The 72,089-nt window shown below is 40.5% G+C and overlaps 1 protein-coding gene across 4 annotated transcripts; it reads left to right on the top strand.

Annotated features, from left to right (window-relative positions):
• The first annotated feature begins 28,611 nt into the window (after positions 1 to 28,611).
• Positions 28,612 to 66,787, top strand: ZNF706 (zinc finger protein 706). Of its 4 annotated transcripts, none has more exons than XM_064384459.1 (4): positions 28,612 to 28,783; positions 32,439 to 32,575; positions 34,102 to 34,209; positions 56,015 to 66,787. In XM_064384459.1, the coding sequence occupies exons 2-3, from the start codon at positions 32,441 to 32,443 to the stop codon at positions 34,195 to 34,197; spliced, it is 231 nt and encodes a 76-aa protein (XP_064240529.1). In that variant the 5' UTR covers positions 28,612 to 28,783; positions 32,439 to 32,440; the 3' UTR covers positions 34,198 to 34,209; positions 56,015 to 66,787. The 4 variants fall into 4 exon arrangements, with proteins under 4 accessions (XP_064240529.1, XP_021531422.1, XP_064240527.1 ...); XM_021675747.2 differs by lacking the exon at positions 56,015 to 66,787 and adding an exon at positions 34,951 to 35,257; XM_064384457.1 differs by lacking the exon at positions 56,015 to 66,787 and having other exon boundaries at positions 34,102 to 35,257.
• The last annotated feature ends 5,302 nt before the right edge of the window (positions 66,788 to 72,089 follow it).

The following is a 72,089-nucleotide window of genomic DNA, read 5'->3' as shown; positions in this document are numbered from 1 at the left end:
CCCCTGTGTATCCTCTGGGCTGCTCAGCTACATATGCACAAAGAAACCTGCTGTCTATGTGTCCTACCCATGTGCTCTAAATCTTGGCTTGTGTCACCACCCAAGTTAGAGAGCTGGCTCCTCTGGGAGTAACTCTGTACCTCACCCCCTCCTGTTCCAGAAACCAGTCACCAAATCTTCCAGTTCTAACTTTGGAACATCTAGCAGATTTGGACTCTTTCCCGTTCTCATCAAGATTCCCTCACCTTTCATTTAGACTGTTTTATATTACTCTTAACTGCCCATAGTTATCCACAGGTGAATACAACACTGACCCAAGAGACATGTGAATCTGAGATGGGACTTAGTTCCAAACACTAGGACACCTACTATTGCTATCGATGGAATAAAATCTGGGTACTGGGTATTCCCTTCCCTGGTACAGCAACAGACTAAGAGTGACTAAATTTAAAAGACTGACCTTAACAGTGGCAACTGTGACAAAGTCTTGGTACTTTGTTCCTTCAGATGCACAGAGAGCAACTTTGACTTGTATTACAAACAATACGGGATTATTTGGTTTCCTTGGTAACCTGCAGTTCTGCCGTCGGTGACAATCAAAGACTGTGGAGGCACCAATTTTCTTCTAGATCTAAAAATTCTCATTCTATGAATATCTGGGGTTGTAGACAGCCTATTAAAGGGAGACTGGTACAAAAGTAAAGCTATTAAACTTTAAGATAGGAACAGAGGCAAAGTTGGCTGCCTGGGAGGCAATCTGGTGGAATTCAGGAGAAAAAAGACTAAGTTTCTTCCATGGGCAGAATATGCTATCAGAAGTGTCCAACACCAATGCTAAATTATCATTTTCAGAAGTTTAAGTTATGTTCCAGCCTACTCTGTTAACAAAAGCAGAGTAGTGTTTTGTTTTTTTTTACAAAATGACTACAACCTATAATATCAATAATTACATTGTGATTTTTTTTTTTTTTTTTTTTTTGAGACGGAGTTTCGCTCTTGTTACCCAGGCTGGAGTGCAATGGCGCGATCTCGGCTCACCACAACCTCCGCCTCCTGGGTTCAGGCAATTCTCCTGCCTCAGCCTCCTGAGTAGCTGGGATTACAGGCACGCACCACCATGCCCAGCTAATTTTTTTGTATTAGTAGAGACGGGGTTTCACCATGTTGACCAGGATGGTCTCGATCTCTTGACCTCGTGATCCACCCGCCTCGGCCTCCCAAAGTGCTGGGATTACAGGCTTGAGCCACCGCGCCCGGCCACATTGTGATTTTTTTTTAGAAAATGTTCTTATATTCTTTGATAATAGATGATGAGCTATTGCAGTATTATACTACTAGGAGCCCCAGTTTTAAGCATAGACATTCAGGCTAGAGGGCAGAGGTTCATGTCTGATCAATCCAGCAGCATCTGGAAGGACAGGGAGAGAAATAAGAAAATCTTCAAATGAAACCTGAAGCCCCCAGAAGCTGTCATGTCATAGATGGTCCTTCATGCAGGAACAGAGTACAAAGTCAATTGTGACCATAGTTCTTGAGCAAGATAGGCTAAGGGTGGCTGCTTTCTTTTAGGTAAGATGTGTGCATGTTTGTGCTCAGAGAGTATCAATGACCTCCACCAACTCCTTGCTTAGAGCCCCCTTTATTTACTGTTTCTGTCAATTTATCTCTCTCTTTTAAGGAGTCAAGATCTTGCTAAGTTGCCCAGGCTGGAGTGTAGTGCTGTGATCATAGCTGACTGTAGCCTCGAACTCCTGGGCTCAAGTCTCAGCCTCCAAAGTAGCTAGGGCTTCAGGTGTATGCCACCGCACCTGGCTAGTTTTTGTTTTTCTTGTAGAGATATGTTGCTGAGGATGGTCTTGAACTTATGGCCTCAAGTGATCATCCCACCTCGGCCCCCTAAAGCATTGGGATTACAGGAGGAAACCTGCCACACCTGGCCAGTTTCTCCATAAAGAATTTAGGAGAAACTTGTCAATTGATGTCAAAAACAAACCAGAAAGACACCGTCAGTGGATCTCACCATGGGCCCTGGCATAGTAGCAAGAGGGATCAGGACATCTACTTCCTCTGTTGTTGACTGAGCCTTGTCTACAGATGCTTGGCCCCACAGAGCATTGTTTAGGTCCTCCAGAGAGCCCCATAAAGAGCAAGCCTTCGGCCGGGCATAGTGGCTCACACCTGTAATCCCAGCACTTTGGGAGGCCTAGGCGAGCAGATGCCTGAGTTAGGAGTTCGAGACCAGTCTGGACAACATGGTGAAACCCTATCTCTACTAAAAATACAAAAAAAATTCACCAGGTATAGTGGTGTGCACCTGTAATCCCAGCTACTCAGGAGGCTGAGGCAGGGAGATTGCTTGAACCCGAGAGGCGGAGGTTGTAGTGAACCAAGATAGCGCCACTGCACTCCAGCCTGGGCAACAGAGCAAGATTCTATCTAAAAAAGAAAGAGAAAGCCTTCATGTTCTGGACAGAAGAGGTGGCAGACAACTAACCAAAATCTACTTTTGCTGCTGCTGAATGCTAGGTTAGAGAACACAGCTAAGAGTAATTGCCCAAATGGGTCTGCAGCAGCCTTTTGCTGGTCCAAACGAAAAATGAAGAAAGACAAGACCAAATCCCAACCTATTCACATGGAGGCACTGTGGGAGACCCATTTTGTGCAGTTAACAAACATGGACAATGACTGCTCCCACCATCCAAGGGCTCTCACCTCTTCGGCCCGTAGAGGAAGCAGTGAATTGGGAGGCAGCTGTATTTAGGGAAATCCTTCACGGCACTATCGGGCTTGGAGAGGAAAGGCAGCCCCATGTTTGTCTAACCCTAAAACAAACAACAGTTATGGAACCTTATTAAACCTTGCTGGGTTAGAAAATGGAAATATCTCAAATGTTGATCCTCTACCTGCCAAGCTTTGAGTTCTAAAGGCTGTTCGCTTGCAAATCTGCTTTGCCAAGGCCCTGAGGCTGAAAATCCTGCAGGGGTGCCAGGAACAACAGGTGGCTCCCACACCTGGAGTGCAGTGTGTGCCTGGGGACAGGGCGGCTGCCCCTCCTTCACCCCCCAGTGTCTATGGGAGTCTTGAGCTGCTGGCATTCTATTAAACACCACTCAGATGTGCCAGGGACAATGGTCTTCTGCCCAGAGCCTCGGCGCTTGTCCCCATTCCAGCTCCTTCTAGGGGAGGACCTGGCCCTGAACCTCTTTCCAGTTGGCTGGACGTTCTCTCCCCTTGGCCTGGTTCCTGCCAGCTCTTTTCCTGTCTAGATTTTACCTCCCCTCCATTGGCTGGATACTCCTTGGATACACACAAGGGCCTGAGAACCACTGTCACCACCCTTCCCTCCCCACTCCCTTCCTCCTTGGAACAGATATTGAAACCAGGCTTCTTTCCTTGAGTGTTGCTGACATTTTGCCCATTGAGGCAAAGAGAACTGGCAGGAAATGGGCATTTCTGTTCTCTGCAGGCACTTGCCTGGCATGGCACAACAAGAACAAAGGGTGAAAAGCTTTCAGTCCCCTGTGCTCTTCTCCAGGCCCTCTCCACAACGTCCCATCTTCAACTCCTTCCTTCATCTTTCTTGGACTTACGTCTTTTTTCATTCTCTACTATCCACTTTTCTTCCTCTTCCTCTATTTCTGCTTTTTCTTCTGCCTTTTGTATCCCCTTCCACCTCTACTTTCTCTCCCACATATACGTATAATTTGATGGCCTACATTTCTAATAAAGCCTCCTAAAAACCTCTCTGCAGATGCAACTTCCACCTCCAACTATCCCTTCCAACACTTTAGGTAGAATGGCCACTGCATGTCATTCCCTGCACTGACTCCCGGGGGCCCACAGAATAGAGCCCAAACTCCAAGATGACAGACAAAGCCCTTCATCGTGTGGCTTCTGCCTGCCTTTCTTTCTTCCACTCAATTGTGTATTGATACAGCAAACCAATGAATTTATTTACTGAGTGCTTACCATGAGAATATACTATACCAGGAGTTGCATATAAAATTAATATGGAATGACTTTTAAAAATTTACAGGTAAAATGACATGATGTCTGGGATTTGCTTCAAAATAACACATAGAGTAGGAGAAGAGGAGCTGGTGAAATGGGAAAGGCGTAGACAAAACAAAACTGACCACAGCTGATCATGATTGAAGCTGGGTGATGGGTATGGGAGGTCATTATATTATTCCCTTTATTGAAGAATATGGTTGAAACTTTTTATTGAAAAAAATGATAGGGGAACAGAACAGATATGTCTCTAGATTTTCTTTTCTCGCAGTTCTCCATGAATACTAAGTTTTCAGTGCCTCATATAGCCCAGGGTTTGCACCTCCAGGCATTTCCATGCTGCTTCTGCTTGGAACCCTATTTCCTCCATCCTTTCTAATTGCCACGGCTGGTGCCTACTCAATCTCTAAGCCCAGCTTAAACAAACAGCACTTTCTCTGGAAGACTTTTTAAGACACCTCCAAATCAAGGGAGGAGCCCCTGCCCCAGGTCCCCACAGCACCTTGTCATAACACTGCTTTGATTTGTTGTAATTGCCTGTTTAATCATCTGTTTCTCCCACTAGGCTACAAGCTCTCAGTGCACAGGAATTGCTTTTGTCTTGCCCCCTATTTTATCCCCAGAGCTTGGCACATGGTAGCAGCTCAGTAGATATCTGCTGAATGGTTGAATAAAATGAACTGCGAGGTCTCTAGCAGAGCAGCTGGCACAAACTTGGCCTTGTTATATGGTCTGGCATGGTATGTGTGAGAAAGGGGTGGAGCTACCTTGGCACTGGCTGAGGGCAAACAGATGTCACTGCCTGCTCCTCTGCCAGTGTCAGGCATTTCTACCCTGGGCCAGCAGCTTTGGGGCTAAGTCCGCTTAGAGCAGAGTCCTAGAACTTTCCTGGACATAGAAATTTTGATGCTCATTTTGAAAAATCTAAGGTAATGGCCTGGTAATACTTTTCCTGGCTTTTCAGTGAAGTGCAAAGTGATCTAATTGCAAATGACCAGAGTCAAGAGTAGTATTTATTTAAAACTGTTCTCAATAATGTACCACTTGCATCTTTCCATACCTTAACACAGCACATGTAATTGCTGTGTATGAAACAGCGTGGTTTGTGGTTTAACAGGAGTATAGAGTGTGGGATCAAATGCCATACCTCCTCCTAGTTTGCTGACGTATATAGCTGGTCATATATGTGCTTCTCAGAGAGAGGCCTTTCCAGGCCATTCTGCCTGCAATAGTGTACCCTCTATCCCCATCCAGTCTTGCTCTCTCCTGTCCAATTTCTAGTAGCATTTATTACTACCTATAATCGCATATGGTTTATTTATTGGTGGTCTGCCCCACCCCTTTAGAAAGTAAGCTATGTGTAAGCAGAGGCTTGTATGGTGTTAAGTCTCCAACACATAAACCAAAGCTGGGCACATGGTAGGTGTTGGATGAATGAATGAATGAATGAATTAAGTAATACTGGTGGTATTTATTGTTATTTTATTTTTAGATGGAATTTCGCTCTTGTAGCCCAGACTGGAGTGCAATAGTGCAGTCTCGGCTCACTGCAGCCTCCACCTCCTGGTTTCAAGCCGTTCTCCCACCTCAGCCTCCTGAGTAGCTGGGATTACAAGCATGCACCACCACACCTGGCTAATTTTTGTATTTTTAGTAGAGATGGGATTTTACCATGTTGGCCAGGCTGGTCTCAAACTCCTGAGCTCAGGTAATCTGCCCACCTCAGCCTCCTAAAGTGTTGGGATTACAGGTGTGAGCCACTTCACCCGGCCGTGATATTTATTATTGAGCTGAGCTCCTCTGCAATAATATAAGCAAGGTTCAATACAATCTTTTGCCTCTGCATTCACACAATTGTTAAAAACGTTCTTTTTCAGAAAATTTACGAAGATAATAAAACACTTTAGCAACATAAAATAAATAAATAAATAAAAATAATAATGATAAATAAAAATAAATAATAATAATAAAAAATTAAAACACTTTAGCAACATAAAAAGAGGTTGAAAATGAAATGAACAAAGAAAGACCTCTTTTACCACATAAGTTCACTCTGCAACCACAAGGAGTCCTGAGTAACATCGATAGCTTCAGTTATAAAATGTTGGCAGTACAATTTCCTTTTATTGTTCAGTGGAGTATCTACATAAGCAGGAATAAGATCTGAGTACCATCTAACCCAGGAACATTCTATAGTATACACAAAAATAAAAACATCTTTACATGCCTTTGCAAATTCTTCCACAACAGCATTTTTAATGGCTACATGTTATTCTGCTGTATGGATTTTCTTTATTGTTGGGCATTTAAGTTACTCATAATTTTTCATTATTGTAAGCACTGTTGCTATAAAAAGTGTTTCTATTAATGGTTACATCTTTGTGTTAAATACTTTCATAGAATAAATTCCTTGTCAATAAATTATTAGATTCAAGAATATAAATATTATTAAGGCATTTGATAGCTTCCCCAGACACTCTTTTTCTGAGTTTTTATCTGTGAAACTGCATGGATCCTTAACTCCACCCTGCTACTGGAAGCATACCCATGTGCCCATGGGTGGGACCTTGCCCATCATGTATAAGCCTCCCATACTTCCTTTCTGTCTGCCTCTTCCCATGACTCCCTTTCTAGATTCCCTGTCCCACAACTCTGACTCCTGAGGCAGACCATTTTTCCAAACCGTGTTAGGCATTGCTAGAACCCTTGCACAGGGTCAACCCTGCTTAGGGGGTGACCAGAGTCAGCTCTTGCCTTTCCCTATGGCTTCCTTTCTGTAACCATTGTGGGACACACATGTAGTCTCAAGCCATGACAATTATTGTGGTGTCTTGGCTCTTGTGGCATATTTCTGGTCATCCCTGCAGTTTATATAATACTGCTTCCTTGGTCATGTGCTCATAAATGTAACTCTTAATTACAAGATTGTCTCTTTAACAAAATGTGAGCTTCTTGATAATAATTAATTGCCTGGCATGAGTTCTAGGATGTCTTGTGGAAAAAGTAGATGACAGTCAATAACAACCCATTTACAGACTAGTAACTCTGATGACCCTAGTAACAAAAGAATGGTATTTAAGGTGTTTTAAATTCTTATTGTGGAAATACACACACACACACCCCTAACATAAAGTTTACCATTTTAAGCAAGTGTAGAATTCAGTGCCATTAAGTGCATTCACAATGTGGTGCAACTGTCACCAATGGCAATTTCCAAAACGCCTTCATCATCTCAAACAGAAACTCTATGACCATTAAGCAATAACTCTTTCATTCCACACTCTTCCAGACTGGTCACTTCTATTCTACTTGCTGTCTCTATGAATTTGTCTTTTCTAGATACCTCGTATAAGTGGAATCATACTATATTGTCTTTTGGAACCTGGCTTCTTTCATTTAGCATCATGTTTTTAAGGTTCATCCATGTTGTAACATGCATCAAAATTTCATTCCTCTTTATGGATGAATAATATTCTATTATGTGTATATATAACAGTTTGCTTATTCATTCATTAGATTGCTTCCACCTTTGACTATTGTGAATAGTGTTGCTATTATTAAATGCCTAGCAACTCTAATTACCCTAATTGTTAAAAAAAATAAATAAAAAGAGAGAGTGAGAGTTATATAACCTGTTTTTATGATTGGTCTCTGTTTCAAACCTGTTCAATTTTCTGTGTGTGTTTGTGTGTGTGTGTGTGTATCACTAGCCACATTCTCTCTGAATAATCAATGTTTTAAACAGTATATAAAACTACCTCGGTTTTATTTTATTTATGAACTAATTGAGTCTGGGAATTATTTGAGAACGTTTATAAAATACATAAGGATCAAAATAGGTAAAGAAGCCAGGAACAGCAGCACATATCTGTAGTCTCAGCAACTTGAAAGGTGGAGGCAGGAAGATCACTTGGGCCAGGAGTTGGAGGCCAGCCTGCGCAACAGAGCAAGATATCATCTCAGATAGATAGATAGATAGATAGAGATAGATAGAAGATAGATAGATATATAATGATAGATACATAGAGATAGATAGATAGATACAAATAGATAGATAGATACAGATAGATACATAGAGCAAGATGAAGAGAAAACCAAGCATGACATTGTAAAATGAAACCAGAGACCACAAATAAATATAATATGCCAGAAATTCTTGCAAAATAGGTCACAATTTCTAAGCTTCCTAGTGACAAAACACAAAGAGTTATAGTCATAGGGTCTCTAAAATAAGCAAACAAATGAATGAAAAACTACAAGTAGTTCAGGAGAAAGAAGCACACATGTTCCCAACAGTGAATTGCAAGAGAATTGAGAAGAACCATTTGATAAAATAGATTATACTTTTCTTAACTTTCTTTTAGTGAATACAGAGTTCTATGTGGCATATATATATATATTGCTGCTCAAAGGAAGCTAAAGGTCTAACCTAAAGGGGAACTCAGGAAAAACAGTTACAAAGGAGGAGGTAAATGAAAGCTGCCTAAATATTCAGTTATTCGTCCAGATATGAAATTTGGACCTTAACAAGAATGAGTAAATTGCATATTCTCAAGGAATTATTTTTAATTATTTCTTACAACTAAATTTTTGAAGAGTTTATTAGCAGGGCATTTTATATCTTCTGAGAAGAACCTAGAACCCCTTGACCTATGCTATTGATTACAAGAAAATTCACATACTAAACAATTCTCTAAGCAGAAAACAGGCCTGGGATCCCTTTATCAAAATTGGAAGGCCTAGACCACATCAAATACTGGCGAGGCTATGGAGCAGTCAGAATTCTCATATGTTGTTTTTGGGAATATAAAATGATACAATCACTTTGAAAAAGTCAGGCAGTTGCTTAAAAATGAAGTATGGGCCAGGTGAGGTGGCTCACGCCTGTAATCCCAGCACTGTGGGAGGCCAAGGTGGGCAGATCACAAGGTCAAGAGATGGAGACGATCATGGCCAACACGGTGAAACTCCATCTCTACTAAAAATACAAAACAAAACAAAACAAAACAAAAATAATTAGCTGGATGTGGTGGCATGTGCCTGTAGTCCCAGCTACTCAGGAGGCTGAGGCAGAAGAATTACTTGAACCCGAGATCGCACCACTACACTCTAGCCTGGCGACAGAGCAAGACTCTGTCTCAAAAATAATAATAATAATAAAAAAGACGTGGCTGAGCATAGTGGCTCATACATGTAATCCCAGCACTTTGGGAGGCCAAAGTAGGAGGACTACTTGAGGCCAGTAGTTTGAGACCAGCCTGGGCAATATACCAAGACCCTTATCTCTACAAAAGTTAAAATAAAAAAATTAGCCAGGCTTGGTGGCATGCACCTCTAGTCTTAGCTATTTGGGAAGCTAAAGTGGGAGGATTGCTTGAGCCCTGGAGTTTGAGTTTGCAATAAGCTATTATCACACCACTGCACTCCAGGCTGGGTGACAGAACAAGACCATCTCTAAAAAATAAAATAAAATAGGATAATAAAATGCACACTTATCACATGACCTAGCAATTTCACTCCTATGTATTTACCCAAGATAAATTAAAACATATGTTCTTAAAAGGACTTGCACAAGAATGTTCATAGCAACTTTGTCATAATAATTAAAAACCAGAAAAAGCCTAGTGTCCATCAATAAACAAATTGAGGAGAATGGATAAACAAATTGAAGTGCTCATATAATGAAATTCTATTCAGCAATAAAAAGGAAAGACCAGCTGATATAAACAACAGCATGGACAAATTTCCAAAACATGATGTTGATAAAAATGTGGTAGAAGAGTGAAATAATGTGAAAACTTAAAATTGATGTAGATTTGTGTCCAGTTCCATGGATCAAGACAAATTGCCCCATTTTGTCATAGGGAAAAGGGAAGTAATCTCTGAAGTGAAAATTAAATAAGCAGGGTGTGATTTCATTTTGTTGATTGTTTTTTGTTTGTTTTTGAGACAGAGTCTCTCTCTGTCTCCCAGGCTGGAGTGCAGGGGCGCCATCTCAGCTCACTGCAACCCCTGCCTCCTGGGTTCAAGTGATTGTTCTGCCTCAGCCTCCCGAGTGGTGCTGCCACCATGCCTGGCTAATGTTTCTATTTTTAGTAGAGACGGGGTTTCACCATGTTGGCCAGGCTGGTCTCAAACTCCTGACCTCAGGTGATCCTCCTCGGCCTCCCAAAATACTGGAATTACAGGATTGAGCCAGTGTACCTGGTCTTACTTTGTATTTTAAAATGTTACATATAGGTTATATGCATCTTTCTACAATTTCTTCTTTTTACTTAACACTGACTTGAAAGTGCTTGGCAAAGATCAGTATTATGATTAGCCAAAAAACATAATGGTTGGCAAGAGGAGAACATAGAGAAAATATGGCTTAAAGAGGATATCAGGTGATAAATCTTTTATGTTTTGTTACCAAAAATCATGCTGAGTAAAAGAAGCCTTACTAAAAGAGTTTACACTGTATGAATTCATTTATGTGACGTTCTAGAGCAAACAAATCAATCTATGATGGATGAAACCAGAACAGCAGTTACTTCTGGTGGGGCAAGGGTAGAGATTGACTGGGAAAGGGGAAGAGAAGACTTTCTGGGGTCATGTAAGCATTCTCTATTCTCTAAGAGGTTAAAAGGACCAAATTTCCTCAAATGGTACCAAGCAAAGAAAAATGTTAACGGTTCAATGTTCCTATATCCTTATAACTTCATGCTTGTGTTTTAAAACATTGGCCAGGCAGGGTGTGGTGGCTCATGACTGTAATCCCAGCACTTTGGGAGGCTGAGGCAAGCAGATCACTTGAGGTCAGGAGTTTGAGACCAATCTGGCCAACATGGAAAACTTCATCTCTACTAAAAATACAAAAATTAGCCAGGCATGGTGGTGGTCATCTGTAGTCCCAGCTACTTGGGAGACTAAGGCAGGAGAATCGCTTGAACCCCAGAGGCAGAGCTTGCAGTGAGCTGAGATGGCACCACTGCACTCCAGCCTGGGCAACAGAGCGAGACTCTGTCTCAAAAAAAAAAAAAAAAAGAAATGAGCCTAAGTAAAACATAATAATAAAAGCTCTTTTAAAAAAAAAAAAGTCTGAAAAGATACCTATATGTACTTGGAATTTTTATTATTAACTTACGGTGGGGTTTTTAAGATGTTTATTAATTCTGTCTGTCAATCTTTTGAAAAATTCAAATGAAGTAAATCAAAAAATGTAAACATCAGTTGATATATTCAACTCTGAACATTACTACTGCAGTTTTAAGAAAAATCCACAGGGTGGCAGAGAAAAGGAATCACAGAAGATGTGTACATTTCTGATTCAACTGAATAATGGAAAATATTTTATTACTTCTATTAATAAAAAAGATTTGCAGACTTTGTGAAATGTACTACACAACAGAGAGAACTAAACTTGTAATCTAAATTCCAATCTTTGCCCGAAGTTATTTGCTTATATAAAAAATGATGATGATTCATCATGCTCCTTTGCACAACTCTCCTCTCTTTTGGAGATTATCTTTTATTTTTGCGTGAGAGAATGACTTTCAGTTAACTCTTCTTACTCAGTTAATGGATCATGCACATCCTTCTTCCCTCCTCCAGCCCCATCAGTCTCCCAGTGATCCCAGCCTCCCCCACTCTCACCGGGAACCCGGAAGCCAGAACCCTCTAAATTCTTGGTCAATGCACTTACTTCACCACTGTTAACAGATCCTGGCGCACTCCTCCTTTCAACCTTAAGCAAATGCTTTACCTGCTATGATGAAAATTTCAAAGTAGCAGTAGAAGTAAATGATGTAATGAGAAAAAAAAAAAAAAAAAATCCCTGCAGTGTCATTACAAAGAGGCTAATAAGTGACTAAACTATATATATTTGAGTTATTCACAGAAATCAACATGTTTTGTATGTAAGATCGATCTCATGATTATTCCATTTGAGCAGGCTTTGATTTGTCTCCTATAATTTTCCAAAGGGATTTCGTGTTAGTCCACACACTGATCGACGCCAATCTCTACAGTTCGCCTCTCCGATGATGCTTTGGGATGGCAACGAAGCAGGGATGATTTAAGAAAATATAGCCAGTTGTCTGGCATTTGTTTGTTTGAAAGGAGAAAGACGATGATTTGGTTAATAAAAATCAGTCGAGCTCCAGGGTCCAGGAGTAGGGTTTGGGGTCTTGGGGAAAGGCAACTGTGGGAGGCTGAAGGGATTCGGGCAGGGGGTTTTGGGGGTGAGGAGCTCAAGCCTGGACCAACCCAACTTCCCTGGCCGCGGGCAACCCTGATCCTGCAGCACGCAAAGAAGAGAAACCCACGGATGAGCAGCTGAGCCTGAATCTGGGCTGGCGTGGAGCCCCCTGGAGCAAGGGTCAGGATGTCCCGCCTCGAGACGGACGTGGAGGCTGAGGATCCCGCGTTCCTGATGGACCCCTCTACTACTCGCTGTCAGCATTTGCTGTCAGGTGGAGCCCCTTCCTCGGCATCGCAGATGACATCACAGCTGCGGGTGCAGGCTGGGGCTGTCTCCCCCTTGGGGATGCTGAGAACATCAGGTAGCTTCTTGGCCATGCTTGGCATGATGAACGACGTGACTGATGGAACACATGACAACTAGAGGCTATTGCCAGACCGTTTTATCCTCCACTGCCATCTCCTGCTCCAGCGCAGGAGACGGTGTCCCCAAGATTTACCAAGGGACATCAGAGACGCGGTCGCACTGCGGGGCCCAGGCCACGGAGGGGACTGACAGGGATTCGGGCGGTGGCCAGGAGCAGACTGGACCGGACGAGAGGCAGGGCCGCATCACCTGGGTGCGAGTGAAGCCGCGGCGTTTGCGGCTGGGTGGCGGAGGCAGGCGTCTTCCTCCCGCAGCAGCGTCCTCTGGCATTTCCACGGTCAGAGGCAAGGGGTGGTGGGGACGAAAGTCTCGGGAGCCTCCCTGCCTGGACTTACAGGGACCCCAGGACTCCCGCTCCCTACCGTCCCGCCGCCTTCCCAAGGCCCTCGGCCTCTCTTCTACGAGTTGAGAGGCTGAGAAATCATCCCCGGAAATAACTTTTTCCTCTCCAACTCCCATCCCCAATTTAATGTTAAATTAATAGGCAAGCTGGCCCCCACCTCTCCCTGAGGGCCTCAGGCAGAACCTTTCACTGCTCCCTTAACCTACTTTTTCCTTCTTTAATCCCCTTATCATGATGATCCACTTCTCCTGTATCCACTAACTTGATGTAACGTTTTGCTGCTCCATCTGTGAGCCTCTTCGGCTTCCCCGTTCTACCCCTGCCATGCATTCGAGGGTCTTTGAGGATGAGTGCTGGATTTAGAGGCTTCCTCCAACCCTCAGCTACCCTGGACCCTTGCCCACCTCCTCCTCAGAGGCCCACTGCAGGGGCCACAACCCTGTCCAGGGCTGGGGAGGGGGCCGACCACAGGTTCCCAACTCTTCCTCCCTCACCGCTCCCACACACACATGACAAAACTCTTCCCTGCACCCTTCTCTGCCTTTATTTTTGGAATTGCACAACTTGAAACTGGGTGTTTATGGAATTAAAAAAAAAAATGGGGGAAAAACAAAATTTATGAAGCCAGAATTGCTTTCACAAACGGAGTGATCCTATTTTTGGATGGTTGGAAATAACTGTCCGTATAGTAATTCTGCAAGGTGCATCATGGGACCTTGCACTGGGACACTCTGCAGATTTTTCTTATAAAGGAGTCAGGGCTAGGGCATGTAGCATATTCAGCTAGAATATGCAAAAACAGCAGCCAACTGCTCTCAGAAGCTAACTGCGCTGAGACCAAAACCCTGCTCTAACATTAAGATCCCATGCACGCTTTATGTTTTGTTGAAAAGCAAATTCCTTGGCAATCCTGTGGGAACAGGACAGGAGAACTCTCTCACAATTCCAGAGCTTCACGTTTGTCTCTGTTGGACTAGTCCAACAAGTTGACTCATTCCTTTCCTACCTAGGCAGTAACCAGATATATTGGTATTATTTAGGAGCACACCCTCCTTTAAATGCTTAATCAGGTGCATTTCCAATATTTTGGATCTGTTACCTTCATTCCCATCTCAATACATATTTATGACCTGAAGTTTTTACTCTGCCACTTCTTGATCACAATCCAGGCTAAGCATTTTATATTACGAAAAAAAGAAATGCTGTGCCAGATGAAAAATACACTCACTCTCATAATTGCAACAATAATGTAACAGCAAAAGAGAAGTTTGTCTGAAAATCACAGTACTCAGGATTCATCACATTATAACAAATGTGAATTTTACCGAATAGCAAGAAAAATCAGAGATTAAAATGTACCCCAAAAACTTTGTACTCAAAAACAGGAAAAGTTCACTTTCGTATTTCTTTCAATTTACTTCTCTTTCTAGTGAGCCAATCATCCGACACATATAAGCCATAGGTGAAAAGATGAATCCGGCAAGAGAAGGAACTGAGTATATCTATACATCCCCCACTGACACAGTAAATATTAAAATATCCCAAAACTGAAAAAGTTGTTTTTAAAAAAGCCAATTTTCAACTAAGTTATAATTAATGTTTAGTCTATACAACTGTTTGTAACATGTTATACTGTCTTCCCTCCAGTTTATTGGGTTATTTTATTTACCTATTTTATAGAATAGGGGATACAAGTACAGGTTTGTTACATGGATGTACTGCGTAGTGGTGAAGTCTGGGCTTTTAGCATCGTTGGGTTATTTTAGAAACAAGCCAACTACTTGCAGGCACCCCTATGCATGGTCAACATATGCTATTGGACAAAATGTTGGCTTAGATTGTCCTAATGAACACGTGTAGAAACTGAGCCACAGTAAGTTAGCATAATTTTCCATTGATGCAAACATTTCACATCTCCTGAAATGAGTGATTGGTTAGGACAGTTGAGCTGACTGTAGGGCTAATGAGACAAGGCTTGAGGCCTCCTCCCTCTCTAGTGGAACAGGCAATAATGCACTAACATGATCACAGATTCAATTCATAAGCCAAACATCTGACACATGTAAGCCATGGGTCAGAAGATGGATCAAAGGAAGGATCGAATCTATCCATCCACTCATCCCCACTGGAAGGATCCGATCTATCCATCCACTCATCCCCACTGACAGAAAGCCAAGCTGAACACATAAGAACAGCTTAGGCCAATCAGTGATGAAATTAACTAGCAAGGTTGACATGCACACACACACCCATCTTGAAAATTATAACTATGCCAGGTGTGCTGCAGTATCCTGATGGCTACGTTGGCTGAACCCACACATCGTATCACATTTGTCGCAAATGACACATCATTTGTTTATGAAAGACATCCTTCATTTATTTGCACTTTAAATTCCAAGCCACTAAAGATAGCTCTCTTTAAGGTTAACCAATTCACGTGCTTTGTTGACTTTCTGAAATTATATGAAAGAAAAAAAGCTAAAATGTCAGCTAAATAAAACCAACACTTGGATAATTGGGTACTCCAAATCTACTTTGGAAATAAGAAGAGTATAGACAATAAATTTCTTAAATATCATACTTAGCAAAGTTATAATATTTTTTGTTTTTTGCTTTTTTGTTTCTATTATTTTTAATGGACATATAATATTGTACATATTTGTGGGGTACAGTGTGTCATTTCAATAAATCTATACCATTTATAATAATCAATAGTTAGCATATACTGATTTATCTTTTTTTTTTTTTTTGAGACCGAGTCTCACTCTGTTGCCCAGGCTGGAGTGCTGTGGTGTGGTTTTGGCTCACTGCAACCTCTACCTCCTGGTTCAAATGGTTCTCCTGTCTCAGCCTCCTGAGTAGCTGGGATTACAGTTGCCTGCCACCACACTCGGCTAACTTTTTGTATTTTTAGTAGAGACGGTGTTTCACCATGTTAGTCAGTCTGGTCTTGAACTCCTGACATCATGATCTGCCCGCCTCAGCCCCCCAAAGCACTGGGATTACAGGCATGAGCCACTGTCCTTGGCCAATATTTATCATTTCTTTGTGTTGGGTATATTCAAGATCTGCTCTTCTAGTGATTTGAATGTATACAGTGAAGTGTTGTTGATTATAGTTATTCTTTATTGCTATAGAACACTCAAACTCATTCCTCCTCTCTAGCTGTATTTTGTATCTATTAATCAACCTTTGTCTATCTCTGTTTCCCTCCTGCTGTTTTCCACCTCTGGTAACCACTATTCTACGCTCTGCTTCTAGGAGAGCAACATTTTTAGCCTCCACATACAAGTGAGAACATGTAGTATTTATTTTTCTGTGTCTGTATTTCAATTATTTATTTAAGTGAAATAAATCTGGCTTTCTTCCCTTAACATAATGTCTTCCAAGCTTATTCATATTGCTGTGGATGACAAAATTTCATTATTTTATATGACTAAAAAATATTCCATTATATATATATATCACATTTTCTTTATTCATTCATGTGTTGATGGACATTTAGGTTGATGCCATATTGTGGCTATTGTGAATAACACTGCAATAAACAGTGTTTATTGCAGATATCTCTTTGACCTACTGGATTCCTTTTCTTTGGATATATACATTGGTAGTTCTATTTTTAGTTTTTTGAGAAACCTCCATACTGTTTTCCATAATGGCTATACTAATTTACATTTCAACCAACAGTGTATAAGAGATCCTGCCCCCTTTTTTTTTGTCTTTTCTATAATCTCACCCCAGCCATTATCACTGGGGTGAGATGATATCTCACTGTGGTTTTGATTTTGTGATACTGAGCTTTTTAAAATATTTCTGTTGGACATTTGTATGCCTCTCTTTAAGAGATGTCTCTTCAGCTCATTTGCCCACTATTTGATTGAATTATTATTATTATTATTATGATTTGCTATTGAGTTGTTTGAGTTCCTTGTGTATTCTGGATATTAATCCTTTGTTGGATGAAAAGTTTGCAAATATTTTCCCCCATTCATAGGTTGTCTTTTCATTCTCTTGATTGTTTCCTTTACCGTGCAGAAAGATTTTAGTTCGGTATAATCCCATCTGTCTATTTTTTATTTTGTTGCCAGTCTTCTCCATAAAGTCTTTGCCCAGACTAATTTTCTGAAGCATTTTCTCTGTGTTTTTTTTTCTACTGGTTTGATAGCTTGAGGTCTTACATTTAAGTCTTTAATCCACCTTGAGTAGATTTTTGTATATGGTGAGAGATAGGAGTCTAGATTCTTTTTTTTTTTTTTTTTTTTTGCATATGGATATCCAGTTTTCCCATCATTATTTACCAAAAATACTGTCCCTTACCCAGTGAATCTTCCTAGTGCCTTTGTTGAAAATCTGTTGGTTTGTAAATACATGAATTTATATCTGGGTTCTCTATTCTGTTCTGTTGGTCTATGAGTCTATTTATGTCAGTATCATGCTGCTTTGCTCACCATAGCTTTGTAGTATGTTTTGACATCAGGTAGTGTGATGCCTCCAGTTTTGTTTTTGTCTTTTGTTTTCTTTTATCTCAGGATTGCCTTAGCTGTTCAAAGTCTTTTGTGGTTGTATATAAATTTTAGGATTTTTTTTTTATTTCTGTGAAAAATTTCATTGGTATTTTGATAAAGATTGCTTTGACTCTATAGATCGCTTTGGTATTATGGTCATTGCCTCAATCTTAATTCTTCGAGTCCATGACGTAGGATGTCTTTTCATATTTTTGTGTCCTTTTCAATTTCTTTCATCAGTGTTTTGTAGTTCTACTTATAGAGGTCTTTCACCTCCTTGGTTACATTTATTCCTGAGTATTTTACATTTTTTTTAATAGCTATTGCAAATAGGATTACTTTCTCTTTTATTGTCTTCTCTCCTTCAGAGTAATGGTTCAAAGTAGAGACATTATAAAAATATCTTCACAGATCATCAGAAGTTAGGAAAAACTACAGAAGCCATTCTCAGGACAGATTTTTCTGTGTGAGGTCATCCTGTTATCATCAATGCAGTCAACAGATCTTAGAAAAAATTAAAGCCATCCATCAGATCAAGAGAGCATTATGCTAAATCAAGGCAGAAGCCCTCACCCAAAAGACATCTGTATGAATTCCTACCTGGAGAAGAATGAATCACCCCATTCTTGATTTGCATGTTTTATTTTTTCCCCCATGCTCAAGAGTAACAATGGAAAGACAGAAAGGATGGGCACATTTAATTTGGATGCTCTCTCCTCCCTAGTTTGTTCAGGCAAATACTCCCTAGCTTGCCTGAGTATCTAACTATAAGAATGGAATGTACAGAACTAGAAAAGTGGAATGGTTAAACATAAAGGCATGTCCTTATCTGGAATGAAAAGTAGAGACTCTAATTGCAAGGAGGTGCCAAGGGTGCTAACAATACCTGCACTTGTTATAATACCTGGACTTATTCATCCACCTTTCTGAAGTACAGAGGACTATTAAGTCAGACACACTGCCTAGAAACAAACACGGTTAGAAGATTTTTTGAAATAAAAATTACTTTGTTTAATTTAGCTTGTGTTATCACTGTAAAAATGCACACAGTTTAAAACTTCAACTAGTCCTGTAGCACTAGTTATGAAAAACAGAATTTGTTACCTGCCAAATTCCCTCTTCTCAGCAACAACTACTTAAAATTCTTTTTAGTTAAGTCTTTTGATACTTATCTACACACTTCTAAATAACATTTTTATACTACTATTTCTTAAAATTTTTCCCCAGTCTTAGGCATTATCTATGGACTTTCCACTATGGTAGACAGAATTTAGCTCTCTTTCACTTCCCCAACCGCCACCACTTGTCCCCACTGCATATACAAACCTTTCATTTCCTTATCCTCCCAATAAAGTTATATTTGCATTTAGAACTGTGGTTAGATTCATATTTACATCATTACATAAATGCTAGTCACTGCTGAGCCATGTAATACACTATGATTAACTTGTATTTCTTGCACAATGTTTAATCTTCCCAGTAGCTGATAATTGTTTTGTTTATTCTTTGCTTTTTAAAATGTCCTTATTACAAATTCGATCCAAGATGTAAAAGCTCTCCATAAATTCATACTTATGGAGTATTCTATCAATTTTATTTACTTGAAATTTCTTCAGCAAAAACTATACTGGCTGTAGGCTTTTCTAGGCTGCCATCTTGGGACCTTCATTCTCTTCTTGCATATTTCTTTCATCTCTCTTGGGATGGAACCCACATCATCCACTTTCTTTACTCCCTTACTTTGATAGAGCATGGCCTTCAATAACCTCAGTGAGGAAGGGTGCCCAGGAGGTAAATAGTTTGATACTTTGTATATCTTTCTCTACTGTCTTCCAATTTTCAATATTGCTGTTAAGAAAACCAGTAACATTCTGGTTTTTAATTCTTTGATGAAACTAATTCTAATTTATTTTTTCCTCTCTGGAAGTTTATAGGCTATCCCCTTTATTGCTAGTGTTCTGAAATTTCATTTAGATGTGTCTTGGTGTGGGTTTTCCCCATCCAGTGTGCTAGCACTCCTTGGGGCCCTTTGCTGGTAATTCAGTGTGGTACCATTTTTTATTATTAACTTTTTAAAAAATGATTTCCCCTTAGTTTTTCCATTCTGGGATTTCTATTAGTTGGATATTGGGCTTCCTGAAATTATCCTTTAATTCTATTGTCTTTTCTTTCATATTTTCTATTTATCTTTTCATCCTACAGTTAAACCATCAAATGATACAAGGATTAGGGGCACCAATCTCACCACAAAGTCAAAAATCTACATGTAACTTTTGACTTCCCCAAAATTTAACTACTAGTAGCCTACCATTGACCTGAAGCCTTACCAATAATGTAAATAGTCAATGAACACATATTTTGTATGTTACATGTATTACACACTTTTTACAATAAAGCAAACTAGAGAAAAGAATAGTATTAATAACATCATAAGCAAGAGAAAATATATTTAATATTCATTAAGTGAAGGTGGATCATCATAAAGGTCTTCATTTTGCCATCTTCACAATAAGTAGGCTTAGCTGAAGGAAGAGGAGCGGGGATTGATTTTGCTGTCTCAGGGATGGCAGAGGCAGTAGAAAATATACATATAAGTGAACCTACACAGTTCAAACCTATGTTCTTCAAGGGCCAACTTTCTAGGATATTTTCTTAATTTTATCTTCCAATCTTTCTTGAGTTTCCATTTCTACTAGCAGATAGGTTGGTAGATGGGGAGGGAGGGAGGGATAGAGAGAGACAGAGAGACAGACAGACAGACAGACTGTGTTATCATCTCTGTGAGATTCATGTCTCTCTGAAGTTTCTCTTGAAGTTTTCTTCTCCCAGTATAGTTTGTTTTCTCTTGCTTTTCTCTCTGAAAGTTTGGGGACTCTGTGTTTCATATAAGAGGCTTTCCTCAAATGTCGGATTATCCTTGGCTGTGTGTTCACATTTAAGAACAAGTCACTAGACATCTGATTGGAAGACTGACACATGTAGGTGGCACTTTTCAAACACGGGATTCATTGCAGGATTACCTGACTGTACTGTCTTATTGGGGAAACCCAGGTATCAGTATCTTTAGATATTTTCATTGGGTTCAGTTCTAATCCCCAAGAAAACTCTTTCAGTTTCCTGGCTGGAGGCAAAAGATTGTCTGTTCCCATTCTCAGAGCTGAGACAGGGAAGAAGGGTCTCTCAACATTCACCTTAAATTTTCACTTAGTCCTCTGTTGTGCTACCCCACATATGCTTGCTGCCCCTTCAGTCCAGAAACCCCCTTCTCTCCTAAATCAGTTACCACTCATTCACTTACTTTGCAGCTTCCAAAATTCTGCTTTACCTAGGATTCTTTTCTGTTTTCATTGTCTTCGTGAGTTTATGCCTTCTTATAAGCTCCTTTCCCATTATTTTTAGCGGGATTTCAAGAAAGAGTAGGGCTGAATGCATGTGTTCAAGCCTCCATCTCTAACTGGAGGGCAGGGGTAATCATTTTCAAATTTTCAAATACTGGCCTCACGGATAGTCATTGATACTTGAAATTTCATTCATAATCTTATTTCATCCATTTACAGTTGCTTATTAACTACCTGCTAGGTGCCAGGCACTGTATTAGATGCTGGTTAACAAGACATAACTCAGGACCTGAGGGAGCTCATCATCTATGGAGATGTAATTAGATAAACAGGCAAGTACAATACAGTAAGATAACCGTTAATTTTAAGAAAGTACATCATAATCCGTGATACCTAGGAGGCCTCATAACCGAGTTTAAAGGAATTGTCCAGACTTACATTCATTCAACAAATATTTATTGGGTACCTACATCATGCCAGGTGCTCTGCTAAATACAGGCTACACAGGGGTAAAAAGAACAGATACAGAACCACCCTTATAATGTACACAGGACCATGGCTCAGCCTCAGGAAAAAGACTGACAGGAGCCCAAATCTTAGCTTTTCCAGTCACCAGTTGTGTAATCTTAGATAACTTAGCCATTTCGTACCTTAGCTACAAGAGAGCTGTTGAGAAGGTTAAATGAATCAAAACATATAAAGCACATATAACAGTGCCTAGTAGATAGTAAGTACAGCAGAAGTGTTACATGTTATTTTAGGAATCAAATGGAAAGGAGAAATTCTACAAATTTAAATATGTATACACATACATACACATTATATATACATATATAGAAAACATTGCATGAAACAATAAATAACACTGCATGATAAATGCAAAGGATGAAAAGTGCAAGGACTCCTCACTCAGATGGGGGCTCAAGGGAGGAAGAACCTCAGGAAGAAAAGCTTCTCTGACAATGTGATATTGATGCTGGAAGTGGAAGAGTGACTGGAAAATAGCCATAGTAGGGGGAACATACTGTGAGAAAGGGAAAAGAATCTGCCATGGCCTCGAAGTGGGAAGAATTGGGTTGGTTTGAGAAACTAAAGATCATTAAGACTGGCGCAGAGCAAGAGAGAAGAGCATGCAGACAAGGCTTAGTCAGCAATGATAAGAATATTGAGTTTTATTCTGTGTGCCGTTGAGAGCCAGTGAAAGATTTTAGGCACAGAAGGGTCATGAGCAGTTCTGCATTTTTAAAAGATCACCCTGGTTGTCTAATGGTGACTGTATTAAAGGGAAACTGAAGATGTTCTCCACTTCTTGGTAGGTTATTGCCCCAGACAAACCAGATGAAAGATGATGATTTGGGCCGGGCATGGTGGCTCACGCCTGTAATCCCAGCACATGGGGAGCCAAGGCAGGTGGATCACTTCAGGCCAGGAGCCCAAGACCAGCCTGGCCAACATGGCAAAACCCCATCTCTCCTAAAAACACAAAAAAATTAGCCAGATGTGGTGATGCATGCCTGTAATCCCAGCTATTTGTGAGGCTGAGGCATGAGAATCGCTTGAACCCAGGAGGCAGAGGTTGCATTGAGCTGATACTGCACTACTGCACTCCAGCCTGGGTGACAGAGCAAGACTGTCTCATAACAAACAAATAAATTTAAAAAAAGTTCATCTTCCCCAAAAGAAAGTCCATAACCATTACTAGTAACTTCCCATTTTTCCCTAATTCTGTCAACCCTAAGCAACCACTAATTTACTTTCTGTCTCTATAGATTTGCCTATTCTGGACATTTCACATAAATCAAAAACATATAATATATAGTCTTTTGTGACAGGCTCCTTTCACTTAGCATAATGTTTTCAAGGTTCATCCAAGTCGAGGCATTTATCAGAACCTCTTTCCTTTTTATGGCCAAATATTTCATTCTATGGCTATACCACGGTTTATCAGTTCATCAGCTGATGAATATTTGTGTTGTTTCTATTTTGACTATTATGAATAATGCTGTTTAAAATGTACAAATTTTTGTGTGAATGTATGTTCTCATTGCTCTTGGATATGTATCTAGGATTGGAATTGTTAGGTCATATGATAACTCTGTGTTTAAGTTTTGGAAAACTGCCAGACTGTTTCCCAAAGAAGCTACACCATTTTACATTCTAACCAGAAATGTATGAAGTTTGCAGTTTCTTCATGTCCTCTCCAATACTTGTTATCATCTGTCTTTTTTATTATAGCCATCCTAGTGTGTGTGAAGTATAATATTATCTCATATTTTGATTTGCATTTCTTTGATGACTAAGAATGGTGAGCATTGTTTTCAGGTGCTTATTAGCCATTTGGATATCTTGTTTGGAGAAGTGTCTAATCAGATCTGTTATCCATTTTTTAATTAGGTATTTGCTTTCTTAGTATGAAGTTGTAAGCGTTCTTTATATATTCTAGATAAAAGTCATTTATCAGATATATAATTTGCAAATGTATTCTCCCATTCTGTAGGTGGTCTTTTTTTTTTTTAAATGGTATCTTTTGAAGCCCAAAGTATGTTAATTTTGATGAAGTTCAATTTATCCGTTGTTTTTTTTTCTTTTGTCACTAATGCTTTTGGTGTTACATCTTAAAAAGGCTTTTTTACCTGGACACAGTGGCTCACGCCTGTAATCCCAGCACTTTGGGAGGCCAAGGTGGGTGGATCAGGAAGTCAAGAGATTGAGACCATCCTGACCAACATGGTGAAACCTCATATCTACGAAAAATACAAAAATTAGTTGGGTGTGGTGGCACGCGCCTGTAGTCTCAGCTACTCAGGAGGCTGAGGCAGGAGAATCGCCTGAACCTGAGAAGCAGAGGTTGCAGTGAACCAAGATCACACCACTGCACTCCAGTCTGGCAACAGAGAGAGACTCCATCTCAAAAAAAGAAAAAAAAAAAAAGGCCTTTTTAACCCATGGTCATGCATATTTACTCCTATATTTTCTCCTAGGATGATTATGTTTTAGCACTTACGTTTAGACCTTCGAACCATTGGGAGTTAATTTTTCTATATGCTATGAGGATAAGATTCAACTTTATTCTTTTACATGTGGCTATCTAGTTGTCCCAGCACCATTTGCTGAAAAGACTACTCCTTACCCATTGAATTTGTTTGGTGCCTGTGTTGAAAATTAATTGACTATACATATGAAGGTTTATTTTTAGACTTTCAATCCTATCCCATTGATTTATATGTCTAATCTTATTTCAGTACCACACTGTTTTAATTACTGTAGCCTTATAATCAGCTTTTAAATTGGGAAATGTGAATCTTCCAAATTTGTTCTTTTTTTCCAAAAAATTGGAATTTTTTCCAAGGTTGTTTTGTCTATTCTGGGCTCCTTGAATTTCCGTATGAATTTTAGAATAAGTTTGTGTAAAGATATCAGATGGAATTTTGATAGGGGTGGCACCAAATCTGTAGATCAACTTGAAGATTATTGCCATCTTTACAAAGTCTTCCGACCCATGAACATGAGATACCGTTCCATTTATTCAGGTCTTCTTTAATTTCTTTCAACAATGTTATTTAGAGTTTAGAATATAAGTTTTGCACTTCTTTTGGTAAGTTTATTCCTAAGTATTCTTTTTGGTGCTATTCTAGTAAATCATGTAATTTTTTAAGGCTATTTTTAAAGTCTCTAAAATCAAGATGTATCTTACAATCAAGGATATCAGCATTTTGTCATAATTCAGTTTGCAGTATTTTTTAATCTTAGTGGACATACATGTGACTTACAATTAATGGCTCCTTAGACTCAATACAATATAGTATTAAATGTGAATGTCTATAAGACATTAGAGGAGATGGGTTGTGGGCATTTGGATATGCCAATTTGGAGACAGAAATGTGGGGGTCATCTGAAGCTTGCTATTTAAGCCACAACAGTGAATGAGATTCCTTTGGGGAAAGAATATAAAGAAGATAAGAAGATCCAGGTTGCAGGTGTGAGAAATCTCACCAAGCAGAAGCAAGTGGAGGAGGAAGAGGTGATTAAAAATAAAAATCCATTTCTGTTGTAAGTTTATTGTTGTCATTATTGCTGTTGCTATTATTTGCCACTACACATTTGTCAGAATAATCTGTTTATTAGGAAAGTAATATGTCGATTAATCACCAATTCTTTTATTCTCCCAAATCCTACATGAATACAAGTAAATAAATAAACCTTTCAGGTCTTTAGAGAAGCATTTTAATCTGATTGTGATTTTGGATAGAAAATAGGCACGTTTATTGCATCTTAACCTTGACTGATTGTCTAAAGGCAGCAGAAGAAAAACGGGAGAGTTACTGTAGCATTCACAATTAAAGCCAGAAATGTGTATAAGAATGCTTCTAAGAAGTTCATATCGCATTTGCCTTTCACATTTCTATAACGTAAGTAGGACACCAGCTGGTAGTAATGCTAATTCATCCGCCTTTCACTTACTGTGTGTCACTTCACAGATGTTGAATCTTATCCATTCCTTGTTTTTTTCTTTTTTTCATTTTTTCTTTGTATTTCAAATTCCCTAACCATCACACAAAGTTACCATTATGCCATATCCTTTAGGCAGTGGTTCTCAATCAGGGGAGATTTTGACCCCCTGAGAACATTTGACAACGTCTGGAGATATTTTTAGTTGTCACAGCTGGAGATGAGGTGCTACTGGCATAAGCAGGTAGAAGACAGGGATGTTGCTAAACATCCTACAATCCCCAGGACAGATCCCCATGATAAAGAATCACCCAGCCCAAATTTCAATGGTGCTGATATTAAGAAACAGTACCTATGAGGATAAGTTTATATGTACATGAACTTTCTGCGGGCAAAGTCAATAGCTTTCACCAAATTCTCAAGTGACTCAAACACTTAAGAAACAACGGCTTGAATACATGTTTCATCTAGGCCATGGTAAAGCATGACATATTAACCCACCTCACAATAGGAGTCACCTCTCTAGTTAAGAAGACTTATCTCTGCCAGACAGATTTCACTGTCTCTTTCCACTGTCTACTGTCATTCATGGCTAGACAAACACAGATCTCTGAAGTTCCCATTTCTAGGGCCTCCAAGTACTTCATCCCTCTATCAGCCAAATTAGTATAACCATTATGGTTATAGTGACTATTGGTGACTAAGCTAGAGCTCCATGATGTGTCTATTTAAAAGCTGCTCTCTTCAGACACACTTGGTTCATTTGGTCAATATCCATTTATTCAATGTCTACTACATTTAACACACTGCATATATGGTGATGAAAATAATCTTACAATCTAGTATTAGAGAATAATTTAAAACTGTAAGAAGGAAGAGCATGAAAAGTGAAGGTAGGAGGAGCTCAAATGAGGATGAAGAGGGAGAACTGAACACCCGGATCACTGCACGCCATGTTTATTTTTCTTTTTTCTTATTTTATTTATTGATTTTTAGATGGAGTTTCGCTCTTGTTGCCCAGGCTAGAGTGCAATGGCGCTATCTCAACTCACCACAACCTCTGCCTCCCGGGTTCAAGGGATTCTCCTGTCTCAACCTCCCGAGTAGCTGGGATTACAGGCATGCGCCACCACGCTCGGTTAATTTTGTATTTTTAGCAGTGACAGGTCTCCAGCTCCTGACTTTAGGTAATCTACCCGGCCTCTGCCTCCCAAAGTACTGGGATTACAGGCCTGAGCCACCACATCTGGCTGCACGCCATGTTTCATTTCGTGTTTTTCTCCACTCAAATGCAATAAGCAGCTAACTCCTTCTGGCTAGTTTAAACAATTCTGTGAAATATTCAACTAACATTTCGTGGGCACTGACAGGCAAACCTGGGAAACGACACTACAGGCGAGTTAAGAATAGCCAATGCAAATGCTTTTTTTTTTTTTTTTTTTGTCACTAACAGTTCTAATTAGACACTAATGTGCGAGGGAGGGGGTTAAGTAAGCAGAATAAAGCTGATGTCCTCCGGGCACGGTGTAATCCCAGCACTTTGAGAGGCCGAGGCAGGCGGATCACGAGGTCAAGAGATCGAGACGACCCTGGCCAACACAGTGAAACCCCGTCTCTACTAAAAATACAAAAATTAGCTGGGCGTGGTGGTCCACGCCTGTAATCCCAGCTACTCGGGAGGCTGAGGCAGGAGATCGATTGAACCAGGGAGAGTTGCAGTGAGCCGAGATGGCGCCACTGCACTCCAGCCGGAAGACAGAGCGAGACTCGGTCTCAAAAAAAAAAAAAAAAAAAAAAAAAAGCTGATGTCTAAAGTACTGTTTCCAGATAATCAGCAAATGTAATCATGGTTAGAATAGCCATAGCTCTTGATCAGCTATTGAAAGTTTGCTGCCATTGCCTGTAAATCAAGAGAGAGAGCGAGCGCTAGAGAGGGAGAGACAGCAAAGAACTGTAACCATTCGCCAAAGTATTAGCAACTCCGTACTGTATATTGTTAGCAGTAAGACCAAATCCCTCAGGGAAGCCTGGCCAGCAGTTATTATTATTATCATTATTTAGGCAGTGTCACTCTGTGGCCAGGCCAGAGTGCAGTGGCGCGATCTTGGCTCACTGCAACCTCTACCTCCTGGGCTCTAACGATTCTCCCACCTCCCGCGTACTGGGACTACAGGCGCGGGCCACCATCCTCCGCTAATTTTTTATTTTATTTGTAGAGACTGAAGTCTCGCTATGTCACTCAGGCTGGTCTGGAACTCCTGGGCTCGAGTGATCCCCCGGCCTTTGGCTCCCAAAGGGCTGGGATTACACGCGTGAGACACCGCGCCAGGCCGAGCCAGCAATTTTTTTTTTTTAGACGTTGTCTCGCTCTGTTGCCGCCTCCCGGGTTCAAGCGATTCTCCTGCCTCAGCTTCCCGAGTAGCTGGGATTACAGGCGAGCGCCACCCCGCCCAGCTAATTTTTGTATTTTTTAGTAGAGACGGGGTTTCACCATGTTGACCAAGATGGTCTTGATCTCTTAACCTTGTGATCCGCCCTCCTCAGCTTCCCAAAGTGCTGGGATTACACGCGAGAGCCACCGCGCCCGGCCCTAGCCAGCAATTTTTAATGGGGCTCAGGCTTGAATCTTGAATTCGCTAAAACTCCCCAGCTTGGGAAAACACCCGGGATTTCCATGAGTGAAGGAAAGGGCGGCTGGTGAGAGAACAAAGGCTGCGCGTCCGCGTTCGGAGCCGCTGGGCAGCCGGCCTCGCTGGGGACCGGGCCTGCGGTGTCCCCGGTGGCGGGGCTCCCAGACTGTGACCTGGCCGCCGCGGCCCCGCGCTCCTCTCCCGGGCCAGCTCCTCAGCCGGTGCCCAGGAGGGCGCCGCGGAGACTGGCGCGACAGCCAGGGAGGCGCGGGAAAAGGGACGCGGGGCCTCAGGCCCGGCTGCCGCCCGAGCGGGTGAGCGAGACAGCGACTTGTGAAACACGCCGCGGCCCGGTCTCCAGCCAGGACAGGGACCACGCGGCTCCCAAGGCCAGGTGAAGAAGCCGCCGAGAGAGTGCGACGGAGAGGAGGGGCGCCCGGGGACAGAGGGCGACGTTCCCCGAAGTTCACGTCCGCCAGGGTCAGCACTCGCGCTTATGTAATAGGGGCGCGCTGCCATTGGCCCGCGCGACGGGCCAGGGCGCAGGCGTGCAAGCAGGGTGGGGGCGGGGGCGGGGAGGAGGCTGCCGCAGGAAGGCAAGTGGGCGGGGCTACGAGGAGCGGGCGGGGCGGGGGCGCCGGGGAGATCCGCGCGGCGTGCGCGGGCACGAGGCGTAGTGGCCTCCCCTAAGGCTGAGGCGGCGGCGGGCGTGCGGCGGCGGCGGCGGGCGTGCGAGGCGCGGGCTGTTGTGCTCCCGGCTCTCCTCTTTCCCCACCTCGGCGGGTGGAGGAGGCCCAAGCGGTACTGGGCGCGCTCCCCATTACTCTCTCTCCGGCGTTCTTCCCCTGCCCTCTTGCGCTGCGCGGTCTCTCCGACTCAAGACTGTCCCGGCCCGGGTGAGCGGCAGCGGGGGCGGCGCTGACGCCGCGGGACGCCCGGGAAACGGGGCGGGGGCCGGCCGGCGGGGGGCGGTGGGGACCGTGGGACTCGCCGCGGGTCGCGAGGGGTCGCAGGGAGCGCCGGAGCCCGGCCCAGCGCGGGCCGCGGGAAGGAGGGTGAACTCGGGCGCCTGCCAGGCCCTGCAGGTGGCCGGGTGGCAGGCCAGCCGCGGGAGCGGAGTGGTAACCTTATCCCCGGCGACAGCCGCCGGTCGGCTGCCGGAGGCCGGCGCTCCCGGTGGCCTCAGGGTCCGGGTTTCGGGCAGTTTTGGCCTCCGGGAGGCGGGTCTCGGACCAGGGTCCTTGAGGACTGGCTAGGTGGGGGCTGCCTGGCCTTTGGTGGCAGGGAGGAAGAGGGGTTTCCGAGGCGGGAGAGGCCGGTTTGGGAAGGAAGGTGCGCCAGGCTGCGGCTGGGGTCGGAGAAGTGTGGGGTGAAGGAGACCTCACTCTGGGTGCGTTCCTCCTCTTCTCTTCTCAAAACGATGGAGTTGAAAGCTAGGGTCAGCCTATGGAGCGCTGCCTGGGCCTCTTCCTTTCAGATGGTTACGGAGAATGTGCCTACTTCCTGGACCCAAAATCCTTTTCTTCTCTTACTCATTTGTGTTGGTTTTAAAGGAGCTTTGGGGCAGTGCTTACTTGTTGCCTCCTACGAGAGCGCCTCATTTTAGAACTCGTTCCTTCTACTACTTCCTTCTTTGCAGCCCCTCGGAAAACCACACGAAGAGTTGCATTAAAAACCAGCATGTAGGTATTTGTAAATGACGTTTTCCCTCCAGTTTGTCGCATTTAATCAAGGAACGGTTGTAGCTGCTTACGATTTTGTAGAAAATGCTGTTGGCTTGAGAGCAAATCTTAAGTTGAGCTGTCCAAAAGCAGGTGGTTGGTTCGTTTGAGTTTCTGCTTTCAGAAAGGAAATCGATGTGGCGTGTTGTCAGAAGTTAGGGGCCTACCTCATGCATTTAGCCTATTTGATTCAATTTCCTTTATGTGGTGTTTTCTGTCTTCAGAATAAGAACAAGCAACTACTGTCTTTATTAAGTCTCTTCGGACTGTTTGATTGCTGTTTGATGACAATGGAAAATGGGTTAACTATTGTGTAATGTTAACATTTTAGGGAAAGTCCTAAGTGCAAAAGTTAAAAATAATTTTGTGTATCTATTGACATTACTTTGTACGAGTCACTACATGGAACTATCACAGTAGCTAGTAACTTCTAGAGAGCAAAGAAACTTCTGAAATTAGTGGCTTAATTTTTGAAGATTTTTTAAATCGTAAAACGAGAATTCCCACAAAATCAGTGTATCAGCATACATAAAATACATTGTGTCAGAAGAGTTAAGATGAGTGACAGGACTGACTACTTTGTTACAAGGTCCTGATAGTAAGACACTGAGACAGAAAAAATGTTATAAAACATTGGTATGCGTGAAGATTGATCATGTGACTACTGTCGTCCAAATTATACAAAAGTATCCAAACCTCTTTTTCATGCGAATAGGTTTGTAAGCTTGCAGTAACATCGGACTTAAACATACATTAAAAAAAAAAATGTGCCATTTGGCTTAGAATTAATAAAGATTTGTTTTTTTTGTTTTTTTGTTTTTTTTTTTGAGAGGAGTTTTGCTCTTGTTGCCCAAGCTGGAGTGCAATAGCTCGATCTCGGCTCACTGCAACCTCCGCCTCCTGAGTTCAAGTGATTCTCCTGCCTCAGCCTCCCGAGTAGTTGGAATTACAGATGCACGCCACCACCCCTGGCTAATTTTTTGTATTTTTAGTAGAAACGAGATTTCACCGTGTTAGCCAAGCTGGTCTTGAACTCCTGACCTCAGGTGATCCGCCTGCCTTGGCCTCCCATAGTGCTGGGATTATAGGCTCGAACCTTACTTTTGTTTGTTTGTTTAAGCAAAAATGGAAGCTTAGTCTTCAAGGACTGATACAGCTAGCAATATTTACCATTGTTTGGTGGGAATGGGGTTCTCATATTAGGCTAGCATGCTAACATTTTCAATTACGAAAATGTATTAGGCTAGTATGTAGTATGCTAGCCTAATATAAAAACTCTATGTTTTGTCAGTTGATTCAGCCGACTATCCTGAAAAACATTGACCCTCTTTTATATTTTATCTGACTTGTCAGTTCATTTTTTTGCTAGTGGGAACTTCTCCAGTGTATTTTTTCAGTTTCCTTTTTTGGGGAATAGGAGCTCAATAATTTTTATGAAATGCTTTGACCTCATATCCATTAACTAATTACGGTTCCAATCAGAAAAAGCTTCACCCTTCCCTGGTGAAGTTAATATAAATACATTGTATGTTCCTGTCCTGCAATAATTTACATTTAGTTACAGTGCTAGTCAAAACTATATATATATGAATTCTTCTTAGGATCCAATTTTGATATATTTAAAAAGCAATTGAGACTCATGAAAGACTCTTTATGAACAGGTTTAACTTGTATGGTCTAATAAAAGCCTTTAAATGGAAAAGTAAAAGTAACTTTTTTTCAGCGACATGATTTTTTTTAATCCATTTGGGTTCACTTCAGATCATCAGTAATAAAAAGTGGTATCTTTCAGCTTTGTAAAAGAACCCTCTTAACCACGTTCATTCCCTCAACTTGGAACTACTAGAGAGCAAAGAACCTTCTGGAATTAGTAGCTTGCTAATAATCTTATTTTATAATTTGTGCAGCAATCCAGCAAGACCAATGTTTTAAAAAAAATAATAACAGTAGTTTTATGAAAACTAAGTATTTAAGAGAACAGTGTCCACCCGTTTCAGTGGTCTCCTTTAGAAGGATTAGCTGTCAGCTCTTCCTTAAAGTTATAAGAATCACAATTGCAAGTCACCGTGAATACTGGGAAGGGAAATTGCCTTTGTTGAGTAATCAAATAAATGATGGGGGGTGGCTAATCTTTCTTAGTAAATTTTTGAAGATTACATACAATAAAGTGCATAAATCTTAAGTGTACAGTTCAATGAATTTTTACAAGTAAACACACTTGATTCAAGGTAGGGAACATTTTCAGAACCCCTAAGTCCTCTTCTTGCACTGCCTTCCCAGTCATTAACTCTAACCCCCAAGGTGACTCCTTTCACTATAGATTAGCTTTGCCTGTTTCAAACTTTAAATAATGTATATTCTCCACAACTGGCTTCTTTCCTTTAACATTGAGATACAACCAAGTTGTTACTTGTAACAATTTTTTAAATGCTGCGTAGTATTCCCGTTGTATAAATACTATAAAAATATGTATACAAGTTGTGCATCCATTTTACTGTTGATAGGCATTCAGATTGTTTCTAGTTTTGGAATAGGCACTGTGAACATTTTGTACATGTCTTGGGTACATAACATTTGCATTTCTATTGGATATATACCAAGAGTGGAATTGCTGGCTCATAGAATAAACAACTACCAACTAGCTTTCCACAGAGTTGTGCCAGTAGATACTTTTGTAGTAGTTGTATGTGGGAATTTTAATACCTATACATTTTTATTTGCCAGATGTTTCTATAAAACTTAAGGCTTCAATTCTAAGAACATTCTTATGCTTAGATTACTCTGTATTAGAGTAAATAAGCCACTCTAATGCTTTACCTTCTGTTTTTAGATATGGCTCGTGGACAGCAGAAGATTCAGTCTCAGCAGAAAAATGCCAAAAAGCAAGCTGGACAAAAGAAGAAACAAGGACATGACCAAAAGGCTGCTGCCAAAGCTGCCTTAATATATACCTGCACTGTCTGTAGGGTAAGGGGAATTGAAAGATAAGCTCTCCCATGGCAATTCTTTCATTATAAATTGGTTTGTGTAAATTAAAATTTTGAAACCATGGCAGAATAGATGCTTTACTTGAAATAGTAGGTTCAAGAGCTGGTTATTTAAGGTATCTATCTCATTCATCCTTTCAACAAATATGTTTTGAATGGCTTCTGTGGCCAGACAAAATTCTCTAGGTGCTGGGGAAAAGGAGTGAATAAAACAAAATCGCTTTATTTATATAGAATAAAGATGTCTTCCTAAGGGCATATGATACACTTCACTATATCATATAGCTGTAAACTACATTCTTAGAGCTATGTGATATGCCAGTAAATATACCTCTGGTAATATCATTGGCTTTTTTTTCCTCCTCCTTCACTAAATCCGTAATTAGGATGTCTATAAAACTATATAGAGTATATTCATGTTGAAAGCTTTTCTTAGAATTAATGTGTTTTATTAGATTTGAAAAACAATAATTACAGCAGCTACTTTTGAGTGCTTACCATATGCCAGACATAGATCTAGGTGTTTTACGTGTATTCACCCATTTAATCCACGTAACAACCCTATGAAATAAAGTACTTTTATTACTCTCATTTTACAGAAGAGTAAACTGAGTCATGGAAATTAAACAGTTTGTGTGGGGTCACCCTACTGGTTAGTAGAAGAGCTGGAATCTGAAGTCAGGCAGTTCAGCTCCAGAGTCTACCCTCTGGACCACTACTGTACTGCCTCTCAAAGAAATACTTCTGAAATTCCAAATCAGAGCCTCTTGCCTGTTTGTTTAAGCTAATTACCCTTGAAGTTAGTGAATGGCAGTGCCAAAGGAAACCATAGTGGGGTTAGTTTCCTACATATACACTCAAAATAATGAAATTGAGCAGCTTCTGATTGTTTGGAAAGAGGTAGGGTGCACAGTTTAATCAATTAATAATGAAGAAATACCTTAACCTAAAAGTGCTAAAGTAATTTGCATATTTAAAAACTCAAACCCATAGACTTTTATTTCATAGTTTGTTAATTGAATGGGTTAAAAATAAATAATTGAAGGTTCTTGTCAAGGGAAGTCAGTATAGTATAGTATTTGAGAGGTCACATACCTAGTATTAAGTTAAAATAAGGTCTTGGGCAAATTAAACTCTGGGTTTTAGTTTTCTTATCACATGAAATGAGGATGCTAGAAAGAGCTACAGATTACTTTAAAGGTTCTGTGGGAATTAAGGTAACATGCTTAACATAATAAGGGTTCAGTAAATGTTACCTGTTGTTTGCTGTTAATCAGATAAGCAGAAACATTCTGTGTGACCTACCTTTCTTTATATGTGAAATTTGGGAATGTTAGGAATTTCTTTACCACAAAATCCCTCTTCATATGCCAGCCACTGAGTTGTAGGAATTTAAAGATGTTTTGTGATAATTGTGTATCATGAGAAGGTTCAGGATTCTAAAAAGTAACACATTTTTGTTTCATAAATAAAGTCTAGCTCTCTTTTGCACAATTTTTTTGTTAGACACAAATGCCAGACCCTAAGACCTTCAAGCAGCACTTTGAGAGCAAGCATCCTAAGACTCCACTTCCTCCAGAATTAGCTGATGTTCAGGCATAAGGTTGTTTACAGGTAACTGACCTCTTTTTTATTGGTTTGTTAATATCAGGGTTGCAAAAAGACCAAAACTGTCTTCTCATATTGTGAAATTAATTTCTGCCTTCTGAGACTTTATTGCTTCCACCTTTTAATGTGTAACTTAAAAGTCCCTTTTTCTCAGACTATTTCCTTTCAATGCCTTTGAAACATCCAAATTTTTACTACTGTAGCCAAAAATGGGAAGATGAGTACATGCTGGCCAACTCTGGTCCAAGAATGGAAGAAACTTATCATTTTTAAATGAAATAGTGATTACAAAGATATTTGAGAGTTTTCCTCTCAGAAACAGTGTACACCAATGTTCCTGAGCACCTTTTTGCAGTTATTTTACTTATAATAATTAGCAGATGTTCTTCTTTTTTCCCCCTAACCCATCCCCTTAGCTGAGTTTGTGAGTATTAAAATATAGGGCAAAATGTAGATATGTGCCATGTAAATTTGTTTATAAATTTGTTGTTTTTGAAAGTCATCACTTTACACATTATATTTGGTTGGAATTTTTCCCCCTAAAGAGTGGAGTTAGTGGTGGATGTGTTGTGTGTTTGAGAATTATTTCTTTTTAAAATAAATTCTTCAAAGTTCTGTATATAAAGTCCAGTTGACAAATTTACCAGATACTATCTTCATAGTGTTTCTTCTTAGTTATTTGAAATGCAGATAAGTTGCATTTGTGTAATGGTAACATTCATTGAAAATTTTGCTTATGTTTTATAGGTGAATTCATGACACCTTTGAGTCTTCTACTGTATCAGACCTTAGGTAACATACCTGCAGCTGCTTTTCTAACAAACTGTTGATCAGCAAAAATAAAGGGGCTACAGAAACACTCATTTTTATGCTGTTCCCTTTTGGGCTTCATGCAAAGACAATTCTGTGTAAATGTACAGTTGACTCTGATTTGGAAATCTGAAAATCAGTCCATCCTTGTTATAAAAAATTTTTTTACAATTGTAATTATATTGATGTTCATATTGTGTAAAATAACTCATTTAATAAAGTAGTACTTTGATTTACAACATCACAGGATAAATGGTTTTAGAAATTCTGTTCTAACTTTCCACATTATTTGCCTTATAAAAATCTAATGAATTCATCAGCTAGAATTGCAAGTGCAATTCTTATATCCCTTTCTCAGCTCTGTGACAAGTTCCTTAGTTAAATTGGAGCACTCATTCATTAAACTTATGCATACGATTTTATTGGCAGCTGATGATCTAGGTGAAAAATGACTTATCTGCTGCCTTAGTATATTGCAGTTATATATCATTGTCCCCCTCTGATTATTTCCTGTGTTTGAGTTAGAATATATATATGCGTTTTTGTTTTGTTGGTTTTTTTTTTTTTTTTGAGACGGAGTCTCGCTCTGTCACCAGGCTGGAGTGCAGTGGTGCAATCTTGGCTCGCTGTAACCTCCGCTTCCCAGGTTCAAGTGATTCTCCTGCCTCAGCCTCCCCAGTCACTGGGACTACAGGCATGCGCCACCATGCACAGCTAATATTTGTATTTTTAGTAGGGATGGGGTTCTACCATGTTGCTCAGGATGGTCTCGATCCCTTGACTTCATGATCCACCCGCCTCGGCCTCCCAAAGTCCTGGGATTACATGCATGAGCCACCACACCCAGCCGAGTTGGAATATTTAAAATTGCGGTATGACCTGGCTCTAACTGCCAATCAGGTGTTCCCTGTAGATAACTGATAAATTCCTAAAAGCAGTTGGATTGTCAGTGAGCCCTTCTGAAAGATTAGGTTCTCATGTGTATATGCCATAATGAAATAATCATTAAGCCTATTGTTTAATGCAAAATATGGAACAAATGTGAACTGGTAAAGATCTGTTTTGATACTAGATTCTTTGAAAATTCTTGAAGTTCTTTAATTTGAAATTGAAACATAATTTTTGAGGTTTTTGGAAGTTATTATTTGGCTGTTTATACAAACGGATTTTGCATTAACAGGAAGATTGGAATGACTTGTGGCTGGATGAATTCCTAGAACCCCCTCCCTCCTTTCTTTTATAAGTGAGTTGATTTTAGGAGTCTGCTTTGTGCTATTTCCTAAAATCAAAAGACTGGTGTACGGTATACTTCCTTCAGAACTTGAAAAGCATTAAAATGGGTCAATATTCACATTCTTTTAGATCTCAGGATGGGAAAATGGGTTTGTTCAGATGGATATGGTAAATCCTACTCAATTAAGGAAGGCTAATTTTAGAGTTCTTGTAATTTGCTTGTGTCAGCTCTTAACTTGTAAAACTACTGTAACTCGGTTTAAATTTTTTAATTAACATGATAGGAAGAACACTTAAATATTTCCTGGTAACTGCTTAGAGCCACATATCTGATCCTGTGGATTAGAGAATGCATTCCCTCTTCTGCTGTAACTTGTCATTGCTTTAGCTCTGCATATTTTGCCCACCTTGTTTGTCTTCCCTGTAGGTTTAAGATATTTCCAAGGAAAAGCTTCAGTGCTATAGTTAGCAACTCCTATTCTTATGCCCTTACTTTAAAATAGTCCTTTTATTTTGTGTAATTTCCCTTCAAATTTAATATCTGTTGTTTCCTAATATGTTGATTACCAGAACATTAGAATTTTACCTAATTTCTTATGGGTATTGCAGAAGTTCTGGTTAAATCACAACTTAAAACTTTTTAAAAGTGCTTTGAACATATGTATGTTTATGTTTAGTGACAAATCATATAAAACCATTCACAAGTTTTGGTTTAATTTTTTTTTTCATTTGTTTTACTGACTGTAATTCAGGATGAAAGTTCTTTTGTTCTTATATTTAACCCTTTTCTTTTAAGCAGCTGAAGACACCATATTTAACACTGTATCTCAGTGATAGGGAAATAGCTGCATTGATCTTACGTGAGCATTAATCCTTATACTTCATGAGGGGATTATTAGTACAATCCCCGTTTTACTGTGTTTGAGTTAAAACGAAACATCCCTGTAATTTAATTTGAGGATTCTTTAACAGATTACAGCAAAGTTCATTATAAAACTGTTATGGTGTCTTCAAAGACTTGATAAAATACACTGAGAGAGAATTGGTCCATTTGTATGCTGTATTTCTATTACTTGCCAAAAGGAATGGGGTTAAGATTAAACTTGTTTCCATTCTATTCATATGGATATACATCCCCATGTTTAACTAACACACTAGGGGCTCAGTTGTGTGCTGTAATGTCATATTAAAGAAGATATTAAAGAAAACTAAACTAGTCTAATTTCTTCTACATTTTTAAGAGTTTTTATATTCCCACTTTATTTTTTCTTTCTGAACTTAGAATTGGCTCTTAAGTATAGCTTGGTAGATCTGAGGGTAGCAAGAGATTTCTTTCATTTCTCATTGTTTTCCATGCAGTCCTTGCCTTTTTGAGGTTGGTAGAATACTTGGGTGGAAAAAACTTGTCATTTTGAAACATTACTATATAGAATAAGTGTGAATTGTTGGAAGAGGGGAATTGATTGGCTAGTAACATAAAAATACAATTATGAAAAATACTTAGGTCAGTTAATTGAATTGGATGAATAAGTCCTTGATATTGTAAGATTTGAAGTACTACTTTTAATTTTATATTAAAGAGTCTATATAGGTAATTAATGACATCATAATTCAAACCTGAGATGTGGCATAAGATAAAATTTTTCAACATTACTATTTTACCTAAGAAAAACCATGTTTTTAATTTTCATTAATACATGTGATGTGGCCAGGTGCAGTGGCCCACGTCTGTAATCACAGCACTTTGGGAGGCTGAGGTGGATGGATCACTTGAGGTCAGGAGTTTGAGACCAGCCCTGGCCAACATGAGGAGACCACGTCTCTACTAAAAATACAAAAATTAGCTGGGTGTGATAACACACACTTGTAATCCCAGCTACTCAGGAGGCTGAGGCAAGAGAATGGCTTGAACCTGGGAGGCGGAGGTTGCAGTGAGCCAAGATCTTACCACTGCTGTACTCCAGCCTGGGCAACAGAGTGGACTCTGCCTTGAAAAAAAAAATACACACACACACACACACACACACACACACGTAATATACTGTACCTACTTTAAAATGTGGTTAATGGCCTTTTTCTATAACACAGTGATCAAACACAGTCCAAACTATAACTAAAATACCATATTTAAATTACTCAGTCTGAATTAATTTATTTGTACTAGATTTCTGGTTTTCTTGGAAAGTGGTTTTGTTTGGTCAGAGTACTTTTTTGGTCATGTACCTTTTAACAGTATATGGCAATGAAGATCAACACCAGGGAGTTGTGTTTGCTATAACTTTATATTTTGAAATAGTTTAAGCTACCTTAATTTTATTTATTGTAAAAGTTTCAGAAAAATCTTAAGAGCTTTCAGTGTGTAGGTTTAATGAAAACATCTGTCTACTTAACAAAGAAAACAGACTTTTTAAAATAAAAGTTCATCCTGTCATTTTTATAGATTACCACATTAAATTGAAAATATTTTTTATTTTAAATGTTCTTTTGATAAGTTGTTTTACTGAGTTACCCTCTTTTTTTTTTTTTGAATAGCCATTTTTTAGCTTCTATTCTTTTTATACTTTATGGCTCCAAATTTAAAATCCGCACATTCAGAGACAGACTTTGGTCACTTTCTTTATATTCACATGGAGATAATTGTTAATTATCTCCATGTGAAGTAATTGTTATTTCTACTATTAACTAATATTATTTGAGGGTTGTAGGGAGGAAGAATATCTTTATCCCAGATCTTTTGGGGATGAACTCTGAGAAGTTTAAGTCACTAAGGTATTTATTGAAAATCATATATGTGAAGTTGCATTATAAGCTGTAAAGCATTATATAAAAACAATGTATTATATAAAGAAATACAGCAAAGTTCCCTAATCTTTGGAAATTCGGATGCATTCTGGTGATAATACATATTTTTATTTGCATAATTTTAGGCTATATGGCTAAGTGCTTGGTGTGTGTTATAGACAATAACTTAGTGAGGTATATGTATATGTGTGCATTTATGTATATATGAGATGGCTTGTGGGTTAAAGAGGGCAGTCTGTGCCTGGAGTATGAGGAGTCAGCTGAGCCAGGAGTAGGAAGGAATAGGGAAATCAAGGTGTGGGTGGCTAAGTGAGCAAAAGTACATAAAAAGTTTCTTTGAGAGAAAGTGAGTAGGCCAGCCCGAGCACAAGGCTTGTGAATAAGAGTCTTTGATCCCATGGAAGAGAGTGGGGAGAATCATTAGAATGGGACGAGACTGTGGAATGCATGCGCACTGCAGAAAATTGTTCAAATTGTTCAAATTACTCCTGACACTGGAGACTCTTTCAGGGTTTGGATGCAGGAGAGTGATGTGGTGCAAGTATGTCAGGAAAACTTATATTACATTTATTAATGCAATACCATGTTGGTACTGCTTTGATAGAGATCTTTTTACAACCTCTTGTATGTTTCCCAGTTTAACAGTTTACTGTCCATAATTTAACTTTTGGTTATTCTAGGTTATGAATGTAGATTAATGGGTAAGAATTTTGCTATGTTCTAATGCAATGATACTACTAAGGCCCAAAAAGCTGTATTTAGGGATGTTTGTCCCTGTACTAAATAACCCCAGACTACAGTATGGCTATACCTGACATTTTTGTCTTCTACTTCATTATAAAACTAATATATTTTGAAATATATTTCATATATAAAAATTAGAAGAATATGGTAAAGTTGAATTTTAAAAATTTACCAGTACAAAACATTTTGGAATAGTATCCGTGTCTGTGTCTTCCTCCCTCTCCCTCTCATTCTTACCACATAGATTTTTTTTTTTAAGTTAATGCACATTTTTGAATTTTTGTAGTCACTTTTTGGATATTATGTTTTTGTATTTTGCTATTTCATTTAACAACAGGTGGGTTTTTCATGTTATAAACTATACAAAGTAGAATTTTTGTGACTACATAATGATCCATTGGGTAGATTTACCTATAGTTTTTTAACCATTTTCCTGTTGTTGGACATTTAGGTTTTCTCTAATTTGTGCAGAAGGCTTTATTTCTACATTTAAAATTATACATCATAAAACTTTAAAGCGCTTCTGAAAAATGTATAATACTTTATTAAAATAGTGAATGAGAGAGAACCAGAGTTGCATACTGCAAATAGTATATAAGACCAGACAATACTTGATTCAACAGTGTTTTGCGTGTTACTGTATTACCTGTGTTTGAATACTAGTACTTTTTCCTGAATTTGGTAGGTTAACCATTGCATATTTCCTTGATTTCTAGTGGAGCAGGAAAATTTTAACTACCTTTGTTAGCCAGATACAGTTTCTATTTTGTGAATTATCTGTTGCCCATTTATTTGTTGGGATCTTCTGACTATACTTAATTGGCTGTCCACAGTAAACTTGGAAGAACCAAAAGTTGCCAGGGAACACAAGATAACTATAGTTATGAAACTTGTAACTTATTTTATACAGAGAACAAAAGTGTAGGCTCTGTCTGCACCACTTGCTGGAAGCCTTAACTGTCAAAGTATAAATCCAGTTTGCATTTAAGGCATATTTTTATTGAAGACTAGTGAAATGTTTTTGGTTTGTTGTTTGTTTTTTTTTATTTTGTTTTGTTTTGTTTTGAGACGGAGTCTCGCTCTGTCACCCAGGCTAGAGTATAGAGTCTCACTCTGTCACCCAGGCTAGAGTGCAGTGGCACGATCTCGGCTCACTGCAACCTCCACCTCCCGGGTTCAAGTGATTCTCCTCCCTCAGCCTCCTGAGTAGCTGGGACTACGGACACATGCCACCATGCCTGGCTAATTTTTGTATTTTTTTTTTTTTTTTTTTTTTTTTAGAAGGGACAGGGTTTCACCATGTTGGCTAGGCTGGTCTTGAACTCCTGACATTAGGTGATCCACCTGCCTTGGCCTCCCAAAGTGCTGGGATTACAGACTTGAGTCACTGCACCAGACCGTGAGATATGTTTTTTATTGTTACCTGACTGCTATTAAGAAACAGTATTTTTATTAGATTGTTAGTTTATAAGTTACAGTGACAAGATAACCTTTTATGTTTGGGAACTATATTTTATTAGGTTCTATTATTTAATATTTATATATGTGGATTTTCTTAGTAACAAAATAGATTGTATTTAAGCCTTGGTTTGAATAGCCAGGAACATTTCTGATAGCAAGAGAGTTTCTTAGTTAGGATAGAAAATGGCCAAACATAAGAATTTAAAGCTGTATTTGAATGACCCAGTGAGAAAAATGGTAAACACCTAAGTTCAAATCTGGCTCTGCTTTTTCCTTGCTCATTTTGGACAGTTTGCCTCACCTTTCTGAACTGCAGTATCTTCAGTCACCTTATAAAATGCAGAAACTGATACCTACCTCAAATGACTGTTTTAAGTTAACAAGCAAATGAAATAATGAATATAAGCTCCTGTGCAGTCATAAGTGCTCAATAACTGTTAGCATTCTTCCCACTGTCTTCCGTTCCCTCCTTCCTCTAATGAAACTAACACAATATGTCTTTACACATACTCATCTCACGTTTGCCCATTTCTGCTTGTGCTTTTTCTTAGGACTAAAATGCTTTTTCCTCACCCAACCCCAGTCTTCTGCTGTGGAAATGCTACTTATTCTTCAGGGCTTCACTTGAATGCTGATTTTTTTTTTTTTTTAAATGAACCTCAGCACTTAGAAAAATGTACTAATGTGGGAAAAAGGAATATACAGTAATAAATGTGAAAGAAGACTACAAACTATAAAAAATAGTGTCAGGAGACTAAATTTTAGAAGGGCAAAAAGTTCCTGAAAAGTAGTAAAGGAAATGTATTAACTTGTTTTCATTTAAGGAGTAATAGCAAGGAATGAGTGTTAGCACTGCCTAAGCAACACCTATTTATTTGCTGTGTATTTTGTAAAACTCTCATTGTGAAAATGAACCCAGTATGATGAAATACTACTGGACATATGAGACATATGTCCAGAGGACATATGATTTCACTGGGTTTTTACTTGGCTTTGATGAATTACGACTCAGAAGGCTATAGGACTTTGCAGAATTTGACATTAAATCTGAACCACTTTCAATCTAGAAAAGTGATAAAGACAGGAAGCTGTCCAGAAGACACAGGATAAGTAATTGGTGTCTTGATTTTCTAAAAAGCACAAAAGAAAATATTGAAAAAAATGCAAAATTATAAATTTGCTCTTGGTCTCTAGGTAAATAAGTACGTTATCTTTTTACTGTGAACCTCCTTTTTCCTCAGTTAGACCTTGGACAAATTTCATGTGTAGTTTTATTTCTAGTTTTTTTCCCCCATCACATTTGTTTTCTTTGTGACGAGAGAAATTTTTCTAAAACACTTCAAGTCACAACCCCCTCTGAAACACGTAGGTGCTCTCCCTGGCCCACCAGATGAACATATACTCCTGGGTTGTGATTGACAGGTCCTCCACAGTCTGACCCCAGCATGTACTTCCAGCCAGCCCCTTCTGCCATACTTGTTCCCATGCTCTTGCTGAGTGAATTACTTGCTGTTCCTTGAGTAACTCTCACTGTGCCTTTCTTGCCTCTGCAGTCTTTCTGCATCTTAACTGGGGTGCCCTCTTTTTCCTCTTCCATTCTTATTGTGCCCTCTCTCTAATGCTGTCCAGTCTGATAGGATCACTCCTTGTGATCCTCAAAGTCACTGGGCATGACCTTTCATCTTTTCATCAGTATACTGTTCTTTACTGTCCTTGGGAACAAGAGTAGTCTTATTTTTGTGTCTACTTGAATGTTTATGACAGCATGAAACTATTATCTTTCAATATAGCAGTCACTAAATTGCAACAAACTATTCTTATTGCTTTATAGATTACTTTTTAATAAACTTTTTTGGATTTACTCTTTTAGATTACTAAAGCTATTAAGAGGGTTCATATAGGTATTGCTGTTTATGTAGAAACCTTTATAGTTTACAAAGTATTTTTTTTAATTGCATATAAAAATATGCTTGAGGAAATCAAGGGACAGCTTGATGATACATCTCAATTTGAGCAAGGCAGAGTAATTTATAGTAATTTTGATAGCAAGATTGTCTACAGGCAATAGTACATTTTAGTGGACTTAAACTTTTTTTGAATTTCTGCACTCATATCTTGGCCGCTTTAAGAGTGTGTGTAATATGTGTGTTACCTGTTTACAGATAACACAGCGTATGGAGGGAAAGCTAATACAGAATCACAGTTCAGAAAGATTTCAGGCTGAAAGGCTAAAGTAAAACCAAGAAGCAGTTTAAATGGAATAAATGTTAAATCCATTTAGAATTTATAAAAATTACATTTTACAAGTACAAAATATGGGCAACAGTCTTGGCATTTTTCAGGTTAAGAGCCAATGCATTAGTTGAATTTTACAAGTCAAGCATGACTTCTTTGCTTTAAAATATAGGAATGCAATCTTAGTTTAGGAGAACACATGTTAATCACACATTTTTATTTGTTGAGAGACAGTTTTCTTGTGAAGTTGCTGTTTTATTCTGAATGTCTTTGTCTTTGCTCTGTATAAGTGAAACATGGTCTAGATTCCACACAATGCTGGGAGGAGGTCAGGGATGGTGAGTCGACTGTAAACCATGTTTACTAGGGAGACATTTGGAAAGTTGCTATGCTGTCTTGTTCTGAGAGCAGATCTGAAAGCCATGGATGGAAGTTATCTCACTGTAAGAAACCTCATTACAACATCTAGATCTCTCCAGTATCACAGTGGCTTGTCTTACGGCAGGAGCACCCCTGCCTTAAAATTCTTAGTAAAGGGATTATCTGATTATGTCTGGGACAGGGCAGCAGGGTTTTCTAGCATTTGATAGGAGATCAGGTAGACAGGCTCTGAGATTCTTCTCATTCAGCAGTCCTCTTGCATTGAGTAATGCAATGCTGGGAGCCCATAAGATAGTTATGTACAATGAGCATGTTTTGTCAAATGGGAAAAGCTACTCTTATATTGACTTATTTGAACATACAAACTGCTTGATCTTTATTTGTCCTTATCTTTCTCAGATGCTTATAAATTTAAATGGAGAGAATATTGAGTCAGAATAGGTGTCAGGATATCTTCATCACACTTGGATTTAAGATACGCTTCTGACTGTAGAGCGTATTTGTATTCAATGTTTTAATAGGCTCCTAGATGTCAACCTTAGTTTAGAAATACTTCTTTTTATCACCTGGCAAGTGGTGTTTCAATATTATTACTGTAGGTCAGGATCATTCTTTATCAGTGGACTCTAAACTTAAATCATAAAGTTCTATCAGTAAAAAAAAAAAAATCTTGACTATATTGTCAATGTAATTATCCATAAATTATATGCACATACTTCCATTGTAATTATAAAGCATTCACAGGATGAGATGAAAAGCATTCTAATATTTTCTTTTTGCATCTCAGTGGATCAACTTACATCACCACCTGGGACACACACCTCACTTCAGCCATTGCTATTTGTCATAGAACCTGTCATAAAAACCTAGATTTTAAGCTAAAGGGTTTTTAGCAGCTCACAGATAAATAGATCTTTATAAGTCAATAAAAGCAAATGAAATGCAGTAAGGATCCATGCTGTGTAAAAAAATACTCTGCAAAGCATGTGAAAGTGTACCCTTGAAAAAGTACACTGGTAAAGGGCACATGGCAACATTTTTTGAACACTTAGCATATATAGTTTGGAACATGATACCTGAGACTAGAGAAGTCAGGACTGGAGAGATTTGTATAAAGGTGAAGTCTTAGGAACATACCTTTAAGGCTGTTTGTAGTGAAAAGAATAAACAAACTAAAGTTAAAATGTTGGAAAGCCCTCACTTTTAGGGGATAAGTAGAGAAGGAGCTAGGAGAAGTAACATAACAGTCAGAAGGGGTAGGAGGAGCATCAGGGTCATATAGGTTCTCAGACATGAGAAGAGTTTCGGTTTGAGGCTGGGTTGTCAGGATCATAAACTACCATCCGTTCATTGAATGCCTGCTTTGTACCAGTGTGTGGATTAAATACGTTCTCAACAGTGGTAGTCAGCATCCCAAATGCTTCTGTGAGGTCAAGGGAATATGGTTTTGGGAAAACAGGAGTGGAAGCTGAGGGACAAGGAAAGAGCAGATACAGACCCCTGTCTTGAATCAAGTAGTTTCACACAGGGAATGTCCTCACATATATGGGATCAACACTTTTCTTCCGAGAGGCCTAAAGCACTGATTACCAATTAAACCTATTGTGTAGCAGACTTGCTCACACCTTAAAATGTACTGTGATGGTATTAATTTTTTTAGGCACAGTAAGCTCAATTTATATTTAAAACATTGACATAGATATTTGGAAATGATTATACCATATTTATATATAACAACCTATGATCTTCAGTGTTGTAACCCTAAGTAATTATACTTTACACATAAATTTATATATAATCATGCCTTGCTTAACCATGGGATACATTCTGAAAAATCCATTTTTAGGCAGTTTTGTCATTTTATGGACATCCTAGAATGTCTTACACAAACTTAGATGGTATAGCCTACTAGAGACCTAAGCTACATTGCTCTTAAGCCACAAACCTGTACAGAGTGTTATTGTACTGAATGTTGTAGGTAATGGTAACACAATGCTAAGTATTTTTGCATCTAAACATAAAAAAGATACAGTAAAAATATAGTGTAGGCTAGGCGTGGTGGCTCATGCCTGTAATAACAGCACTTTGGGAGGCCGAGGCAGGCAGATCATCTGAGGTCAGGGGTTCAAGACCAGCCTGATCAACATGGTGAAACCCTGTCTCTACTAAAAATACAAAAAAAATTAGTCGGGCATGGTGGGGGGTGCCTGTAGACCCAGCTACTTGGGAGGCTGAACGAGGAGAGTCTCTTGAACCCAGGAGTCAGAGGTTGCAGTGAGCCAAGATCACACCACTGCACTCCAGCCTGGGTGGCAGAGTGGGACTCCGTCTCAAACAAACAAACAAAAAAATACAGTGTAAAAAATACAAAATGTTAGACCTGTATTGGACATTTGACATGAATGAAGCTTGCAGAACTGGGAAGTTGCTCTGGATGAGTCAGTGAGTGGTGAGTGAATGTGAAGGCCTAGGACATTCCTGTATACCACTGTAGACTTTATAAACACTGTGCACTTAGTCTACAAATATTTTTCTTTAATAGTAAATTGACCTTAGCTTACTATTTGTGTAAGTTGTTTTTTGGGGGGTTTTTTTGGCTTTTTGTTTGTTTTGAGACAGTCTCGCTCTGTTGCTCGGGCTGGAGTACAGTGATACGATCCCAACTCACTGTAACCTCCGTCTCCCAGGTTCAAGTGATTCTCCTGCCTCAGCATCTCCAGTAGCTGGGATTGCAGATGCCCACCACCATGTCTGGCTAATTTTTGTATTTTTGGTAGAGATGGGGTTTCACCATGTTAGGCAGGCTGGTCTTGAACTCCTGACTTCAGTGATCAACTGCCTTGGCCTCCCAGAGTGGTGTGAGCTACCACACCCAGCCTTAACTTTTTTACTTAATAAACTTTTTACTTTTTGACCCTTGTAATAAAAACACAAACGCATTGTATAGACAGCTATACAAAAGTATTTATTTATATTCTTATTCTGTATGCTTTTTTCTATTCTTAAAGTTTCTTATTTTACTTTTTAAACTTTTTTGTTAAAACTAAGACACAAGCACACACATTAGCATAGGCCTACACAGAGTCAGGGATCATCAGGATCACTGTCTTCTACCACCACATCGTGTCCCACTGGAGGGACTCCAGGGGCACTAACACACGGAGCTGTCATCTATAATCACTGAAGCCTTCTTTTGGAATACATTCTAAAGAACCTCCCTGAGGCTGTTTTGCAGTTAACAGTTTTTTAAATAAGGAGATGAGTATACTCTAATGAAAAGTATAGTATAGTAAGGACATTAACCAGTAACACAATTATTATCATTATCAAGTATTACATACTGTATATAGTTGTGTGTGCTGTGCTTTTATGACTGGCAGCGGAGTAGATTTGTTTATACCAACATCACCACAAACACTAGTAACAGATTGCACTACATATTACAAAGGCTACAATGTCACTAGATGATGGGAATTTTTCAGCTCCATTATCATCTTATGGGACTACCATTGTATATATATAGTCTATCATTGGCCAAAATATTGTTATGCAGTTTATGACTAATTATATGTAAAATCTGATTTTATATATAAATTATATAAAATGCACATAAGCATGAAGTAATAGTTTAAAAACAATTTATAAAATTATAAAATAAAGTTATAAATTATGTTTATATATATGTAAATGCACTAGACTTTATTGGTAGCATGAAAATAGAACTCACCTTGAGCCATTCAAACTCACTGTTGGTTGAACGGAAAATAATACTGACCTTGTAATAACCTTTCTGATCAATAGTTTAAACCCTGAGATCCATTTTATTCTTAAATGTGATTGTAGTTATTTTCTTGAGGAAATTCCTAGACATTAAATGTGTGGGCTAAAAGTATGCACAAAAGCTTCTATGCTGGTGTCCTTTGATGTAGATTGGAAGACCAGGTGTCCGTGGGAAAGGATTTTGTATGGAGAAGTGATAGAGGAGTCATTCAGAAGCTCTCCTCATTTTGTCAGCAAGTGACTAAAGTCTCCGAGGCCTAGGTTTCTTAGCTTTAAAGCAGTATCTTCTCCCATCTCACAGCACTGTGAGGAGGATTTTTTTTTAATTTTGGAAAAGTGCTTTTGTAAAATGTAAAATCCCCTTTATACACACATACACACACACATACACACACACACTTTTAAGTTCTGAGATACATGTGTAGAACATGCAGGTTTGTTACATAGGTATACACATGCCATGGTGGTTTGCTGCACCCATCAACCCATCATCTACATTAGGTATCTCTACTAATGCTATCCCTCCCTAACCCCCTACCTCCCAACAGGTCCCAGTGTGTGATGTTCCCCTTCCTGTGTCCATGTGTTCTCATTGTTCAACACCTACTTATGAGTGAGAACATGCAGTGTTTGGTTTTCTGTTCTTGTGTCAGTTTGCTGAGAATGATGGTTTCCAGCTTCATCCATGTCCCTGCAAAGGACATGAACTCATCTTTTTTATGACTGCATAGTATTCCATGGTATATATGTGCCACATTTTCTTTTATTATTATTATTGTTATTATTTTTTATTTATTTAACTTTAGGTGTATACTATATCTGGCATTTCTCCCCATGTTATCCCTCCCCACCCTACCCTCCCTCCCTAACCCCCGCTGTCTCTCCCCTACCCCCTAAAACTGCCCCCAGTGTGTGATGCTCCTCTCCCTGAGTCCACATGTTCTCATTGTTCAACACCCACCTATGAGTGAGAACATGTGGTGTTTGGCTTTCTGTTCTTGTGTCAGTTTGCTGAGAATGATGGTTTCCAGATTCATCCAAGTCCCTACAAAGGACACGAACTTACCATTTTTTATGGCTGCATAGTATTCCATGGTGTATATGTACCACATTTTCTTTGTCTAGTCTATCATTGATGGGCATTTGGGTTGGTTCCAGGTCTTTGCTATTGTAAACAGTGCCGTTATGAACATACGTGTGGATGTGTCTTTATAATAGAATGGTTTATAGTTCTTTGGGTATATGCCCAGTAATGGGATTGCTGGGTCAAATGAAATTTCTATTTCTAGATCCTTGAGAAAACAACTGTCTTCCACAGTGGTTGAACTAATTTACACTCCCACCAACTGTGTAAGAGTATTCCTATTTCCCCACATCCTCCCCAGCATCTGTTTTCTCCAGATTTTTTAATGATTGCCATTCTAACTGGTGTGAGATGGTGTCTCAATGTGGTTTTGATTTGCATTTCTCTAATGACCAGTGATGATGAGCATTTTTTCATACGTTTGTTGGCCTCATATATGTCTTCTTTTGAAAAGTGTCTGTTCATATCCTTTGCGCACTTTTGAATGGGGTTGTTTTTTTCTTGTATATCTGTTTTAGTTCTTTCTAGATTCTGGTTATTAGCCCTTTGTCAGATGCGTAGATTGCAAAAATTTTTTCCTATTCTGTTGGTTGCCAATTCACTCTAATGATGGTTTCTTTTGCTGTACAGAAGCTCCGAATTTTAATTACATCCCATTTGTCTATCTTGGCTTTTATTGCCATGCTTTTGGTGTTTTAGTTATGAAGTTCTTGCCTATGCCTATGTCCTTGATGGTTTTGCCTACATTTTCTTCTAGTGTTTTTATGGTGTTAGGTTTTATGTTTAAATCTTTAATCCATCTGGAGTTAATTTTAGTGTAAGGTGACAGGTAAGAGTCCAGTTTCTGCTTTCTGCACATTGCTAGCCAGTTTTCCCAACACCATTTATTAAACATGGAGTCCTTTCCCCATTGCTTGTTTTTTCCAGGTTTGTCAAAGATGAGATGGTTGTAGATGTGTGGTGTTTCTTCTGTGGCCTCTGTTCTGTTCCATTGGTCTATGTCTCTGTTTTGGTACCAGTACCATGCTGTTTTGGTTACTGTAGCCTTGTAGTATAGTTTGAAGTCCGGCAGTGTGATGCCTCTGGCTTTGTTCTTTTTGCTGAGGATTGTCTAGGCAATGCAGGCTCTCTTGTGATTCCATATGAAGTTTAAAGTGTTTTTTTCCAGTTCTGTGAAGAAGGTCATTGGTAGCTTGATGGGGATAGTGTTTAATCTATATGCCACGTTTTCTTCATCCAATCTATCATTGATTGGCATTTGGGTTGGTTCCAAGTGTTTGCTATTGTGAGCAGTGCTGCAATAAACATATGTGTGCATGTATCTTTATAGCAGGAATGATTTATAGTTCTTTGGGTATATACCCAGTAATAGGATGGCAGGGTCAAATGATATTTCTGGTTTTAGATCCTTGAGGAATTGCCACACTGTCTTCCACAATGTTTGAACTAATTTATACTCCCACCAACAGTGTGAAAGCATTCCTATTTTTCCACATCCTCTCTAGCATCTGTTGTTTCCTGACTTTTTAATGATCGCCATTCTAACTGTTGTGAGATGCTATTGCATTGTGGTTTTGATTTGTATTTCTCTAATGACCAGTGATTATAAGCTTTTTTCATATGTCTGTTGGCTGCATAAATGTCTTCTTTTGAAAAGTGTCTGTTCACATCCCTCACCTACTTTTTGATGGGGTTGGTTTTTTGCTTGTAAATTTGTTTTAAGTTCTTTGTAGATTCTGGATATTAGCCCTTTGTCAGATGAATAGATGGCAAAAATTTTCTCCCATTCTGTATAGGTTGCCTTTTCACTCTGATGATAGTTTCTTTTGCTGTGCAGAAGCTCTTTAGTTGAATTAGATCCCATTTGTCAATTTTGCAATTTTGGCTTTTGTTGCCATACCTTTCCTTTTTCTTTTTCTTTTTAGATATAGTCTTGCTCTTGTCACCAGGCTGGAGTGCAGTGGCATGATCTCAGCTCACTGCAGCCTCCACCTCTCGGGTTCAAGTGATTCTCCTGCTTCAGCCTCCCAAGTAGCTGTGACTACAGGCATGCACCATAACGCCCAGCTAATTTTTGTATTTTTAGTAGAGACAGGATTTCACCATGTTGGTCAGGATGTTCTCAATCTCTTTACCTCGTGAGCCACCCACCTTGGCCTCCCGAAGTGCTGGGATTACAGGCATGAGCCACGGCACCCGGCCGCTTTTTTTTTTTTTATGAAATGTCAAATACAATTCTGCTCTGTGATTTATATTTCTACCCTATTTGTTTTATTGACTTTTCATTAGTCTCTCAAAGATGATACACTTTTTCTTTATTAAAAGAAATGTTTGGGCCAGGCATAGTGGCTCATGCCTATCATCCCAGCACTTTAGGAGGCTAAGGCCAACGGATGGCTTGAGGTTACGAGTTGGAGACCAGCTTGGCCAACACAGCGAAACCCGGTCTCTACTAAAAAGACAAAAATTAGCCGGGCCTCGTGGTGCAGACCTGTAATCCTAACCATTCAGGAGGCTGAGGCAGGAGAATCTCTTGAACCCGGGAGATGGAGGTTGCAGTGAGCTGAGATTACACCACTGTACTCCAGCCTGGGTGACAAAATGAGACTCCATCACTCTGTCAAAAAAAAAAAAATTGATAGGAGGAATGATTGTGTTCTGTCATTGGAAAAAAAGCCAAATGGAGTAAGAGTTTAGAGCATGACTTTGAATGAGACCTATATTTCAGTTTCAGTCCTACCCCTTCCCTGGATGGCCTTAAGGCAAGTCACTCTACCTGTCCAAATCTGTTTCATCATTTGTAAAGTAGGGGTGGTAGTAATAGTTAACTCTCTCTTAAATGTAATAAAAACATTAAGTGCTTAGGGTAGGGTCCCCTCCCCCCACCTCACTGGTCCTTGGCCTGTTAGGAACCAGGCTGCACAGCAGGAGGTGAGGAGTGGGCGCGCGCGAGCAAGTGAAGCTTCATCTGTATTTACAGATACTCCCCATCACTCGCATTACTGCCTGAGCTCCACCTCCTGTTAGATCAGTGGCGGCATTAGATTCTCATAGGAGCGCGAACCCCATTGTGAACTGTCCATGTGAGGGATCTAGGCTGCACACTCCTTTTAAGAATCTAATGCCTGATGATCTGTCAGTGTCTCACATCACCCTCAGATGGGACTGTCTAGTTGCAGGAAAACAAGTTCAGGGCTCCCACTGATTCTATTAATACATTATGGTGAGTTGTGTAATTATTTCATTATATATTACAATGTAATAATATAAGATGCACAATAAATGTAATGTGCTTGAATCATACTGAAACCACACACCCCCAACCCTGTCAATGGAAAAATTGTCTTCCACAAATCTCATCCCTGTTGCCAAAAAGATTGGGGACCAAAAAGAGTATTCAATTAATGTTAGCCAAACAGTAAGCAAGTGAATTTTCTGACCCTGGCAGATATGCTGCTTGAATATTTGCTGTCTGAATTATTTGAGAGTACCAAGTGACCTTGGAAAAGTCACTTGATCTTTCTGAGTTCCAGTAAAATGAAGATAGCACACACTTCCCAGGGTTGTTTTGAGGCTAAAGTGAGACAATATGAAAGCATCTATATGATAATTTGCTCAACAAATAATTATGAAGTACATTCCATGGGTTATAACAGTGAACAAAATAGACAATGGTTTTGGTATTCATGGCACTTAGGCAGAGGAGGAATAAATACTGATTTTCAGTCAGAGTAGGGGGGACGTACCACATCACACAAGTTACAAAATTAGAATGCAGTCCCCCTCTGCTGAAGAGAGCAGGTTTTATTCTCCACAAAGTTAATGACACTTTCTAGTCACTAGCAGCTACAAGATTATGTCACTAGTACCAAGACAACTGGTAGTGGTTGATGACTGGCTATTTATAAGCCTGAGTATGAACTTAAGGCTGCCTTTCTGGAGCATGGGCCCAAGAATTGCCAGAACGTGCTGTCTGTCCGTGGTTACCCATTCTGCTGACTCTGGTAGGAACACATGTTAAATGACTTCTGGAATGTATTTCTAGTGATCAGAGCCCTGGGTGATAACCCAAAGACTCTGGGGCACAGGTGGTTTTTTTGTTTGTTTTTTGTTTTTTCTGTTTAATCCAGTTGAAGGTCATGTCTGGAAGAGGTATGGGAAATGAACAGATGGTTTTATACATACTATCAAATAAAAGTTAGCTTTTCTGGACCATGTTTTATGGTACTGATATTTCAAGATTCAAAAGCGCCCCTGGGAAGCTGTTGCCTCAGCTGGATTAGAAGTGTAATAGATTAGGGGATACTTTGGAAAGATAAAGGCGGAGGCAGCAGGAGTAGGCCAGGACAGGCTTCACACCCTAATGCAGGTCTTGTACCTGTGAGGGGAGAAGGGGAGAAGGAAGGAGGGGCTGGGTAGGAAATGCCTCCGATTGCGGCACAGTTCTGAGAAAGCCGCTGACCAGCCCATGGTGTCCTCAGGCAAAAGTTGCCCAAGAGAAGAATCCCTTGCAGGGCTGGGATGGGCCACTACTATACCCCCAGTGCTAGGTCAGCAGCTGGGGAGAGGGCAGGGCCCTGGACAGAGTGTGGTTCAGCATAAAGACAGTGGTAGGTCTGAAGGGGCCAGCCTCCCACAGCCAGCCGTTACATGGAGAGAGAGCTAAATAGCATACTGAGAGCTACAGACCCCAATTTGAATACCATTTTTGGGAACTATGGCATATGAAGGTAGATCCTTAGGAATCCAATGTGCAAAAACACCCATATCTAGATATTCATTCAGTACTGATCACCTAGGTGCCAGGTACTGGGGATGCAACCCTGAGCATGATAGAAGGGGTCCTGCCTCGTGCAGTGTATAGTCTGCGAGGGCAGACATAGGGCACCATGGAAAAGCCCAGCAGGTGTATCCTCCTCTATCACATTCCTCTTATGAGGACAGGTAAGCTGAGCTCTGCAGGCTTAGGAAAGCAGGTACAGAGGCCTTGAGGTAGGAAAGAGGGCCCAAGTGCCAGAGTGAAGGGAAAACTCCAGGGGACAAGATGGCATGGGATGAGGTTTAGAGCAGAGCAGGAGCCAAATTCGGCAAGGCTTCGTCAGTTATGGTGAGGCTTTTGGACTCTATTTAAATGTGATGGGAAGAGCTGAAAATGTCCTGAGCAAGGGCGCAGCGTGATTAGATTTACGTTCTGTGAAGAGCAGGCTCCCTGCTGTGTGAGGATCATTTGGAAGGTGGCAAGTGTGTGTGGCGGTGAGAGACAGATGAGGAGTCATCTGTAATTATAGTAATCTAAGTGGAAGATGTTGGAAACTTGGACCTGCTGATGGCTTCTGTGTATGGGATGAAAGAAAAAGAGGAATCAAAGATGCCTCTCAGGTCTCTGTTCTAATCAGCTGGGTAGATAGGCCATATACTGAGGTGATAGAGAACATGGGAGAAGGAACAGATTTGAGAGGAATGTGCTAGGAAATTAAGAACTCAGTTTTGGATATAAGTTTGGGATGACCATTGGCCAAGTGGCAGTGTCAGGTAATCGTACTTGAAGCACATATGTCCAGAAGCATATGTGATTCTGGGAGGGAGGTTGGGCTAGAGATAATAAATTCCAGAGTTGTCAACATGTAGAAAGTATTTAAAGCTTTAGGGTTGTGATCACTTGGAAAAGGATTATAGACAGAAAACTGAGGGCTCAAGACCAAACCCTGAGGAGCCCCTACATTCAGAGGTTAAGTAGAGGAATAGGAGGCAAGAAAGGAGAGAAGCAGCAGGGGAAGGGTGTTTCTGGGGGAGCACTCAGTTAAATGACCTTGAGGGGAGGGCAAGCGAGATGAGAGAAAAGACTCGCTAACCTGAGGGCATAGTGGGGACTCGGGCAACCTGAGAGTATTTGCAAATGAGTGGGGAGGATGCATGCCAGATTCGTGGGTTAAAGAAGGAATGGGAGATGAGAAGATAGAAACGGCATGTATAGAACTTTCTTTTCAAGAGTTTTGTTGTGAAAAGCAACTGAGAGATGATTAATCACTAGAGGCAGAAGTGATCGCTGGAAGGGAATCCTAAGTTTTCTTTCTTTTTTTTTTTTTTTTTTCTTTTTTGAGATGGAGTTTCACTCTTGTTGCTCAGGCTGGAGTACAATGGCGTGATCTCTGCTTACTGCAACTGACACCTCCTGGGTTCAAGCCATTCTGCCTCAGCCTCCCGAGTAGCTGGGATTATAGGTGTGCTGTACCACGCCTGGCTAATTTTCAATTTTTTTTTTTTTTTTTTTTTTTTTTTTTTTTTTTTTTTGAGACAGAGTTTCGCTCTTGATACCCAGGCTGGAGCGCAATGGCGCGATCTCGGCTCACCGCAATCTCCGCTTCCTGGGTTCAGGCAATTCTCCTGCCTCAGCCTCCTGAGTAGCTGGGATTACAGGCACGCGCCACTGTGCCCAGCTAATTTTTTGTATTAGTAGAGACGGGGTTTCACCATGTTGACCAGGATGGTGTCGATCTTTTGACCTCGTGATCCACCCGCCTCGGCCTCCCAAAGTGCTGGGATTACAGGCTTGAGCCACCGCGCCCGGCCAATTTTCTATTTTTAATAGAGATGGGGTTCCTCCATGTTGGTCAGGCTGGTCTCAAACTCCTGACCCAGGTGATCCGCCCTCCTCAGCCTCCCAGAGTGCTGGGATTACAGACAGAGATTGGTTTAAGAAAGAAGTTGTTGTAAAAAGAAAAGAACATTAGGACTAATAATTTTCATCCCACTTTGCCAGGATTAGACTCTTAAAGGAAGAACAAAAGCTATTCCCAGCCATGAGAGTGGAGAAGGCCCAGGTTAGCAGGGCCTCCTTCTCAGTCAGGACATTGAGTGACTGGGAGACAGGTTTTCTATCAGCATGTGGAAACCCTTGGAGGTTGGACCTGGGTGGTGTCACTTAGACGTCTTCTGACCTAGATCGGACGTAATGAATCCAAAGAATGCTGAATGATAACCTAACCTAAACAAGGCCAGCCTTTGAGGAGTTCAATAAGAAAACCATTACAGTAGGAGGCAGAGGACTTCTCTCCCCTCAGTAATTGATGGCCACAGCTACAAGGAGGACAAGGTCAGCAGTTAGGCCTCAGGGACATTAAGACCAACGCTGAAACAAGTAACAATGTCTGTTTCTGGGTTATAGCCACACCATTTACTGCCAATTAAGGCATCCTGACTGTGGGGCAGAAAGGATAACTGGGTATTAGGAGCACAAAATGTCAGGAGCCAAAAATAAACTATTGTCATTTCTTTTGTAAGGGTTTCCCAAACTCTTGATTGCCTCTTGCAAGCAGATGACCTGGGAGCAAATGTCATGGCAGAATGATGGACTCCTAGCAAGGGCCAAAGCTTGCCCTGTGAAGACTGGAAAGAATATATGCTTGCCAGAGATTCGGTAACCTCACCAAGAAGACCTTAAACTGCAATTTAAGAGGGTGGAAAAATTGCTCAGGTGAAACTGTAAACCCTGTTACTTGTAAGAAAACCTGTGACACAAAGCAATTGGAGAATCTCTTAATTTGCATGCAAAAATAACAGGAGGAAAAAGTAAGGAATGTTATATTTGATTTCAAGTGTGAATATGAAGCAAAGGAATTTGAGATGTTAACACCTGGAAGAAATCAGGACTTCCTAGATACTCCTGAAACACAGGGCTCAGGACTAGAATGTGGAAGGCCTGAGAGAAAGGATAGCAGAGGAGCAGTATATGTCCAAAATGTTTGAAAGTACACAGAACCAGAAGCCTGCATGAAGAAGCGTGGTAGAGATATTTGTATGGAGATGAGAGAGACTCAGGTGATTCTACCATGGGAGCAGTTTAAAACCAGGAACCACAAGCCACTACCATCCATAGGCCATGTTTCCTAACACCAGTCTCAAACTAAGACAGTCAAGATGTAGTAAAAATGTTTTTCAGCTCTCTAGGCCTTTACCAGAATGTTCAGTCTGCTCAGAAAGTGCATTTGGGAAATTATTGACTTGACAATTTCATATCTGAGAAAATGAATGAAAAAAAATGAGGGTCTACTATCTAATTCTCACCAAGAAGGAAAATTGTATCATTGTAGAGTTTACAATTACATGTAAAAGATGTATCATGACTAGTAAAAAAGTGGTGTGAAAACTCAGAAAAGAGCAAAAGCTATACCCAAGTTCTAGCAGGGAGACCCTGGGTAATCAGGCAACACACTCCAAGGTAGAATGGAGTCAGGCACTGGGGTCCAGGAGACTTAACTTTAGTGAGATAGATTGTGCAAAGTCAGAAAATTATAGGTATGATTCCATGGCCAGAAACTAGAAGGGAATATGGTGCAAGAGGAATGGAGCCCTAAAAAACAGTTCTGTCACACAATCACTTATAATTGTTGTGAGAAAGAAGTAGCTCAGGTACCTCTCAAGGCCTGGGATTGCATTGAGCTCTCCGACAAACGAGAGGCGCTCACAGGGTACCTGAACAGCACCAGCTGCTAGGAATTGGCTGGAGGCCAACTCCTGAAAAGCTGAGGCTTTCAAATGTGTACTGGTCAATATAAAGAGAAGTTATATTTGGAGATTAAAAATTTTAAATGGAGTAATGTAAAGACAACAGCTGACAAGAAATGAACAGAACACTGCAGTTGGGAAGGATTGGTAAAGAAAGACCCCAGAAATGCTGGGAACCTCAGAAAAGACAGCTTTGTCAGCATCTGTTTTTCTGACCCAGAATAAGATCTTCCTTTTAGATCAGCTGGTCAAGATACAGACCTGAACTCTAAGCCAGCCCTGGTCTGTGAGGTTATTGCCCATTCATGCCCAAGACTGAAAAGCTTTACTTACAGTATTTCAAATCTTGCTCAAGGTGTAGTCCTCGTGATTTTCAAGGCTGTGTGTCCCATTGGGTAAGGCTGTGGTCTTCAGAGTGAGACAGCAGCATTAGAACTGCTTGGCCCACCTGCCTGTTACAAATGTAGGTGCTGGTACCTCTCCCATTACCTACATTCCCAAGCAATTTAGAACCTTCAGGAGGGCAGGAAGGGAGCTTCAGAAATCAGCATTTTCAATATATTCTTCAAGTGATTCTATCCAAAATTAGACTTTCAGAACCACTGAGCTAAGTCAGCTAACACCTCTTGTTGCTCAGAGCTTCCATGAGTATATGGGCTTACAGCCTGAAAATCCCTTTTTATCAAAGCTTTGCTGCAATATAACTCATGGGACAACAGACAAGATTTCCTATGGAAGTCAGGCCTTTAAAAGAAGAAAGGTTATACTTTTCTAATGGTTAGATTTGCAGTGATTCTCAACTCTGCATGTTAAAATCTCCTGGAGAACTTTTAAAAACACACATGCCCATGCTCCACCCCAGACCAATTAAATCAGAAATTCTGGAGTGGGGATAGGCATGATTGTTTGCTTGTTTGTTTTTGTCTTGTTGTAAGCTTTCCAGGTGGTTCTGATGTGTGGCCCGAATTGAGAACTACTGCTGTTTAAACTTTAGAAAAATAACACTTTTAAAAGGCTCTATTCCATGTGATACATCTTATCTTTTCACATCAACAAATAACTCCTACTTTCCATTTCTTCTTCATGAAAGGTAGTGTTCTCATTTCTCAAAATTAGAAAGGATGAAACAAACATGGTTAAAAGAGAACACAAAAATGTGTGTCTAGGCCCTAAAAATTTGCTTTTGGGGCACTGAAAAGATAGGCAGATAAAGTTGCATAGCCATAAGTCCTTAAAACTTATGATAAATGAGAGTGGCCAAAAGACAGGAATCAAGGAAATGTCAACCCAGTTGTCCAAAAGGTGACTCATGGACAATACTAGCTAATAAAGTTGAATGTTTCCTGGGAAAAATTATACAATGCTTATTTTAAAAGATAATTTGTGAGATTTAAAAAGGAATCAGGAAAAGTAGACTGTGCCTGTTTGGGTACATTGAGGGGTGCTGGCAATGGAGTTTAACCCTACATGTGACAAAATCACTTCAAATATCCTCACATTATATGATGGATCTGATGGAGAAATGTAGACTGCATTGTTACTCAGTTTAGATAAATATACAGTTGCTTGAGCATCCACACTTAAACCTCATCGATAATGGAATGATGTTTAACCTGGAGAGAGAGATCTCTAGTCCTCTTTCTTGTTCTGATATTTTTTGAGACCTATAGTTGTGAACCTCTTTATCCTAGAAGTGAATTTTAATATAAAGAATTTTGTCCGAAGTGATGTTATACTCCAGCTTAGGAATGTACATGCACATATATACACACAGAAGACTTCAAAAATAAAACTTGATTTCTCAACATAAGCTCCATCAAGTTCAAGGCACTTTTGTGAGCACTGATACTAGCCATCATTTAGTCCATCCCTAAAGAACTGAGGGACCTGGGAATTTAACCATGTCAATGCTGCCTTTTTCGTTTTTTGGGTTTTTTTTTTTTTTTTGCATTATTAACTGAGGAAAGAAACAAAAAGAAGTCAGAAGGAGTCAAATCAGGACTGTAAGGTGGATGCCTAACATCAAAACTCTTATAAAAGAGAGTTTGCTCTTGTTTGATGAGAGGAATGAACAGGAGCATTGTCATGGTGGAGGAGGATCTCAGGTGAAGGTTTCCTGGGTGTTTTTCTGCTAAATATTTGGCTTATGTTTTCAAAACACTCTCATAATAAGCAGATGTTAACATTCGTTGGCCCTACAGAAAGTCAACAAGTAAAATGCTTTGGTCATCGCCAAAACTGTTGCCATGATCTTTGCTCTTGACTAGTATACTTTTGCTTTGACTAGAACACTTAATGCCTCTTGGTAGCCATGGCTTTGATTGTGCTTTGTCTTCAGGATTGTACTTGTAAAGACATATTTCATCTCTTGTTACTTTAAAGAAATGCTTCAGGATCTTGATGTTACTTGTTTCCAGTTTTCATTGAAAGCTCTGTTTTTGTCTGCAGATGATCTGGGAGTAATGGTTTTGGCATACATTGAGTAAAAAGTTTGCTCAACTTTGATTTTTTCAGTCAGAATTGTGTGAGCTGAATCAATTGAGTTGTCTGTGGTGCTGACTATTGTTTCTGCTGTTAATTTGTCAGTCCTCTTCAATTAGGGCATGAACAAGATGAGTTTTTTCCTCACAAATTGATGTGGATGGTTTGCCACTATGGGCTTCATCTTCAACACCATTTCATTGCTTCTTAAAACGAGTTATCCATTTGTAAACTGCTGATTTCTTTGGGGCATTTTACTCCTAAAGTTTTCATAATGCATCAGTGATTTCACCATTCTTTTACTCAAGTGTCAGCATAAATTTGATACATTTGTTTTTGCTTCAATTTTAGCAAAATTCATTTGCTCTCATAGGGGCTCTTTTCAAGTTGATGTGTTATCCTTTTGAGAGCCTCACACTAGATCCTATTCAGACATGTTATAACAAGTTAATATGAGTTTATTTGGCCAAAAAAAAAAATTGAAACACATGCATAGTTTTCTCATACATTTTCCATGAACTTTTGAAAATGTCTTCAGATATATACACACAAGCCCCACATAGATTCTTCCACCTTACTCTTTTCTAAAGCTTCTTTATCTCCCCATTATTCCATAAAATAGTGTATAACAGACTTGGCTTTGGCTTATTGGACTCATAGCCCAACTTAGTTGTTTTTCAGCTTTAACTTTGGTGACTCATTTGTGCTCAGTTCTGATTCAGACAATGGAAAACTATTTTAGCAAGAGCTGAACTGATTTTTATTCCCCTGTTGATGTCCAAAGCTGAGCCCACCGTCATGCACTGTGCATTCACATTCTCTTTTGCTGGCCAAATTCACCAACGAACATTGAATTGACCAAACATGTACTAAGTGCATTCCGCAGATGCAACTGAAGACTAAATTTTGGAGCTCTTTGCTTCCCAAAGAATCCCCTGTAAAAAAAAAAAAAAAAAAAAAAAAAAAAAAGACAAAACATTTCTTTTTCTACTAAGTAGCCCAGTTTTCCAATCACATGAATATTCTGGAGTATTTTCAGAAAGAACCAGATTTATTGAAGAGTTGTTGAGTCCTTTAAAATGTTTTTTTTACTCCAGATATAGACAAAGTTAAATTTATTCTCTGAATATAAATCATCAGAGTAAGAAGGTAAGATTTAGTCAAGAAGATAACATTTGTTGGACTATGGGTTCAGCTGTGTGCAACAGAGACCTAAAGTATCAATGGCTTAAGCAATATTGAGGTTTATTTCTCTTCCATGGCAATGTGTGAGTTTGCAGCCAAAGACTAGTATGGCGGGTCCATGGTGTCAAGGACCCAGGTATCTCCCGTCTAGCTTCATTATCTCTAGGGATGGCCATCATCCACATGGTCTAGACAGGAAAGAGGAGGATGGGGATACTCCCTCCCCAGAGGCTGCACCCAGCACTTCCCCTTACATACACACACTCCAGCTGCAAAGAAAGCTAGGAAATGTCTTTATTTTGTGCAGTCAGTAAAAACCGAGATTCTGTCAAGAGAGAAAGAGGACAGACATTGAAGAAAAACAAGTAGACTTTCCAACATATTCCTGAAAATGTTTAAATTTCAGAAGGGGCCATAGGTGGGCCAGGCAGGGAAGAATAATTATCTCACCCAAAGAATGACACTGGGCTTCAAGCATCTAAGCCACTATCAAAAAGGTTGGTGCTCTTGCAGGTTTTTCTTTAGAGGGCATCTGTCAAGCTGGGAGAACACTTCTCCAGGTGGTCTTGAGCCAGCATTACTGACCCACTCAATCAGAGCTGTCCTGCAGCCTCGTTAGCACATCATAAGAACCCAGAGTGGAATTCTGGGCTGGAAGAGCTGGACAGAAAGTGGAGGGAGAAGGTCCTCCCAGTGGCAAAGCTAATTAAAAGCAGAAACCTGTTTTCCACATGCACCTCGTCACTGTGCACACATGCTGCTTTCTTGTCATTACATGCCTCACTTGTCACCAAAGCTTTTCAATCAATTCCTGGGTGTTGTTCTTTTATCTTTAGATTTAGCACATTCTTTCTTTGGTGCTCCTCCCTTTTATTCCTCCAGCTGCTTAGAACAATTTTCTTCAGCATTTAAACAAACCCACATACATTCCCCTCCCCCTACATTTTTTTTTTTTAAATAAAGCAAATGCTGCTTTCTTTTAACCAAAATAAAAGAGCCATAGACAATTCCATCTTTTAGGTCCACATGGCAGATTTCAAGTCAAGCATTCGTTTTCTACCTGTGTGGAACTTTAATTAGTTTAAGTGGGAGGTCTGTGCCAAGAAACAGGCACCACATCACAGTTGGAATCTGCAGAGCAGATTTTTTTCTCTTAATAATGCTCTTTCAAACTGAATCCCACTTGCAGTTTCGATACCGAAAACATGTGTATTAAACAGCTACGAGTTGTTTCCGTGTCGTTCGCATTAACCATGAGCTTTCCTGACAGCCTTGACCCATAACAGCAGACCTCTGTGTTTGAAGTGCTGTATGATTTACAGAGCATTGCACATGCATTGTCTCATGTCAGCTGCACACTTAGCCTGCTAGGAAATAATATCACCCCCATTTTGGTGATGAAAAAATTGAGGCCTGGAATGGTTAAGTGACAGAGAATGAACTAAAACTGGGTCCAATCTGTCTGTGTTGCTAATGTAAGATGTTAAAGAACTGTCCTCGGTTAAAAGAGAATGAGTATCTATTTTTAACAATGTGCTAAATGTTCTTTTCTTCTTTCCATAGTCCAAGATTGTCCCAAACTTTGATTTGATATAATTATTTTCCATAATCCTCTAAGTCAGGCTTTGAAATTCTTCTCTGCCTCTGGGTCTTGGTTTGCTTTGAGGTAAGGATGGCCGGCATGGATCTTTCTTATATAATCTCTAGGTCTTATATTTTAGTTCCCTACCTGAAAATGTGTGATGCCACTTTGAGTCTACGACAGTAAAAGAAAACAATTTCTCATATATGCTATTTAAGAGTTAGATATTTAAGATTAAAGGAACTATATGTAAATATCACTTATCCAGAAGTTTTCTGAATATTGCATTTCTCATGGAAATGCTGGATTTTTTTTTTTTTTCTTGAGACAGAGTCTTACTCTGTCTCCAGGCTGGAGTGCCGTGGTGCAGTCTTGGCTCACTGCAACCTCCGCCTCCTGGGTTCAAGCGATTCTCCTGCCTCAGCCCCCTGATTAGCTCAGGTATAGGCACATGCCACCACACCTGGCTAATTTTTGTATTTTAAGTAGAGATGGGGTTTCACCATGTTAGTCAGGATGGTCTCGATCACCTGACCTCATTATCCACCCACCTTGGCCTCCCAAAGTGTTGGGATTACAGGTGTGAGCCACTGCACCCCACCAATGCTGAATGTTTTTAAGCAACATTATCCGTTACAAAACAATTTGAGAAAAAGGAAAAAAATTCCACAAAGATAAGCACTCGTGTGTGTGTGTGTGTGTGTGTGTGTGAAGTAGCCAGTTTTCACAAAAAGTGCTGTTAGCAGTTTATAAGACTGCTAGAAAATGTATTTTATATTAAAAATTGCTAAGAGCACAGTCATTGTTTTAAAGATGCTTTAGAATGGGAATAAATGTTCAATCTTTTTAACATCTATCGGCATGTATCGAGTGTGCTCTTTTAAAGAAAAATTTCAAGTATTATAAAATATAAGAAACTTTAAAACTGTGTCATTTATAATGTAAAATTAATTCAGTGGCTGACTCATAGCTCCCACATTCATCTTCAGTTCTCTTTAGCTCATATGGTTTTCTTTAAAAATTAGTGATATCAGCTAAATGGAACTGTTTTCCCCTCCTACCTACAGAGAAAAGTGCTTTTGTGAACATGTCAGCCCTGTTCCATCATTACATGCCATCATGCAATGCAACAGAAGCAGGCTGGCTGTGCATACTTGATAACCAGTATTAGTACAGATTCAAGAGCAAAGTCCAAAGAGATAATACTGTATTTCCATCTATTTATTTTATGCACATAAGCCACCTTTTTAGAACCAAGAAATTTTCCATCTAGACAAGATCTTGGAAGTCTTCCAATGTAGCCTCTTTATTTTGCACATGTGGAAACTGAGGCACAAAGAGGTTCAGCAACTTGCCCAAAGTCATACAGCTGGCAGAGGTAGGCTGGGACTAGAACCCAGGTTTGTGTGACTCCAGAGTCTGTGCTCCTCCCACTACACTGCTTCACAGATAGGAGCTGATCTGCCTGAAATCCTCTGGCCTTTGGCCTTTCCACAGCTCTGCATTGCTGCCACCTAAGAGTGCCTTCCACTGTGCCATGCTAAAGCTCCTTAGAAGGCAGCTGAACATTGTTCTGTAAAAGCCCCGCAGATGTAGGAAGCTAGCTCTCTGTTCTTTCCGGAGATCTTCTCAACTCAATTCTGCAAACAATTTAGGCTTTCCCAGGCGAAGCAGTTACCAAAGGTATTTCATCTGTTTGTTCTGAAAATGTGGCTGCTCTCTAGATTTATGTGTGCTCTGATAAGAAATATTTTGTCTAACAATAAAAATCATTTCCTTTGATGAATATTGTTTTTGCTTTGTGTTCTAAGAATGATATTTCATGTCTGTTCCATAGTAGCATTGCCCCCACTAAGCAAATTCTACTACCAGTTTATGTTCCAGACCAAAGGAGTTGAAGCTTCTGACTCAGCCATTCAGGGCCCTGTCTAAAGAATCAGAGTCATATGTGGCGGTCTTTGTCAAGCACATCCCTTGGTGGAGGGCAGACAGGGGGAGGCATGACTGGAGGGGCTTTAGTGATGGTGCCCTCACCTGCATCCCTTCGTCACACTCCTTAAATGCCTGAATGCTGCATAAAGTCTTTGGCCCTTCCTCTCAGGCCTTGTACGTCATAAAATGATATCACAGTGGGGAAGATGTTGAGGACATCCGTGAGAACCAGGAGCAGGCAGAGCCTGAACCGGGGCCCTGAAGGAAGTGGGAAGGTACAGAATACAGGTTTCCGGAAAGAGAGGAGAGGCTGAAGGCACAGTTAGAGAATACGCATGCAGTTCCTGGGCCTCAAGTGGGCCAGACTCGTGCCCATGGAAGCTGTGTGGCAGGCAGCAAAGAACATAGGCTCTGGAGGCAGGTCCCCTAAGTTCACTCTAGCTGTATGACCTTGGCCAAGGTTGTTAGCCTTTCTGTGCCTCAGTTTCCCTATATTCAAAACAACTGTAAGAATAGTATCTATCTGCAGGCATTGTCTGGAGGATAAAGTGAGTGGATATATCTGAGACAGAGGCTGTGAGCAATCCTACACTACCCTCTTCCTTCTTTTCTGTAATAATAGACTCCCAGTTTTCAGCTGTGCACATGGCTGCCCAGGATAAAGACTTGACTTCCCAGACTCCCTTGCAACTATGTGTGGTTGTATAACTGTGCCTGGCCAATGAATTATAAGCAGATGCTATCTGGCAACTACCTGGGAAGGGCAGCTGGCATGTATTTTTTTCTTTTTTCTTTTTTTTGAGACAGTCTTGCTCTGCCACCCAGGCTGGATTGCAGTGGCACAATCTCAGTTCACTGCAACCTCTGCCTCCTCTATTCAAGCAATTCTCTTGCCTCAGTCTCCTGAGTAGCTGGGCTTCCATGCATGTGCCACCACAACCTGCTAATTTTTACATTTTCATTAGAGAGAGTTTTGCTATCTTGGCCAGGCTGGTTTCAAACTCCTGACCTCAAGTGATCTGTCCATCTCCCAAAGTACTGGGATTACAGGCCAGAGCCACTGCCAGTCTGGCATATACTCTACTTTTTTTTTTTTTTGTACCTTGTATTCTGCTGCCTGGAATGTGGATGTGATGTCTGATGCTCTAGTTGCTTTTTTGGACTATAGGAATGAGGACAACATCCTAAGAATGAGGAACTGTGTCCCTTAAGACTTGATGAGCAAAGCCACTATACCAGTCCTTGGCTACTTATTTCTGAACTTTTACATGAGAGAGAGAAAATAGCTATGTTATTTAAGCCACTGTTATTCGGGGTCCTTATTACTCATGATTGAACCTAATCTTAACCTATACAATGTGCAGAACACTTAAAGTGATGTCTGGCACACAATAAGCAATTCTGTAAGTGTTGGATAAGTTTTGTTATTTTGTGTCAAATAATAGATAAGGTGGGCCAGGCACGGTGGCTCTCGCCTGTAATCCCAGCACAAGGTCAGGAGTTCAAGATCAGCCTGTCCAATATGGTGAAACCCTGTCTCTACTAAAAAATAATAAAATTAACCAAGCATGGTGGCATGTGCCTGTAGTTGCAGTTACTCGGGAGGCTGAGGCAGGAGAATCACTTGAACCTGGGAAGCGGAGGTTGCAGTGATTACGCCACTGCTCTCTAGCCTAGACAACAGAGTAAGACTCCATCTCAAAAAAAAAAAAAAATGGATGAGGTGAAGCCAAATTATAGAAGGGCTTGCAAATCAAGGAGAAAAGTTTGACCTTGATGCAAGGCAAAGCTTCTATCTGTTACTTCTAAAACATGATTTGAGAAGAAATAAAATAACCCATAATCGCTAGGACCATCCCAAAAAGATAAAAGGCAAGAGCTATGGAAGGCAGGGGAAATAATTTTACCAGGCCCTAGGCTAAGAATAGTTATTAAAATTATGCATAAAATATAGCTCTGAATTGCTTGGCTTCTTTGGCTCTAAAAAGATGGAAGCATTTTCAGTCTTTGAAGCAGAGGTTTCCTGTTGTGTGAGGACTTTGTAAGGTAGTTCATGCTACACTTCTGTGTAGGAAAGATTGGATGCAGAAGCAGTAAGACTTCATTAAGGAAGCTATTGTAAGAACCCAACTATGAAGTGATGAAGGGTGATGACAGTGGGATGGAAATCAGGGAGCAGGCATGGAAGATGATTCACAGGAGCTTCAGAGGACCTGACGAGGAATAGCGATGGGGGTAAAGGAAATGCAAATGTAAAAAATGATTACAGTTTCACATCTGAGCAATTATTGTAGTCAGATATCTTCTACTATAATGCTAGTAACAAACAATCACATAATCTCAGTGCATTAATAAATGCTTATTGCTTACGTGTGTGCAGGTTGACTGTGAGTCTCTTGGGTGGCTGGGACCAGATAGACTTGACTCCAGGCTGCTCATTGTGTTTAGGTTTATTCCAAGTGTCATCATTCTGGGACCAGAGACTCTTCGGGTAGATTGATCTTGTGGCAGATGGCAGAAGTGCAAGAGGCAAAGCCAAGCCCCAAAAGCACATTAAAGCCTCTGCTCACATCACATCCACTAATGTTTCTATGAGCCGAAGTGAGTTACATGGTTTGAAAATATAGGGATAAACAAAATCAGTAGCTCCTGTACTCAATAATCAACACAGAAGACTTCTGTGACCTCTGGTCACCAAGAAAGTATGTGGGGATTTCTCCCCACCAGCAACCAATGACTCAGTTCAATTCAGTTCTGATCCTGTCTACAGGGAGATAGCATCAGACCCCACAGGGTGAGGGCTCAGCCTCACAAGACTGTCCCACGTTTCAGACACCAGTTGAGAGTCATATGTTGTCTCCTATACTTCTGTCCAATTGGCTATAAATTGGGGCTTCCATGACCCCTTCCTTGCACTTGATTAATTTGTTAGTGTTGCTCACAGAACTCGAGAAAAAATCTTGTAGTTACTGGTGCAAACCAAAAATAAAATTTGAAGGTGCTCAACCATCTGAATAGGCCTTCTCCTCTAGGCCAGAGCACTCCAAATTTAACCTGAAAAACTGGTTCAAGCCATGACTGGAGTGGGGGGTTGGCCATGCCTCATTATGACCTCCTCCCTATTGGAATTCAGGGAAAACCGACCAGCACTGACATCACATAGACCTTAAGTCTGATGAGAAACATTTACAGTCTATTCTCCTCTCCTTAAAGCCTGCTATCTGGTGGCTTCATCTCCATGATAAAACTTTAGTCTCCATGACCTCTCATCTTAACCTAGATAATCCTTTTTATTGGTAATAACTCTTTCAACCAATTGCCAATCAGAAAAATTTTAAATCTGCCTATAACCTCGAACCCCACCTCCTTTGAGTTTTCTCACCTTCCTGGAGCAGACCAATATGTATCTTAAATGTATTTGATTGATGTTTCATGTCTTCCTGAAATGCATAAAATTAAGCTGAACCCCGACCACCTTGGACACATGGGTTCTCAGGGTCTCCAGAGGGCTGTGTCACAGGCCATTGGTCACTCATATTTGGCTCAGAATAAATCTATTAAATATTTCACAGCGTTTGACTCTTTTTGTCAACACAGGTTTATTATAAGGATATTACAAAAGACGCAGATGAACAGTCAGATGGAAGTGATACAAAAGCAAGTATGTGGGAAGGGGTATGGAACTTCCATGCCCTCTCTGGGTATACCACCCTCCACGAACCGCCATGGGTTCAGGTATCTGGAAGCTCCCCAGAAACCCTGTCCTGGCCAGGCGTGGTGGCTCACGCCTGTAATCTCAGCACTTTGGGAATTCCAGGCGGGCGGATCACCTGAGGTTAGGAGTTTGAGACCAGCCTGGCCAACATGGCAAAACCCCGTCTCTTCTAAAAATACAAAAATTAACTGGATGTGATGGCATGAACCTATAATCCCAGCTATTCGGGAGGTTGAGACAGGAGAATCGCTTGAACCCAGGAGGCAGAGGTTTCAGTGAGCCAAGATTGTGCCACTGTACTCCAGCTTGGGTGATACAGCAAGACTCCATCTCAAAAAAAAAAAAAGAAAAGAAAAGAAACCCTGTCCTAGGCGGTTGTTACAGAGGCTTTATTACATAGGCACAATTAATTGGCTATTGGCAATCAACTTAACCTTCAGTCCCTCTCCCCTCCCAGGATCTCCTTTCCCCTCCCAGGATCTCCTTTCCCCTCCCAGGATCTCCCCTCCCAAAGTGTTGGGAATACAGGCGTGAGCCCCTGTGGCCGGCCAGGAATATATTCTCATACTCTAACATAAGAGCAGTTATTGTCCTTTTTAATACTAATTTCTGATACTTTTTTTTTTTTCCTGAATTTTGGGGTGGGAAGGGGATTTTTAATTTGAATACAAAAAGAACAAACACAATTTGTCCTCTTTTTCTTCACTTAGTTATTGTTTTGCTTTTGACCTGTCTAAAAACTAGATCACGCATGAAGTAGCACAAGAAACCTACCAGTTTATATACTTCCAGAATTCTCATCAGCCCCCTCCCACCCCCAGCACTTAGTCATGATGCATCTGACAGCAGGCAAAATTCCAACCTGGGAAAGAGTACTCTGTGTGGTTGGGGTTATCTTTACCATTCAAGTACTGATTCACTCAGACCACATGGTAGTAGGTTTTGGATGGAAGGCTTCTGCATCTGGCTAATCCTGACTGGAGTTACTAACATAAGCCCTCCCTCGACCCAGCCTCCCCGCAGGACTATCTTGTCTCTTTCATCTCTAATTTAAAACTGCCCAGAACCCTTCCCTCTAATTCCTTCCCTCCCACCACACGTGCTGGTTGCCACTTCATACAGCCTGGCTTCCGTCTTCCTTTGGTGAGATTGCCCCATGAGTCATCAACACTACTTTTCAAGTCCAAAGTTCAGCCCCTACTTTAGCCTCTCAGCTGTGTGTAAAATCTTCAAGTATTCATTCCTGAAACTCACTTTCTTGGTTTCTAGGAAATCCTGCTCTCCTGGTTCTTCATGGCCTGTCTGGCCATTTAATTTCCTGTTTCTCCTTTTTTCTTCCCCTCCAGCCTTTACTTGTTCTCCTGGACGCCACCCTCTGTCCACTGCTATTCTCTCTCTTGATGGTCTGATGCTTTCCTAGTTTCAGTCATGATTCACATGCTGATAACTCCAGCCCAGACCTTTCCTCGCTGATTCGTACTTCCTGGAGCTGCTGGTCATCACATGGATGTCACATGGGCCTGAAACTCACCAGCTCCAGAAATGAACTCTTCATCTGTCCATTAGGAGTCTTTGGTGGCAAGCAACAGGAACTGATCCCAATTAGCTCATTAATTGGAAGGATTGCAGGGTGGTTCCTAGAATCACGGGGATCACTGAATAATCTGGTGACTGTTGGGTGAGAACCAGGTCACTGTATAGATATAAGCTTCCAGAGTGAATTTGACAGGCCTGGCTTGGATCATGGCCCCACTTCTCTTGGGGTTCGTTATCAGAGTAAAGTGGGGCCAGAAGTGCAAAAGGTCCCAGACAGACAAGAGCAACTACACCTCCCAAATCTGCTTTTTCTTCTACATTCTCCAACTCAATTGGTGGCTCTGCCATCCATCCATCCATCCATCTATCCATCCATCCATCCATCCGCCCCAGCACCTACACTGGGGTTGGGCGGGGAGTGTTATTCTCTTCCTTTCATATCCCAAAGTCAATCAGTCATTAAGTGCTGAGATTTTACCCCTTAAAATATTTCTTCAAACAGTTGCCTCCTCCCTATCACTTGGACTCGTGACCTTGTTGGGACTTTCATGTCACCTGTCTTGATGACTATTAAGCCTCCCCAAAAGTCGGGAGCCTTGTCTACTTTAAATTTGTCCTTCACGTAATAGCCAGAGGGATCCATCTAAAACCCAAATCTGACTGTGTCTCTCCCCTGCGTAAACTCATCACTGCAGTCCAGGTTTCTCGACACAAGGACAAATTCTGCCAGGGTCCAGCCCTGGCCTGCAACTCACAGTCACACTGCCTCCTCGGCTGATTGTTCTGCAGCTACGTTCTTCTTTGCTGTGGGATCCCCTCAGCCCAAGAGGCCCCCGTGCCTACCATCCTATCCCCAATCTGGCTGTTTCCAACTCACCTTTCAAACTCAGTCGATACCTCACCTCCCCCAGGGAAAAGATTGCTCAGTATCCTGTTTCACTGTGTGTCTTTCCTCCTGGAGCTCTATGAGAGAATGAGGCCACATCTATATTATTCATTGTCAAATTCTTTGCATTTGGCAGATGCTTAATATCTTTTTGGGGATAAATAAATAACTTCTGTGTATGCTTACTTGACCCTACATTTGCACCTTCAATGAACTTAATGAATTTTTTTCTCTTCTTCCCATTATACAAATCACCAACTTCAATTTATTGAATATACATTGTTTCCTTTTTTTTTTTTTTTTTTGAGATGGAGTCTTGCTCTGTCGCCAGGCTGGAATATAGTGGCGCCATCTTGGCTCACTGCAACCTCTGCCTCCCGGGTTCAAGCGATTCTCCTGCCTCAGTCTCCCAAGTAGCTGGGACTACAGGCATCCGCCACCACACCCAACTAATTTTTGTATTTTTAGTAGTGACAGGGTTTCACTACGTCGGCCAGAATGGCCTCGATCTCTTGAGCTCGTGGTCTGCCCACCTCGGCCTCCCAAAGTGCTGGGATTACAGGCATGAGCCACTGTACCCGGCCCACATTGTTTCCTTTGCAAGGCAGCCAAAGCTGGGGAGACAATGGAGGTGGGGCTACTGGACAAACTACTCTACCAAGCACAGTATTTGCTGGCCACACTGTAACCCTGCAGAGGGCATTTGCAAATGCACTGGGAAAGGGGGCTAATCCCACTTCCACGTGCTAGTTACATGGAGCACCTGCCTTACACATATTCACTCGTTTCATTGTCACAATAGTCCTAGGAAGCAGGTCCTTCATCCTACTGTATCAGGCAGGGTCCCAGCAGGTGGCAGATGAGCACACTTCAGCTAGGTAATGGAGGAGAGTTTAGTAAGGGGACATTTATGAAAGTATAAGCAAGGTAAGAAACTTTGCACGGGATAGCATGATGCCCCAGGGCTAGCAACAGCTGGAAGTTTTCACCGAAGGGCAGCCAACCTCAGCCACCCAGGACGAGGGAGCCAGGAGAATAATGCCCTGGCCTCACTTTTCTCCTAGCAAGGCTCCCCATCACCCAAATGCAGCCAGAAAACAAAGGGCAAGGAGGCCCATTGATGTGGTCCAGGCGGTGAGCCCACCAGGCCATAAAAGGACAAGAAGAGTTTAGAGTGACTCTGGAGGGCACATGTGACCAGTACAGTGAGATTAGACAGTCCAAGGGGATGGAACCTGGGTGGCCCAGCTTTTCAAACCGGCTGACTCTGCTTCTCTGCCTCGACAGTGTTGTCACAAGACTCCGTTTTTCTGGCTTTGCACTCTCACTAACAGTACTTCTGTTCTCACCATCGAAACCAGGCCAGACACAACATTCTTGGCTAAACTAGAAGTTCTCCATGAAGACCCTAAAAGATGGTCATGTTAGCATGGGACCCCACTATCAGTGACCCTGAACTAAGGAAGCAAGGCAGCCTCCTCTTTATAAACATAAATACACACACGCATGCACGCATGCACGTGCCATGTTGCTC

This window comes from Aotus nancymaae, unplaced genomic scaffold (genome assembly GCF_030222135.1).
Source record: "Aotus nancymaae isolate 86718 unplaced genomic scaffold, 86718_ANA_hifiasm-v0.15.2.pri h1tg000036l, whole genome shotgun sequence".
NCBI lineage: Eukaryota > Metazoa > Chordata > Mammalia > Primates > Aotidae > Aotus > Aotus nancymaae.
Note: the sequence above shows the minus strand (reverse complement) of the source record. Positions and strands in the feature narration are given on the sequence as shown.

Coding starts and splice junctions, on each gene's coding strand:
- ZNF706 (XM_064384459.1), top strand. CDS start 32,441: ATGGCTCGTGGACAGCAGAAGATTCAGTCTCAGCAGAAAAATGCCAAA. Junction 32,576..34,101: donor ATACCTGCACTGTCTGTAGG/GTAAGGGGAATT, acceptor TTTTTTTGTTAG/ACACAAATGCCAGACCCTAA.